This window comes from Vigna unguiculata, chromosome 1 (assembly GCF_037176805.1).
Source record: "Vigna unguiculata cultivar grain cowpea cultivar isolate G323 ecotype 2 chromosome 1, ASM3717680v1, whole genome shotgun sequence".
In the NCBI taxonomy this organism is placed as follows: Eukaryota; Viridiplantae; Streptophyta; class Magnoliopsida; order Fabales; family Fabaceae; genus Vigna; species Vigna unguiculata.
This window is the reverse complement of record NC_140792.1, coordinates 33,219,904-33,291,992: the sequence shown is the minus strand read 5'-3', so window position 1 is coordinate 33,291,992 and position 72,089 is coordinate 33,219,904. Positions and strand designations below refer to the sequence as shown.

The 72,089-nt window shown below is 28.7% G+C and overlaps 5 protein-coding genes and 1 non-coding gene across 10 annotated transcripts in view; 3 read left to right on the top strand and 3 right to left on the bottom strand.

Annotated features, from left to right (window-relative positions):
• Positions 1–1,850, top strand: part of LOC114176286 (P-loop nucleoside triphosphate hydrolases superfamily protein with CH (Calponin Homology) domain-containing protein) — a 7,602-nt gene extending 5,752 nt beyond the window's left edge. Inside the window, exons 17-20 of the mRNA XM_085671693.1 lie at positions 153–316; positions 492–1,063; positions 1,248–1,462; positions 1,547–1,850. Of these exons, the coding sequence (XP_085527819.1) occupies positions 153–316; positions 492–1,063; positions 1,248–1,462; positions 1,547–1,626 (1,031 nt within the window). The 3' untranslated portion in view covers positions 1,627–1,850. The remainder of the gene's footprint in view (positions 1–152; positions 317–491; positions 1,064–1,247; positions 1,463–1,546) is intronic.
• Positions 1,851–4,411: 2,561 nt separating this feature from the next.
• On the bottom strand, positions 4,412–6,965 carry LOC114162360 (Glycosyltransferase family 61 protein). Its single transcript, XM_028046225.2, has 3 exons — positions 6,382–6,965; positions 6,202–6,279; positions 4,412–5,876 (listed from the first exon to the last, which is right to left on the bottom strand). Exons 1-3 carry the CDS (start codon positions 6,605–6,607, stop codon positions 4,591–4,593), a joined length of 1,590 nt encoding a protein of 529 aa, XP_027902026.2. The 5' UTR covers positions 6,608–6,965; the 3' UTR covers positions 4,412–4,590.
• A 20,664-nt stretch (positions 6,966–27,629) lies between these two features.
• Positions 27,630–30,611, bottom strand: LOC114173817 (DET1 complexing ubiquitin ligase). 5 transcript variants are annotated; one of them, XM_028058454.2, is made up of 6 exons: positions 30,451–30,608; positions 29,992–30,117; positions 29,825–29,921; positions 28,490–28,550; positions 28,076–28,137; positions 27,630–27,942 (listed from the first exon to the last, which is right to left on the bottom strand). In XM_028058454.2, the coding sequence occupies exons 3-6, from the start codon at positions 29,906–29,908 to the stop codon at positions 27,868–27,870; spliced, it is 282 nt and encodes a 93-aa protein (XP_027914255.1). In that variant the 5' UTR covers positions 29,909–29,921; positions 29,992–30,117; positions 30,451–30,608; the 3' UTR covers positions 27,630–27,867. The 5 variants fall into 5 exon arrangements, with proteins under 5 accessions (XP_027914255.1, XP_027914264.1, XP_027914273.1 ...); XM_028058463.2 differs by having other exon boundaries at positions 30,034–30,117; XM_028058472.2 differs by lacking the exon at positions 29,992–30,117 and having other exon boundaries at positions 30,451–30,611.
• Positions 30,612–37,703: 7,092 nt separating this feature from the next.
• On the bottom strand, positions 37,704–37,777 carry TRNAV-CAC (transfer RNA valine (anticodon CAC)). The gene has a single exon. It is a non-coding gene; the product is annotated as a tRNA-Val (tRNA).
• Positions 37,778–43,262: 5,485 nt separating this feature from the next.
• On the top strand, positions 43,263–46,679 carry LOC114176803 (transcription initiation factor IIB-2). Its single transcript, XM_028061969.2, has 7 exons — positions 43,263–43,761; positions 43,856–43,880; positions 44,978–45,107; positions 45,198–45,328; positions 45,449–45,537; positions 46,121–46,197; positions 46,421–46,679. The coding sequence occupies exons 1-7, from the start codon at positions 43,409–43,411 to the stop codon at positions 46,552–46,554; spliced, it is 939 nt and encodes a 312-aa protein (XP_027917770.1). The 5' UTR covers positions 43,263–43,408; the 3' UTR covers positions 46,555–46,679.
• A 17,198-nt stretch (positions 46,680–63,877) lies between these two features.
• On the top strand, positions 63,878–65,800 carry LOC114162516 (zeatin O-glucosyltransferase-like). The gene has a single exon (XM_028046437.2). The coding sequence runs from the start codon at positions 64,016–64,018 to the stop codon at positions 65,468–65,470; it is 1,455 nt and encodes a 484-aa protein (XP_027902238.2). The 5' UTR covers positions 63,878–64,015; the 3' UTR covers positions 65,471–65,800.
• Positions 65,801–72,089: the final 6,289 nt, after the last annotated feature.

Genomic DNA, 72,089 nt, shown 5'->3' with positions numbered 1-72,089 from the left:
TTCCAATTCCAGCTTTTTCACTTTTGTAGAAGTCCACCATTGTAGGGTGAGATGATGTCACAGAAAAGCTTTGGGGACTCTACTTTTATTTTTCTAACCACATGACTAAATGTTCGTTAGTAATGCGTTTTCTCTTGCAAATTTTGCATTAGGTGGACATGCAAAAACATTGATGTTTGCTCACGTGAGTCCGGAAGCAGATTCCTTTGGCGAAACAGTGAGTACTTTAAAGTTTGCTCAGAGGGTTTCCACTGTGGAACTTGGGGCAGCCCGTTTGAACAAAGAAAGCAGTGAGGTTATGCAACTTAAAGAACAGGTTAGAATGTAAATTTGTTGCACAAACATTTTGTAACTTTTCTCAAGCCTGAGAATTAGACCCTCACTCAGTATCATTAAAATATGCTAAGAGTTGAAGTGTTGAGAATCACTCTGTTCTAAAATCAAATAAAGTCAAAGTGATTGAGTTTCCCTCTATTTCACATGAATACTAGGTTGAGAACCTTAAGATTGCATTGGCAACCAAGGATGCTCAGAGAATGTTCCAAAGAAATAGAGAGCCGCACACTCCATCAGAGAAAACTCCATTGCCCTCTCGGAGACTTAGCATTGAGAACTGCAGCGCCATACAGACCCATAAATCTGTGAGTAGAGAGGATAGAAGTGGAGCTAAATCACCACTTTTGTTACCTCGTTCCAGAAGATTAAGTTTGGAAGGTCCAAAAACTATCAAGAAAGATGGTCTACAGTATGAGCCAGTATCAATGCAGAAATATCGCCCAATGCAAGATGTAGAGGCCGTGTCAAAACTAAATGGCCAGTTCAGCAGTGGCAATTCCAAAACCCCTCGAAGTCCTACAAGCATTTCCTATCAAACGAGATTGATAAAATTAAATGATGGCATGCAAGTTCATCCTATTAAACTGCCTCAAACACCTGAACCATCCGTTCGGGATGGAAATGATGCACATGCCTCTAAGGTGATGGGTAGCACAAATGGCAAAGGATCCCAAATAAGAAGATCCTTGAGAACAATTGGGAAACTGATCAATGGCCCTGATAAGAGGTGTGTTCTATGTTCTAACTGTTAACTTATATGAGAATTTTCTTATAAGAAGTCAAGTGTATAAGTTGATCTTAACTTATGGAGAAGTTTAATTTTTTTAGTTTCTTTTCTTTTCTGGAAGTGTTTATGAAGATTATCCATATGTCATCCTAGAGTTTTAAGCTTCCTCTGTGAAAATATGCAGGAGCCAACATGTTGAAGTGAAGTCACCCATGAAGGGTACTAGCCATAGAAATCATGTAAAATCACCCATCAGGGGCACTGGCTATACGAATAATGTAAAATCACCAATTTCAGCTGTTGACAAAACGAATAGGAGAAAATCTCTAACTGGGATTCAAGCACCACTGCCAAGCAACTCACGTAGATCTTCACTTGGAGGAAAGCCAGTAGCAGCATGTAAGTTAAACCTATAGAACTGCTATTTTACATTGATGCTGTTATTCAAAATACTAAGGCAATAATTTTGTGTCATATCTGAAGATGATGACAAGGAGACAAATGCTAGAACTCCTCCTCCAAATCCTCATTCAGACACCAAGACTTCAAAACGGTGGCTGTAATCAGTGACTGTGGTGCTTCGACTTGAAGCTTACCAACATTTCTTTCTGACTTAGTTTAGAACAAGCTCCACTTTGATGGGGAGAGTTTTGGTTTCATGATCAAGTTAACAACAGTGTAAAAAATGTCACTGAGTATTTATCTCTCTGTCTCTTTCCAAAGGGTCTTTCTTTGTAATTACAAAAAATCAAGAAACTCAAAAAATGAAATTAAAAATTTTCAAGCTCGTGCATGTCTGAAGTTCTTCTTTACTCTAGCAACAAGTGGTGACCTGTGTATCACATCAAGGTCGCAGAACACTGTTTATGAACGTAAATGGTAATAATTTTGAGACAACATAGTATGGTGGGAAAGTTTTGTACGTAATTTGGAGCCCAATTCCAGTTGCCCACATGGGTGGAGTCTTGGAATAGAGGACTATCGTGTGATAACGTGACAAGTTGAGTCATTTTCTCTCGTTAAGATAGAAATCTAAAAAAATGGGCCATGAACTACCAAAATTTTTCCAATGGTTATTATTATTTGTTGTAGGAAAAGATAGGAAGAGAGATAGACAAACATAGGAGTAAATTATATTAAGCACTTTATGAAATTGCAATATATCCAAATATGCTTTGTTCTGAAATATTAGACTTTTGTGATGTGAATCACAATTGGATTCTCCCACCACAATTCCATAGGAAAAGGTATTAGGAGTTCGATTTACATCAATTCATTCATAATTTCATAATTAATTCTTATAATAATTTAATAATTTGTTTAGAAAAAATGTATATTGAATATTTTATATTATAATAGGAATATAAATAGATAGAAAAGTGTATATTGAATATTTATATCAATTAATTCTTAATAATCATTTAATAAAATTGAATATTTCTATTATAATAGGAATGAATATATCTTCCATTATTACTATAACTCAACAAGTTGAGTGGATAAGTAAAAGTGGAAAAACAAACAATTTAATTTAAATGACCATCTAGTAAATTTGTGTTTATTTGGTATGACTGATTTTTTTGTTAAGACTTTTTTTATGGGATATACATTGGGGATATTTATTTCCAATTAGTCATCAACAATTCCTTATAAGAGAGGATATCATTTCCGACCAAAAACTTGTAAGACTTTAAACTCATATCTAATTAAAGTCCTAATAATTTTCTCCTCAAGATTAAGTTTTACAATGTATTTTTAGTACAATAAAACATATTTGTCTCTCACTTATCCCAATTCATTTTCTTTTATAGGTTAGTCTAGTTTAATGGATAGTGAAAGGACTATTTTTTTCAAATTGAAAAAAGTAAATATTTAAATAATAATAATAACAATAATAATAATAATAATAATAATAATAATTATTATTATTATTATTATTATTATTTTAAATTAAAAAGAAAATATAAACTTTTGAAGTTTAAAATATAACTAAAATTTGTTTTCATTTTAGATATATAATGATTTAATATATAAATTATAATACATGGATATATTTTACCACTTTTATATTTAAAGATATGATTATTAATGTATTTGATTCATAAACTAGTAAGTTTATGAAATTGTGAACTTCACTCATGGATAAAAAAGAAAAGTAGTAATTTAGTCCACAATTTTCTTTTAATTTGATCCGGCATTTTTTTTACAAGACTTTTAGAGATCAAACCCATTTTCATATCTCTATTAATAATGAATATTGGAAAACAAGATAAAATGAGTAAAACAAGTTGAGTATAATATTTTAATTTCTCTTGGAAATAGATTTAAAAAAAAAACATTTGGTAAAAAGCACTACAATTGTGATTAAAACCCTCATCATACATTGTCTTGATAAATGTTGAAAAAATAATTAACATTACAAAATATTCAACATAAGTCAATCCATAATACTAAAGTCTGTTCCAAAGCACCTGACTAAACGACATAGTTAAACTTACAAATCCATATAATAGTTATTTCAATACAAATTATAGTACAAAATGTGTATTTTTTATGACAATATATTAAGAAAACAAGGATAAGATATTGTCATGTAGTGTTGCAACAAACAATGCATGTTGTGAGCTTCCCCATCATAGTTTATTACCGTTAGTGGTCCCCACTGAATCTGCTTAACATGTCACATGTCAGCAATGGAGTTTCCGTGCTGAGATTCAATAATGGCTGCAACAACAGAAGAATCATCACATGTTCAAATGCAACTACGCAATCCTCGAGTATAACGTTGCCACTGTTCTAAGAACAACATAGTTGCTTGTTACTGGTACAACATATTCCTGTGATGCATTTCTGTAACACTTCAAGCATTGCCACCTTCAACTTTGTATCATTATACACATTACTACACATTCTCTTCATCAATGAACATGTCGTATAATTAATCTTAGAAATTAAGAAGAACAAAAAAAGAAAACACCATCTTTTGGCACAATTTTAGGTTTCGTCCATACGTGGCAGGGTTGGATGTTAACTCGAAATCAAATAGGTGGCAGCTTTGCACTGCTGTTATTAGCTTTCTTGGATTCCCATTTGTCCTTTTTTTTGTTATCTCCAAAAGATTTTAACTTTGTAACATGACATGTTTGAATTTTATAAATCACAAGAAAAAGATAAATTTTAAGACTTGATTATAATTGATAAAGGAATATTTGGAACCCAGAGTATTAGAAACCAAAAGATTCCCACAGTAGAAATTTTGGCATGATCAAACATTAACATTTGAAACCATCAATGGATGGTTGAATTTGAAGTGACCAATGTTTAGATAAAGTCTTTTCATACAAAAAGTGAGGGAATCACAAATTATAGCTTTTACTTACACATATCGGTATACATTTCTATATGCTTGCTGTACACAGCAGGTCGCACTATGAAATTCGCAGTATGATCAATACTTTTTAGAAAAAAGAAAAAAAAGAACTGCTTTACACATTAAAGAATGAATTTGTTGATGAAACCATTGAATTTCACATTGGTTGGTGCTGAAGATTGGGTTTTGATTTGGAGAGTGTATACTCATAAGCTCGATGCAACCTTTTTCTGAATCTTCCGAGGTCTAATATGACATTTTGGCTGTCAAGGTAGATCTTTTTTGTGTATTCCCACCCCTTCTTGTTAATGCTTGTAGGGTCTCTTAGAATAGGGTCATTTTTATCGTATTTCTCATACAAAGTGCTCTCTCTAGGATGAATTTCATAACCAATGTATTTCAAGCCAAGTTTCTTTGCAGGTTCTCCGTAATAAGTTTCTGCTGCCCATGTGGTTCCAAGAGGAACAACTTGTATAAACACAGAGCCAGGTCTCAAAAACATGAAATGAGTCATTGCTGCTCCATGAACACCAATCATCACATCACTTGCATTAAGAGTCCTATAAATCTTGGCCATTTCTGTTGTGCTGTCTGGTTTTAAAACTTTCACCATAAACCCGATTTCCTTCGCCATCTTCACCAACAAATTCTCATTGGTTATGGCTCTTGACCCACTTCTAGAGAGAATAACCAGCTTTGGTTTCTTCATTGGATTTTCTTGCACTTGTTGATCAATATACTCATAGGTTTCTGATGATTGAGATAAAGAGGCTTGTTGTTCTCTTAATTTCTCTTGTGCTTTTCTTTCCTCCTTCTGAATCAAACCCCTGATCCTAGGCCAATAAGCTTGGTCCAAAAGGTTTCTAAAATCAACAATGCTCTTGTTATCCCTCATCAATGCAGAATCCACAGTTAGCTCATCATGGATTCTGAGACCAACTATGGCTTCTGGGAAGCAATGAGTTCTATTGTCTCCTCTAAAATCAATCGGTGGAAAATCAGATAGCCGAGAAAGAATGTCTCCATACTTCATGATCCACCAACTATGGTATTCAAGAATCACAAACACGACCCTCTTCTTGAAATGCTGTGAAGTAATGAACAAGGGTATGATTCCATCATTGAATTCATGATAAACATTGCCAGTGTAGCCCCCATTAGAGAAGAACACCGCTGGAACATCGTGCTGGACATCACAACCACCAACATCATTTACCTTCTTTGAGATAAGGTTCAATTCATCAATGGTGTTCATAACACTTGTCTCCCATTTTCGAGTGTATGGCTTTATCTTTTCATGTTGGAGTTCCTCTTCAACAGAAACATTATCAGAGCTCCTCGGACTGTAGAGTAATATCGAAGACGAAGCAGAGTGTGTTCTCACATCACCTTTCATCACACAAACATCAGAACGAAAACCACTTCTATCACAGCATATTCTTCCTGGGTTACCAAAAGAGCACAAAAATTATTCGGAGAAAATAACACGAAAACAACAAAACAAGCATAATTTTCCAAAATTTATCATTAAAAAAAAGGCAATCATTAAAACCAATCAACAACACGAACTTTTTCAGTAAAACACACAAATTCCATTTCTCGCTAGGTGAATTTAGTCAGCCATAAACTAAACCAAGTAAAATCCACGGGGCTACCCTTTTTCAATGATTATATTTGGTAATCCACGTAAAAATACAAACAAACACCACAAGCAAACAAAAAGAAGGACTGGTTAGAAGGACAGAGAACAGGAATTAATATCACTCACCAGCAGAAACAGAAGAGCAACTAGAATCCGTCACATCAACCCCATCTGAGTTCCCATCATTTTCAATAGGGGGGGAGTCTGAAAAGAAGAAAAGAAGATCAGCACAAAGAGCAAGCAACAACAACAGAGCCAAAAAAAAAAAAGGAAAACCTTGAGAGATGAAGGTAGGTGGTTGCTTACACAAGTGAGAGAAAGAGAAGGAGATGGGAAGGAAAAGAGGAGCAAAGACGTAGCAGCAAGAGAGGAAGGTGATGAGAAGGAGGAAAGACAAGAGCTTGGGCCTGGTTCTCTTGATGTAGTAGGCAGAGGTTGAGCAATCCAAGGTGATGATGGTGTGCGAGTCTTCATCTCTGGTGGAGTCTGCATTAGGCTTTCTGGGTTGATGGGAACGGTGATAGTGTACCATGGTGTTGTCAAAGCAAAGCTACAATCTTTGTGTGTTTTTGCGGTGTAAAGAAGCTGAGGGAGAGGGAAAAGCTTAAAAAGTTCCAATGGGTGCACAACAACACAAGAGAGGAACAAAACAAAACAGAACAAAACAGTGTTTTAGGCAAATGGTATTTGTTGGTTTGTGGAGAGAGAAGATGAAGATGAAGAAGAAGAAGGTGGTTTGGTTTTGATGGTATGAAGAAGAGTGAGGGAGGGAATGAAAGAAAGGAATAAAAGGAGAGAAAAGAGAGGCGTGAAAAGGAAGATATGTGGGTGGAAAAACGAGTTAGAGAGAAAGAAAGAAAGAAGAAATGTTTGATTTGGTAAGGAAAGTGAGAGGCTGGTTTTGGCTGGCTGTGGTAGGAGCAAAGCTAGCAGGCAACAGTCAACTTCGTCAGCCGCGTCTGAATAAGAACACGCCGCTACCTAGGTAAGCTTCTTCTCGGATATAAATACACTTAAATTTTACATAGTCAATTAAGAAACTTAACCTTAAATCATATTTTTATGGTTTAATCAAGGTGTCAGGTTGGTTCAGTGGATATAGTTCCATACTCTAGATCAAGGTCTCTAACTACAGTTTTTTTTTTAATTTTAATTAATTTATTTTCATATTATACATGAGTTTAATTTTGATTTCAGTTTCCTGAACAAATATTAAAATATCTGAACATAACTTATGCAATTAAAAATATCTTTTAAGATATTTTTTTCTTACAAACTCAAATAATCTAATTATTATAAATCTCAATTAAATTAATTAAGAGTTATGTTAACTGATGTTTTAAAATTACTGTTTGAGGTATAACTAATGAACATTAAAATTTTATAAAAGTTCATGTAATATTAAATGAATTAGGACCTTAATAATTATTAGTATACTTTTCCTTTATTTATTTGGAGGATAAAAATGTTTATACATATTATATGTCTCTAATGGATAATTTATTTGTTATGTAACAAAACAAAAATTAAAAAATAATAAAATAATTATATTTTAATGTTATTAAAAATATATATAATTAAATGTAAAAAAAACTTAAATTAACAGAAAATAAAATATTGTTTGTTTTTTAATAAAAAAAAATAACATAATATTGGTTGTATTAAAAATATAAATAACATTTTACTTTCTATTAATTTATTTATTTATTTATGTTTAAATATATAAATTTTTAGCAACATTAAAATATAATTATTTTATTATTTAATTTTTTTATTAAATAAATTATCAATTATAGATTTATAACACTTATAAGTATTTTTGTCCTCTAAATAAAGTAAAAGTACACTAATAATTATTGAAGAATGCTAACCGATACTCTTAGGACATTGATTAAGAAATCATTAATGTGCATTGGTACTATTATTTTTACATTGAAAACTGAAATAATTAAATACATTAATTAAAATAGTATAAATACATATTACAATTTTTTTAAGAGACAAAAATACCTTTTTAATTTGTAGACAATAACTTTTTGATACAAAACAAGAACTTTGGAATTTTTAAAGTCTCTACTCAAATTGATATTTTATTTTTTTTTTATAATTTTCAACACTATTTTTTTCTAATTTTTCTTTTTATTTAAACTTTCTTATGTTTAATTATATTTATTTTTTAGCAACATAAAAATATATTTATTTTATTATTTAATTATTTTTTAATTTTTATTTATGAGTGTTAAATAATATATTAAACACACATGTACAACACTTATGGACATTTTTGTCTTTTAATTAAAATAAAATTGCATTAATAGTTGTTAGGTCAGATTTTAGTTAATATCACACTTAACTATACTTTTTATAGGATTTTGTATATATTAATCATCCTTAACCGGTGCCATTAGAGCACTTGTTAGCATGGTTCATAATTATTAATGTCATAATTCATTTAATATTTCATAAACTATTACGAAATTCAGTGTTCATTAACTACACCTTAAACAGTACCTTAGAACACTACTTAACATTATTTTTTAAGAACAAAACGTAATTAAAATTTCAATAATTAAACATTAAATGGGGACATAAATATATACTCATCAGGATGCTAATCAATTCTCAAACACAAGTTAAGAAAAATTAATAAACATTGAATTTTATAAAAATTCATTATAAGTGTGACACTAATGAATTTTGACATCAATAATCATGAATGTAGTTTTAGAGGACAAAAATATCTATAAATATTATATGATTATAATTAATAATTTATTTTATGCATACAAAATAAATTAAAAAATAATTAAACAATAAAATAATTTTAAAATTGTTCTACCGTTTCTCTCTCCTTTTAACCTTTTCTCTTTCACTTTATTGTTGTTCAACATTGAAATATAATTAAACTTAAAAGAAACTTAAGTTAGTATAAGAAAAAAATAAACAAAAATTTTAAAAAAAGTAAGCAACTCGATATATAAAAATCAAGTAATAAAATATTAAACATTTAAATTTTTTTATTTTTTTTTTCGTTTGTATTAAAGAAATGATTAATTTATCAACTATAATAAAATTATTAATTTTTTTATGTATGAAATAAAACTACATTGATGATCATTGAAGTCAAAATTCATATATCACAATCAATCAATTACATCTGGATAAAACTAATAACACTTATAAATTTATATTATTTTAATTAGAACAATTAATTATTTCAAATTTCAACATTAGTAGAATTAATAATGATTAATTATATCTTAAACAGTGTCATTAATTAACATTTCCCTCTTCTAACATAATCAAGAGAACTAATTAAGGACAGTCATGAAATTAACATTACAAGATTACTATTTATTATTTATTGTATAAAAAATTTATATTAATGCTATTTATGAACATTTATAACAAATTGCTTCTTTTAATTTATTTTTGTTGTGTTATTTTATTTTAATTATTTTCATACATATTATTCAAAATATCAAAGAATAAAATCGAATAATTATATATATATATATATATATATATATATATATATATATATATATATATATATATATATATTATAAACTCCTCTCAATCCTAATCATCATTTCATTTTAACTGCCACAACTACTAGAAAACAATTAAAATTAAGTTACTATTAAATAGAAACGGTTTCTGAAATAATATCATTTAATGTGATACAAAATCAATAAAAGCCAATAAATTTATTATTAGTTGTAGTTTATAATTATTTAATAATATAAGATTTTATATTTTTTTTTATAAAATTTACGTTATCATAACAACTCGGTTAAACTGACATTTTATAATTTAATAATAATTTCTCACAATTTATTGAGAAAATAATTAAAGTCAAGGTAGTATTAAATAAAACGTGTTTCTGAAATAATATCATTTAATCTGATACAAACAATTAAATAAAAGTATTCAATAAATTTATCATTAGTTATAGTTTTTAATTATTTAATAATATAAGATTTTATGTTTTTCAAGCTAACGTAGCTAACATTTCATAGTTGAATAATAATTTTTCATCTCATGAAATAATTATTGAAAAGAAAGTCAAAATGAAACAAAATAAAATCATATTCAAGAAAATTAAAAACAACTCACTTATAACATAAACAAACTGAAAAAAAAAAGGAGTTGAGTTTAAATCTATTATAAAAAAAATCTAGTCTGGAATAACACAAGAAAGAGGCTTAAATCGTTGAAATTTGTGTCTTTTATCAATCTACAAATTTACTTGCATAATAATTTTTTTTACAAAAAATGTGAAATATAATATTTTATATTGTCAATAAGTTATGATTTGTAGTTAAAATATTTGTTTGATTAAGAAGAAATAAGCTATAAGATAAAGAAGGTATACACAATTTATGAAACATTATGATTTTCAATGAAATTATCATTCACTAAGTTACACATGGTTGTTAATGCACTTAGTTAAAAACAATATATGTACGATGATCAAGGAATTAGAATTGTTTAAAGTTTCTAAAAATGTGAGTTTGGATGTGATGAAGAGATGTGATTACATCGGTAGCAACATATTAGTTATGATTAAATACTTTTATTTTTGGTATATTTAATAAAAAAAATTTGTATAAACTTAATTTGAGACGTGTCAAAGATTTGTTAGGTGTTGATCAAGTTGAAGTGTTTTTTTTTTTTTTTTGTTAAATTTGATGAGATGTTGAAGTTTAGATAAAGAGTATGCGTGAAATAACATTTCTATAAATTTTGTTATATATTTGTTACGGAAAAAATGAGACTTGATGTTGTATGAGTCATCTTAAAACATTAGACGAAGAACATTTATTTTGTATTAGTAAAATTGAGGATTTCCATGTAGAAAACACATTTGTTTATCAAAGAAGTAATAAGATTGTATGAAATAGTTGCTAGAACACATTTTCTCTAAGTCTCTATGGTTATAGAATAATCAAGATTCTATTGGGATGTGTGAGGTTATATAACTAAGGAAGAAATAAGTTAAGGACTAAATTGAATCATACAAACTTTTGTAAAGCAAAATTTTTTAAAAGTTAAAGTATTTTTTGGAACATGAAAGGATTCACTAATGATAAATTCTTAATGGAAACTTATTTTTTAATAAATTTTTGTTGACAAACTTTTAACAATATATACTTGAGAGCGTCTCAATGGATGAATGTAAGAAAAGTTTGATGTGATTTGTATAGAGAAAAAAATCTAGTACATGAGGTTCAAAATATGGAATGATTTTCATGATAAAAATCATTATTTTTTTATAATAGATTTTCTTTTGCCTATTTTATCATAGATTTAGTGTTACCCCTTATATTTTTCTTTCCTTTTTTATTTTTTAGTAAAAATTGAACATAACGAGAGTAATGTCTAAAAAATACATTTAAATTTATTTTAAAACAGTAAAACTGTTTGGAACTAACTTTTTCTATACTATTTTTATATTATACCTCAACCAAGACGCATCGAATAAAGCTGAAACAAAACAATTTTTTTTTTCGTAGGAATTGATTCTTTTTTTAAACAATTAGAAAAAAATCCGCAAAAAGAAAAATACAAAATGAATATTGCAATATTTCTTTTCTTCCTTTGCGTTTGGAAATTGTCTTATGAAGTGCGCGGAACAACCATATTAAACGCGCCTTTGAGCGCGTGAGCATCAAATCAACATCCACCTCATTTTTCCCATATGTCTACTCAAATTCAAGGTTAGTCAAAATTATGATGAATACTCATGTTAATTATTTATTAATCAGCCCCAATCATCATTATTCTTCTCATCTTAAGATATAGATTCTTTTCTTGCATGGCCAATTCAAAAAACATTTGAAAAACAAAGGGTCAAAAGTAATAAAAAAATAGGTACCAAAATTTTAAATTTATATTTTAAAGCTTTTCCACCTTCGGTTACCTATATTATATACTCATATAATTTTTATTATTATACCAAGTTTCTTGACATAACACCTTTTAGAGTTAATTAATATTTATATATTATCAGATTTGAAATTTAAAACCTCTCTCACAATATTTAAATATATATTTTTTTCTCAACATCTCATATATTTTTTAATTAGGTAAAAGTTACAAATTTTAAAACAGATAACACCTCTAATTAATTTTAATAATAATATTTTGATTGACTTCAAATCGAAATTATTTTCAATAATCTTTGACAAAGTTATTGATTACTTTTATTTGTACGTTGTGGTGTTTCTTTTCATTAATCTATTACAATTAATATAAAACACCTAATTAATTTTTTAGTTTTTATTTCATTTAATTATAAATAAAATGTGTAACTAGAAATGAGATAATAATAAAGAAGAAAGAGCGTGGAAGGAATAAGGAGACTGTTTCAAAGCCATCGCATGAATGAAGAATAAACAGTCACTTCTGTCAAAAACAATTGATTACGCCATTAGTGTATGAAGGAACCTGTTAATAATTGACTTATCTATGGGTTTTTTAACAAAATATTTAATTTATTTTCTTTTTATTTTATTCATTTTTTCATTCTTCCCGTTTCTGAAATTGTACAGAGTGTAAATATAGTTTATCGATTTTTTAAAGTAGCGTCGATGAAAGAGATTATGAGCATAACACCTACAAAATTGAATAAAAAATTTTTTTTGGTTAAATTACTCTTTTGATGTCTTTATTTGTCATGAAATTTCATTTTGGTCCTCACGTTTTTTAGTTCTCATTTTCTTAAGAATGACTCAATTTGGTTTCACCGTTTAGGGATGACAACGGAGCGGGGACGGGTTTCGCTATCCCATACCCATCCTCGCATAAAAAATTCATCCTCATCCCCATATCCAAACCCAACGGGTATCAAACTTTTGTCTCATCCCCATCCCCACCGGATAACGGGTATAATCTCGTACCCATACCCGTACCCGTGTTCTAACTATTTCAATATTAATTTTTATAAAAGAAAAAAAAATTACGGTAAAGAAAACATAATATTATCAAATATTCAATATTAGGAGGATGATTGTTTCTTTCATATCAAATACTTTGAAATAAATTATAATTGTCTACATTTTATATTAGAATACCAAATAAAATTTCATGACAATCAAAACATTTATTAAATTTGCAAACTACAACATTGATGAAACTTAGTTGATAAAATTAAAAAATATTTCAAAAAAATATAGGTTAAAATACCTTTTTGGTCCCAATTTTCGTCAAGTTTTTTCAAATAAGTCCTAATTTTGGTTTTGTGTTCAAATAGGTCCCAATTTTCATCAATTATGTTCAATTGTGTCCTTTTTTGCTAACACCGTTTAAATCATTAACGGCCATGAACAGTGACTGCCACGTGTCATTTCGTGGTTTTTTTGAATTTTTTTATTTTTAATTTTTTTTAAATGTACACGTGTCAACCCAAGAGTGTGCCACGTGTCACTTTGTGGTTTTTTTGAATTTTTTATTTTATTTTTTTGAATTTTTTTTGAATTTTTTTGAATTATTTTTTAAATGCCCATGTGTCAATCTAGTAGTGTGCCACGTGTCAAAGTCAATATTCTATATTCAATTTGGTCCCTATATTTGTTATTTTTGTTCAATTAGGTCCTAATTTTTGTTAAGATTAACCAATTTGGTCCCTATAGAAGATGTGACCAAATTTAATTTTTATATCAAAGTTATAATGATGTGAATTTTAATGTATTATATAAAGATATTTAATAAAAAATATGAATTTTAATATAAATATTAAATTTGGTTTTAATTTGGAGAGGGAACAAATTGGTTAATGTTAACAAAAATTGGGACCTAATTGAACAAAAATAACAAATATAGGGACCAAATTGAATTTAGAATATTGACTTTGACACGTGGCACACTACTGGGTTGACACGTGGACATTTAAAAAAAAAATTAAAAAAATTAATTTTTTTTTAAAATTTAAAAAAAATTCAAAAAAATCACGAAGTTACACGTGGCACAGTCCTAGGTTGACACGTGTACATTTAAAAAAAAATTAACAAAATTTTAAAAAAAATTAAAAAAAATTTTAAAAAATAAAAAATAAAAAAAAATCAAAAAAACCACGAAGTGACACGTGGCAGTCACTGTTCATGGTCGTTAATGATTTAAACGGTGTTAGCAAAAAAGGACTCAATTGACAAAATTGACGAAAATTAGGACCTATTTGAACACAAAACCAAAATTAGTACTTATTTGAAAAAACTTGACGAAAATTGGGACCAAAAAGGTATTTTAACCAAAAATATAAAAGGAAACAAATATTCAAATTAAAATATATTTTAAATGTTTGTTTACTTCAATTTTTTTAATTCTAATGAATATCTTTTTTATACACTAATAAAAATTATAATACATCACTTGATCAAAATGACACAAAGAACAAATAATAAACATAATAATAAAATTTTGACATAGATTTTGTATCTTTTGAACTTCAATATATGTTGGATAGTGACAAATAAATATTCATAGCAATTACATTAAATTTTTATATTGTAGTAAATAAAAGTTATTTATACAATTAAAGTGAAAAAATTACAGTATGATTAATAATGAGTTATAAAATAACAAATAATTAGATAGAATATATCGAAATATTTTTTTACATGATGAAAATAAACAATAAATAAAAATATTAAAAAACTAACAAATGTGTGTTTTATAAATAATTTGAGAGACTATCGAAAGAAATCGCACAAAGAAAATCAAATGTATAATTAAGGTATGATAAGATGAAAAATATCTTAGATAACTAAGAAAACTTTTCAAATATCAACATATATACTCAATGGTTGAAAAATAACAAAAAATATTTTAATGAAACAAAAAAGTTCTTCAAATTAAAGAAAAATTAATAATAATAAGTAAATAATTTTTGTTATATTACCTTAAATTGAGAGTATAAACATGTGAAAGAAAAATATATAATAAATAAAAATATTAAAAAACAATAGAAATATACAAATGTGAGGTATAAATTTTTTTTAATTAACATACATCATTTTAACATAATTATATAAAGGTTATGATAAGATAAAAAATATATTGGAGATGCGAATGAGTTTCATGACAAACTAAATAATTAAAAGAAATAAAAAATAGAATATATATATATATATATATATATATATATAGTTACTTAATTAATTGTGAATATTTTAATAATTTAAACGATAATGGAGATATGGCGGGGACGAGTATTATAGCGGGGATATGTACATCCCCATACCCATCCCCATACCCAACTGAAAAAGTCAGGGATTCCTCATACCCATACCCATATCCAGTCAATGCGGGGATTTCCCATCAAAACGGGGACGAGTTCGGGCAATACCCACGGAGACGGGTTTATTTGCCATATCTATCACCGTTAACTTTGACCAGACGATGTTAAAGTCAACGCCGCGTGTCAATTTCTGTTTTTTTTTTTTTTTTAATTTTTTTTAAAAATTTTTTTAAAAATTTTTATTTTATTTTTTTTTCTTTTTGACACATGTCACTTGACACTTGTGTCACGTGTCAAAGTGACTCAATTTGGTCCCTATATTTGTTTTTAGTTTCAATTTAGTTCCAATTTTTGTAAAAATGAAGCAATTTTGTCCTTCCTCAAATTGACACTAAATTTACTTTTTTATAAATTTTATAGTGATATTCTTACTAAAATTAACGTTTTTATTAAATATTTCTATAAATATTTTAAATTAACTTTAAATTCTACACAAAACATTAGACTTTGATTTTGTTTTGAACTTGAAATTTAGTTCCTAAATTTATGTGTGATAAGTTATTTGATTTTTAATCTTTACCAAGTTTGTATAATATGATATACTTGATGCCTTTATATATGATGACAAAATTGTTAATTTTTGAAATTAAGTTTGGGGTTTAACTTTGTTTAATAATAAAACTAAAAAAAATTATTTAAAAATATTTCTATAAATATTTAATAAAAATGTCAATTTTATTAATAATATCATCATAAGTTGTATACAAAGATTAAATTGAGTCGAACTCTAAGGAGGGACAATATTGCTTTATTCTTACAAAAATTGGAACTAAATTGAAACTAGAAACAAATATAGGGACCAAATTGAGTCACTTTGACACGTGGCACAACAGTGAAATGACACGTGTCAAAAATAAAAAAAATTCAAAAAAAATTCAAAAAAAATTTCAAAAAATTCAAAAAAAATAAATAAAAAAAAAACAGAAATTGACACGTGACATTGATTTTAACACCGTCTGGTCAAAGTGAACGGTGAGGACCAAATTGAGTCATTTTTGAGAAAATGAGGACCAAATTGAGACAACAAAAAACGTGAGGACCAAAATGAAATTTCATGACAAATAGAGGGACCAAAATGATAATTTAACCAAAAATCTTCATATAATCAAATAGTCCGATCAAGAGAGATAAAAAATAAATATCCAGTTTTAATTTTTACATAAAATTTAGATATTTTACTAAATTTTCATTATTTTTTTATATATTAGACGTATACAAATTTTATATTTTTTAATTTAATTTTTATAATTGATTTTTTTTACTGTTATATTATCTTATTGTTTAATAATATATCATTTTAATATTTTAATAAGATAATAAATCAGTTGACACGTTTAAGGTGTCGTTTACTCTTAGAATCGACGTTTTATTCTGAAAATGTCCTCATCCATTGAAAGAGAGATATATAAATTATTATTAACTTTGGTCTTATAAAATTTGGACTACTTGGACATTAGCAAAGAAGGAATAATTTTATTTATTATATTATCAGTACTTTAATTTTTTTTATATAATTTAGCTTTATCTTATTTATCTTTTTTCAGTTTGATTAATATTTTTTATTCTTTAAAATCTTTTACTTGACTTTCTTATAAATGCGGTGACTTCATGGAATTTATGTTTATGTTTATTTACTTTTGAATTAATTATAATAATAAAAATTTTGTTATGAAAATTTTCTATTAGAAAACCAATTTTATAAATAAAAATTAGTTACTAGAATGACTAATTTAAATATTAATTTATAAAATAAAAAGTTATTAATTATTAAAATAGTTAATATTATAAATAAAAAATTATAATTAGTCACTAAATTAGTTACTAATTAATTAGAGACTAATTCACAAACTAATTCATTTTGGTAGATAGCTAATTTTTAGTGACCAATTTTTTTTGTTAGCAAATTTTAAAAACCAATTTAGGGATGAATGATAAATTTTTATTCATAATAATGATTATTTTAGTAAACAATAATTTTTAGTTTTGAAAATTGATATCTAAATTGGTCACTATAATTGCTAATAATTATTAGCCACTAAAAATTGTCACTATTTGAAAGTTTTCTGTAATGTAATATCATAAATATAATTTTAAGCTTTATAATAATAAATTAATATTGAAATTTATCATTTTTCATTAAATTTATAAAATCTTAAGGAAAAATTATTATCTGAAGTAAAAATTATATTATATTACTAACTTAAATAAAAAATTACAATTGTACTTGTTTTATATTAAAATGTTTTATTTATATGTTCACCCAAAAACACAAACATGATTACAATCCGATCTCTAAAAATGTATTTAGGAAGTAAAATGAGATATCTATGATTAAGCCATGAGAATTGAGCTAAGAGAGATGTGTTATGTGATATATAGACATTTGATTATTGATATGAATTGTTGGTTTTGAGCTCATGATGTTAATTGTTATGTGTATTATGTTTTGAATTTCACTAGTTTAACTTTTATTTTGTATAATGTCGTGGTTTTCTACTTATAATAATAATAATAATAATAATAATAATAATAATAATAATAATAATAATAATATGTTGTGCATGAGTAAAGGAACATGCAGATGACACTGGTGAGCAATAATTGTAACGTCCATTAAAATCAGTTTCTCTTTTCTGCCCTAATGTGTAAGGGTTGGCCTTAATCTTTTGGTCTAAGGGCTGGCCCATAGGGTGCAAAAGCCCTAAAGCTACTAGTGTTCCCTTGTCAGCCTCACTTTTGCAAATTCGTACCTAAACACTATCCCTTTTGTTTCAGAGCTCTGCTAGGGTTAGCCGTCACCCTCTCCGAGCGAACTTCAACTTCTCCACTCCATGTAAGTTATTTCTGAGCTCGTTGTAGCTTCCACTAACTCTTATGTGGCGTTTCTGTGGGACTCTTTTGATAACCCCTTCTGCTATATTTTCTTGGTTTCCTTCCAGCCGCTGTTCTCCTTCCTTGAGTTGTTGTGCTCTTACCTTCTGTGTCGAGGGCGTGTAGGGCTGTCTTGCTAGCTTATTTTCAGGTAAGGGAAGCTAGAACCCTATTGTTTGGTGCAATGATGGTAGTTTTGATGATGTTCTGTGATTTCCGTGCTTATATGTGGCTGTGAGTGTATGACATGATTTGTGTTCTTGTTTGGGCATGAAATTGTGTTGATGGTAGGGAGGAACAGTGGCGAAGTCTGTTAAACTTGCCTAAGCGAGCCTGTCTCGCCTAGGCAAGATTAACAGGGACTCGCCTGTGTATTTCTCCACGAAGGGTCGCCCAGGCGACCCACTGCACTTTTTGGGCGAGCGAACGTCTCGCCTAAGCGAGAACACGCGCAAGATTCTAATTCTGGAGGTCGAGCTCTCGCCTAGGCGAAGGGAGCTCGCCTGAGCGAGGGTCCTCCTCGCTTGGGCGAGACCTTTTGCCTGAGCGAGATGCTGGGCGAGAAAGGGGTTGGTCTTGATGTTTTCTTGATTTTAAAAGTGGACAACATGCTTGTATGAGTATTACCTTTAAGTTTATGAACTAAATGGCAGGTATGAATAAGGTGGTGTATGAGTTGTGATTTGCGAGTTTTAACATGATGTGAACATGATAATTGTATGAGATGATTCATGGAATTGAAATGATGAGTTTGGCATGAGTTCGACATGAGACATGAAATGATTGGTATCAATGTGGCATGGTAATGGCATGAGACAAGGTTCCATACGCTGGGTTCGAGAATAATGAGTTGGCATGGTTTGGTTGGGAAAACGAAAGAGGTGGATTGCGAGAAATTTTACGTATATGTATATAAATTGTATGTATGCATGCCAAATCTGTTTGATTGATTAAGAAAGTTTGGTCCGTGTCAATACGTAAGTCCTTAGGGATCTCTAGGTGAGATTCCCAGGGTCGTGCTTCAGTGGTCGGGACGTAATCCCATGGCCCCTGTTAGTGGGTGTCCATGGTGGTGCCCCATCTGTATAACTAGGTAAGGATTCAAGGTAAGGTTGCATCCTGACACTCTAAGGAGTCAGTTAGTCTCACCTAGAGCGGACTGACTCCTGTGGTGAGAGTAGTAGGAGGCCCGAAATTCATTAAGGGCTAACCTTGTGGTGAGGGAAAATTGATTCATTATAACACTTGTAGCACATAGCTCGGGGGTGAGCAAAGGTATCCACCACAAGTGCAAGCATCCGCTGAATCCGACCAGGTTATATGTATCCGGATGAGTCGAGTCGAGTCGTAGTGTATTGCTTGGGGAGTCGTGATATGCTTGTGTGATGTATGTATGATGAACTGTGAATATGAATCTGATTTAATTGATGAGATGATTTTTGGCTCTAGCTTACCCTTTGCTCGTTTGATTGTTTTGTGTATGATTCTTCTCTTTTGCGATAATCATCAAAATTATTGATGTGAGCAGAAGCGAGAGGTTCTCGCGGTCAACAGGGGAACGGTGACTCCGCTGCATAGCCCATCTGGGCTGGAGCTGATGTTTTATTTCTTTTGTTGGGCTTCTCTTAGGGCCACGACCCATGTATTTTGTTTGCCTTGTTATCTCTTCGATTCCTTTTAACTTTATATCTGGTTTATCCTGTGTGGCACCGTGGTGTGCCTTATGTTGTAAGGAGTGAGTTTAAACTCCAGGACTGCGCTACGATATTATTCCAGTGTGACGCTTCTTTAGTTACGTTATTAATTAAATGAGGTGTTACAGTAATGATATTGCAAAGATTTGAAATATTAGAATAGATGGTATATATGTATATATTTTTGTATCTTGAAATCCCTCTTAAGAATGTGAAAAATTTTGAAACACGATATTATAAATACAATAAATTTTGAAACACGAGAATTCTAAATACAATATATATTTAATTCCTTTTATTAGAATTATGTTATTGGTATTATGTGATGATATAATTAATTTAATAATATCTGCAGTCAATCAGGATCGTTACAATAAAAAATACAAAATAAAAATTATAAATTGAACGTTAGAAAAACTCTAAAATTTGCTGTCATTATCTTTGTATTATGTTATACGAATAATATATATTTATTTAGCTATACATACGATTTTAGGTCATTTTTTTAGGTAAGAATTAATAGTTTTTTATATCAGTTGTTAAACATTTACTTATGTATTAACATTTTGAACTTAGAAATGTCAAAATAGGTTATAACCAGAGATGTCAATAAAATCCGTACCGCGAGTATTAGTGGATAAAATCCGCAACGGGTAGAAAATGGATATTAAAAATGGATACTCGTTGCCCGCGGATACGGGTATTTTTAATATCCGCATGTTAACGGGACGGGTACGGGTATCATAGTATCTGTATCCGTGGATACCAGTACCCGCTAAACTTACACACCTCTGACATTTTTCTCTTTCCTTTCTTTGAAATTAGACATATACATAAAACCTTATATAGACAATGACATTTATGGTATGCTTGTTGTCAAATGATGGAGACAAAATAAGAATACTTGGCATGTGGTAATTGAGGTTTATTATTTGCTTATTTTGTTTATTTTTCAAGAACCAATCGGAGAAAGTGAGTTTGTTGATCAAAGCACTAATTAAATAATTTTCATTGTGTTGAACATCATTTTATATTTACTTTTACAATTATTTGGACTTGTATCAACTTGAGTTTATTTGAACTTTATTTAAAATTTATGACAATGATGTATTTTATTTTATTTTATTTGAATTTATGATTAAATATTTATTTTTTAAATAATTTTGCAAATACCCGCGGGTACCCGTGGATATGAAAAAAAATAGGCAGATACCCGATAAATATGGCTACGGGTACGGGGCGGATATTTATTCAGCGGGTAGGGTATGGGGGAGCTACTACCCTTACCCTACCCACCCCGTTGACATCCCTAGTCATAACCTATGAGTCAATCCAGTCTACTACAGGTTCGAGTCGGATTGGATTAAAAGAAATTAGAAATTTCAATATGGGTCAAAATTGTACTCGAGCCCACTAAGAACCCGGCTCGCCCAAGTTGAACACGTGCTCACCAACCTACCCATAAATTTTAAATATTAAATTATATTAAAAAAAATGAAAATCTTAAATGCTCTTCTCTCTAATCCTCTCTCTAAACTAGTAGAATTGATCCATTTTTGACAAAATAAATGATATAACTTTATATAGATATTTAGAACAAATACAATTGTGTAAAAGTATATAAAATAAAAATTCAAAAAGTAAACACTATAATCAAAGTTATCAACTTAATACCACTTTTTTTTTTTTTTTTGCTTTTAGTACATTTTCTTTTAGTTGAAAGTAAGTTCTTTGAACTTGTATACCTTAACTTTTAGTTGAACCTATGAACTTGTAATATTCCTTAACTTTATTTATATTTTAATCAAAATTATAATTTAGTGTTTTTTTTTAGAATTGAAGAAAACAAATTATTTTTTTGATTAAGTGAATCAATCCGTTTAACCCACCAACCCGTGGTAGACTAGGTCAGGTTCGAATTTTTTAAGCTTGCTAATAAGTGAGTTGGGTTGGATTGACTCACTAAGTGACCAACTCGTGGTGGGTCGAACCGGGTGGCCCATTTTGACAACTCTATTTACTGCGCAAAAGGATTAGGAAGAGAGGAATATGATATGTTTCAGGTGTTACGTGTTCCTTTCATGATGATGGAGAAGGGGATGACGAGAGAGGATTAATAGCATTCCTACGAAATGTCATCCTAGTATACATGGTAAGATTAAAGGGTGATGCAGGAAAAATTATTAAATTATTCTCGTTACTATTAAAAAAATATAAAATCTCCATATAAATAACTTATTTCCTATGTAAACATTCGGTATGTAAATGTTAAATTTATTTTTATACCAAATATATTGTATTATTCATTTTTTTATAAATAATTTTTTTACAATTTCGATCATTCAATAAAAATTATAAAAGTAATTTTAAATCATTCTTATATTGTTTTATATTACTTTTAATATCAGGGATATGTAACATAACTTTATTTATCTATTAATTTTTTTAATATGTCACATCAATCAATTGAGACACAAACTTCACTCCCTAATTCACTCTAAAATCACCTTTAAATATTTTAAAAGAAACAACATTAACTTTACTCCGAATGCTTTCCATCTCTCCCTCTCTCCTCCAGATCAATCTATAAAAACAAAAAAGAAGAACATAACCTAAAAGTTACTCTTAAATAATCTAAGATAACATAACAGATCTTCAAATATAACATAAAGAAAAGAAAATTAAAACGGTAACAACCAAAAAATAGAGTAATTTTATCTCTAGTGCATACATTATAGATATTAAATAAAACTGGTCAAGCAAGCAAAATACATGACTAAATAAATACATAAAGTGTAATTACAGCCTTTTAGTTAACGTTTCTCTAAAGAAACTAGTTTTTGAATAACTAAATACCAAAAAAAAATGACTATCTATTACTATACAAAAATGTGTTCAACAATATCTAAGTAGGAATTTATTTATCGTGCCAACTATTGTAATCTTTTAAATAGTTTAATAAAAATTACACACAAAAAAGTAGAGACAAGATCATCATAATGGTGAAACTAAGTATGCATGTGTGTTACCCACAATAAACACAGTACTACTTAAAATAAAGCTCTCAAAAAATCATCAAAACCAGAGGCGATGATGGCGGCGTCTCTTCGACATCTTTTGACCTTCAAAACTTTATTCATTCTTTAAGTTCTTCTTTTTCTGTAATCATCTAGATTTTGTTTCTTTGCTATTCTCAACATCATCAACACTTACTTTAGAATATTGAAGTTTTAAAACTAAGTGTTCCAAACACAGTTTCATTTTTTTAAGTCTTGATGTCCTCACCAATGTGTCAATGCGTTGGAATTGGGTCCCTCTTGAAGACGCTTTAAAATTTGTGTTTCTTCCAACTGAGACAACCTTTTTTCACTACCAATTGTGAAATTATGTTTTCTATAAACGAATTTTTAAAATATTAGCCTTCCAACAACATGCAATTGTAGTAACCCTTTAGAGATTCGAGCTAAACTTTAAAGGAAAAGAAAATTTGGATTTCTAAATTTAGTATAACTTTTATTTTTGTTACTATTTTTGGATGGTGAAATTTGAAAATAAATTAGATTGCTCAATCTATAATATATAATCGAAAAATGAATGATGAATTGCGTGGTCTAGATTGATTGTATCATCTGCAATATATTTCTAAATTTTACAATTTGAAAATATTTAAGATCATACATTTATAATAAGTTTATACTTTTGAATTTTAAAGGTTAAAATACTCCCTTCATCCATGTTTTTGTTGGAAAATCTCAAATAGGTCCTAAGATTTTTTTTAGTCTCAATTAGGTCCATATTTTTGAAAATATGTAAAAATTAGGCCCATTTCGTTAGTATGATATTAACGGTGTTAAGGATATGCCACGTGTCAGCTTCACATTTTTTTGATTTTTTTTCTAATTTTTTTTAAAATTTTTTAAAAAAAAATTTAATTTTTTTTAAATTATTCATGCCACGTGTCACGTCAATATTGTGCCACGTGTCACGTCAGTAAGGTGACACGTGTCAAATTATTGTCTGAATCTCAATTTGGTCCATATATTTGTTATTTTTATTACATTTCAGTCCATTTTTTAAAAAAATTTTAAATATATTTATTTTAACCTTTTACAAAATTGTTTTAAAATTTTATATTTAAATTTATAAATTTTTTATTTTTAAACCAACTCTAACATTTGTATATAAATTATTTAAAACAATTTTGTAACAAGTTAAAATAAATATTTTAAAATTTTAAAACAAAATATAAAATAAACTTAATATTATTAAAATTGTTTAATAAAAATATCATTATAAAATTTATATAAAAGTTAAATTTGATCTCAATTTGGAGAAGATGAAATTGAAAATTAAAAAAAAAATGGACTAAAATATAATTAAAATAACAAATATATGGACCAAATTGAGATTCAAACAATGACTTGACACGTGTCACCTTACTGACTTGACACGTGGCACAATATTGATGTGACACGTGGCATGAATAATTTTCAAAAAAAAAATTAAAAATTTTTTAAAAAAATTAAAAAAAAATCAAAAAAATGTGGAGCTGACACGTGACATATCCTTAACACCGTTAATATCATACTAACGGAATGGGCCTAATTGTTACACATTTTAAAAAATATGGACCTAATTGAGACTAAAAAAAATCTTAGGACATATTTGAGATTTTTCAACAAAAACATGGATGAAGGGAGTATTTTAACCAATTTTAAATTACATAGTAGAATGAATTTCTAGATTATATAATTCAATTTTTTTTTGGATGGAAAATTTCAACCTTTTTCACAAATTTAAAGATGCAAGAAGAAAATATGAGATATGAGAGTGCTGGAAAAAAAATCATTAAAAACTGTCAAAAACTACTTCAGAGGACCGCCAAATCAGATTAATATAAGATGAAGAAGCATCGAAACATAGGTAGACCATGTTCAGGAAAAACAAGTAACTTAAAGAATCCTACTACACGAAAATTGTAGATGAGAAACTCATTTAAAATTGTTATAATTTAGAGAGGGGTGTTGTCACGATAAGCTTCATGCAATGTGAGAATAGCTTATAATTCTCATAAACTAATAAACTACATCAAATAAGCCTTTCTTTAATTAGCCAAAAGAAGTATATACAAAATAATCTTATTAACTTTTTATATTATGTACATCATGTTGATGAAAAGAACAGTTATGAGATAATTAAATATCTTAAATACAAATTATTATCTTATAATTGGTTATTATATTTATCGACTATATTATAATCAAAAGATAAAATCAACCTATAATCTTTGACTTATTTTATTACAAAAGATTAGGCTATAAATAAAATTTTCTATTAATCGAATTTTATTTTATAAGAACTATCATCTCTACATCTTTTCTAATTTTTTTTTCTACTTTCCTTCTAAATCTCTGACTCTATTCTTTATGTATTTGAATATTGGAATACACTATAGGATTTCTGGTGTCGAGGTCTACAATCCTACTCAATTATAATCTTGAATAGAGTAAGTTCATCTTTTGTCCTCCTAATGGATCATTTTAGTTGAACTGAACTGGAATTGAGTCTGATTTGGATAGAAGATAAAAACACTCATTAGAGCCAAGGGCATCATATGATATGTATATTTATGTGTCTGGTTTATGCAGACTCGTTGGGCGAGCCAAACTCCCACTAAGCGAATCTTAAAAATTAAATCACAGAGATAATCAAGACCTTTCATTCCTTGGGTGAGTTAGAGCTCACCGAGCGAGCTTGATTTAAAACAAGCTTTTGGGGCTTAAGTCGTTGGACGAGTGAATGAGTCGTTAGACAAGTGAATGAGTAGCTGAACGAGCCCAATTCGCTTGACGACTTTGAATACTATTAGTTCTAGGGCTTGTGTCGTTGGGCGAGTCATTTGTTCCCTAACTAAGTATTCCTTTAGGGGTGTGTCGCTGAGAAAAAAAAAACTTGTTGAACGGGTCTTTAATGATTAAAGTGATATGTGCTAATATGAAATATGGGTTTTAAATTATTAGTATGTTATTTATTGAATATAGTATGTTTTAAAATGTTGAAATACGATGAATATATGGATCGATGATGACTTTTGTGGTAATACTTAATGTTGGATTGCATAAAGGGTGATTTTGTACCATGTTGTTATATTGTTAGTTGTTTAACTTATATGAGATATGTGATACATATGAGAAAATAATAGGAGTACCGTTGCTATGAAATGGGTATTATTTTAAGTGGTTGACAATATATTAAAAACTATGAAATGGTTTGGATAGATATGTGGTGTGCATGGTATAGATATGGCCTTTCCTATGGAGGGATGCCATATTGGTAAGTTTAGTATTATGCATTGAGTAGTAGTCCATATATGAAATTATCCTACTAAATTCACAAACTCATACAAAGTGAGGTTTGCGTGGTGAAAGTTGAAGGAGGTTCCTAGTTGCGGGATTTAGAGTACTTTTGGTGATACTATTAGTGAATTAAACTTGTCATGAGGGATTGAAACCTAATAAATTTGGGTTGGTTGTGATAGTTTAAGTCATGATCTCATGATAGGTGCATAATTTTGAGTACTTAATACATATTCCAAAAATTGAGTCTAGAATAGGTCATGTTAGAATTATAAATGTGATGAATTGTCAAATGCGTGACTCATAACTATGTTTAAATAAGATGATTTTATAATATGAGATTATAAAATACTATTAGCTTATCCTATCTTGTGTTAATTTGTGATTTATCTACATGTGATGATATATATATTATATGCTTATGTGATGGTTTATTACTTGATACCTAATTTATAATAATTCATTTAGTGGTGTATATATGCTAAATTAAAATGTTAAATTTTATCTAATATATTATGATATTTAAAATCATAAACATTTATATAACATGTTCACAACAAAGATTTATTTTAACTCACTTTCAATATTCATATTTACTCTTCATTATTTTCTTTTAATCACTTTGTGATTTGAACATCGAAGCTTAATTCTTATGTCGACTTCCATGCAATGTCATACTCAATCAATCGAGACCTTACCTCACACTTAAAATGGTTTAAGAACGTCTCCCAGAAAAAAAAAAAAAAAAAAACAGCCCAGCCTTAAATTTTCATAGAGAATACACTTTTTTTTTTTCAAATAAATTGCAAGGTCAAACTTACGAGAGGTCCTAATGTAATAAAAATTTAATAAATAAGAATTTAGTCGAATCATTTATCCAAACATGCCCTATGACGATAACATAATCCCTTTCGTTACAAGATAACTGAGTTTCTTTATTCAGAAGTTGAGTAGTTCGATAGCTCCAACCAATACTTATGGCATAAGTGTTATCACTAGATAATATTACATATAGATGACTCATCCAGTCTTTCTTGATATAAAAAGTGCACTTACGATAGCAGATTAACCAGCATTACAAGTTGTGTAATTAAGTATAAATAAATGGAATATAACAGGGTGTGCATCAGTTCACTTCTCTTTTCTTAAGATCAGCTTCAAAGTCATCAAACTAAATTCATAACCATTAATTTGTACTATATAGAGCACACATTCATTTTTATCAATGATGAATGAAAAATTCGGCACAAGCATACTCCTGAGTCCAAAAGACTGAGATGCCTTTTGAAAATCCTCAATTAAAAAGCACGAATCTCTTCCTGAGAACTAATGTGGAGAATCGGTTGTTACCACTATAGCACAATAGGCCATGGCACAAAAATAAACGAATGAAAGCATCATCATTCCTTTCCTGTAAATTTTGATGGGTAATTATATTTACAAAACTCCCCATTGTATAGTTGGAAAAATAGTTCACAATTCCAAACAAGAACCAAACTCTTGAAAAATAAGGGTATATCTACGGGAAAGTAGCTCACAATCACATGTAAAAGATGGCCAATGACATGTGTCAACTGGAAACTCTAGGTTGCTTGCATCCATGCTCTGGTAAAAGATTATCAGATGCTGCTCTTTTTGGTTTCAACTGAAAAAGACGAAAGATCATTGACATCTATTAGATCCATATGGGCTGATGATGGAGGTTAGGAATGTGTACAAGCATGTGCAGACCTAACTGTACCAAAACATATTGGATTTAACTTTTAAGAGTCACTAACCTTCTCCTCAGCATGCTGATAGATATGTCTCAGGAGGATATTTTTGGCCTCAGTGCTTATCACTGTCAGAACAAATTTCAGAAACAGGTTAGCAAATCCTCAGTTACCAAACATGAGTAGTAATTCTACCCAAATAAAAGAGACAGAAAATGAGGGATGTACATCTGTCAAAAAAAGAAAAAAATAAAAACTTGCAACCAATGTTTTTCATGTTTCTTGCCTTTCTATATAAGCAAAACTTTTTGTATGTGGCAAACAGAGAAAACAAGATTAAAGTAATGGGTTTAAAGCATATAGTTTGGATCCTCCTCCAAAATCATGATTAAAGGAAAATACATTTTTCAAACAGCTTATTGATCAGGCAAAAAGAGAGCAAAGCATTGCACCAGAAGTAGAAAAAGTTGTAGTGACTACCTTGATCAGGTGGTGGAAGGGTCCTGCTGTGAGTAGGATGGTAAGTGGCCGGTGCTATTTTCTGCATGAAAATAGAAGTTTCCTCTTCAGAGAGCAAATGAAAATATATGATTAGGTGATCCATAGTACACTTCAGAAAAGAATAGAGTAACGAGGTGCAAAACAGGCATGTTTAGTTTTCAGCTGAGAGATCCCCAACGTTCATTCAGAAAGTAAAACTGAGAAAATATCTTGCTTGATTTTCAGTTGGTACCATTGCAAACTGAGTTTTGCCTCTAGTTTGAAATGTAAGATAGAGAGTCGTTTTACAAACTAAGTTCGTTCAGTCTGTAACATAAGGTTCATTCAAACTTAAGTTGCAAACTTCAGTCGAAGTATGCACAAAGAAGCTGTTGGCCCTAAAACTGTTTGGTTAGAAAAAGGAAATGAATAGTGGAATGGAATCATAGTTTTATGCTTCAGCATAGGTATCAAATGAATCTAATGGTCTCCTTCATTTTTAATAGATAAATTTCATGAGTAATACTTATTTGTTTGTAATTTTGTGGATTAGCGATTCTAATAATCTATGAAATGGATAAGTACAACTACATTCAGCAAAAGGTATTGTGAAACAACTAAACTTGTCTCAGGCTAATGGAAACTAATATATGGCTGAAAGCTGAAAAGATATTTCTTATAATATAAAGGACAAATTACGTATAGAACTAGCCTTTCCAACTATTTTGAAAAAAGTAAAGCAGTGCTACAATATTGAACAAGAAAACCAAATTTAACAGTATTATGTTTAGAGTGAAAAAGAACAAGAAAAAAAAGGAAACAGAAAATCATTCCATGCTTGAAAAGTTTAAAACTTCGAAATTGATAAGAGCTTCAACCTGAGGTGAACGACAAATTGCACAATGCCATCCTATTATGAATTAGTAATAACAATCAGAATATCAAGAAATACTCTGTCACTTGTGATAAAAAGGAACAAATGAAAAAATGTGATGATTGCAAACACATGCTCTTCTACACTACAACTTCTCTACCATATACCAACTTAAAATGAAAATATAGGAGTCAAATAAGCAAGTATGTCAACTAGAAGAAATTCTTATCTTGATGGCTAACAACCAAAGTTTTTCCTCAAGAGACAAGTAGGTTGAGAATAAAAAACAATGCAATTCTCTCTTCCCTGAACATCCAACCAAATAAATGTCTATAGATGAGACAGTAGCACACCAAAAACTCAGAATCACAATCAGATTTCTCAGCAAGTGATAAAGCATACATTTGCATGATTGAATGGTCATTACAAGGATTATCAATTTCTTACACTACACAACTTACAGAAGAACTTGAAGGATCGGAAGGTCGAAGCTGACTGAAGTTGTGAGGGTCATAGGATGGCCAATTACCCAGTACAGACTCCATAGAGTGATGGATGCTGCTACAAATTTCAGAGAGATTAAGGCGTGAAAAAAGAGGAAATAGATGAGGAAGCCAATGACACACACAACACAAATTCCGACTCAAGAAACAGCTGTTGTGGACTGAACTTCACATCACATTTGTGCACTCATTGCATAGGACACCACACCACCTGCTCTAACTCTAAACCCAATTATTCATTGCCTGGTAAACTGCAATTTACGAAAAGGGGGTAAGTGAATTCCAATTAAAGAAAAAGGAGAAAAATCCCTAAAATCATCATCCCAGTGCATAAAGAATAAAATTCACCAAAACTCTGAACTATCAGATTATCAATCAATACAGATTTTTAGGCTCACTAATGAACTCGTCAAAATGAAAACACACACATACAAGAACATTGAAAGCCAAAAATTGAAGATCCAGTATTGTTTGAATGAAGCAGATATTGGAAAACAGTAACATGATAAGAAGTGAAAGCGTTAGAAATAATCTGAGTCCAAGGACAGTAGAAATAATTGGTGAGTGTCTCAACATTACATTACCCTGTGAAATTCTGAGTAGGGATTTCAGATCTATGGGGAATGTGGTAAAGTTATGTTATGGTAGAGAAGTGAAAGAAAAGGGCAAGGTTGGAAAAATGAAAAGCTGAAAATTGCAGCCACCATTAACGACTGATCATTAATTGAAGTAACTCATGAGTTCCTTCCTCCTATAAACCACTCATACCTAATTTTATTCACAGATTTTTTAAATAACTTCACACAATAAATTATGGTATGATTTTGTATTTAAATTTGATTATGATAGATAATAATATTTATTAATATAAAATTAATTCATTTTTTATAAAAAGATTAATTAAATGCTATTGATGAAAAAATTAATTAATTTAACAGTTGGTGTTACATGATAATATTTTAATTTAAAAATAATATTGTTACAAAAAAATATGCATAACACTGAAAATTGAATAGTATTAAAATATATATTTTATTCCATAATAACCGTTCATTTTCTGTATGAATGCTACAATAGTTTTTCTCCAGGACATATTTTTACCGTTCTTTAATGTTTGATATTATTCATCCTTAGTGATTTCACTTTGTTGAGATTCGTGAATGGCACATATGGCATAATACTACGTAAGGGGGTGGACTTCAATTTTTTTTTTTTTTAAATTGAGTTGAATTGTATTCGATTTACTTAATTTATTAATATCTTTTTATATTTTTTATAATTATTTAGTATTATATAAATTTACTTTTATATATTTTCAATATTAGAATGTTGCTTAATAATATTTGAATAGTTTGAAGGTTTGATTTATTTGTATGTCCAAGTTATATAAATTGATACTTTAATCTATAATTATTATTTTTATAACAATATTTCGAAAATGAACACTTTGAGTCAATTCATTTTCTGTTGTAGCCCAATACATTATAAAATAAATTACAAAAAGGAAAACATTCAGAAGTGAATCAAACCATTAACTCACCAACATGTGAAAGATCAAATTGAAATATAAAATTTCTGACTCACAAATAAGTAAATCGGGTTGAACTGATCATTTTTAACTCAACTCGAAATTAACTAACTCAAATAAATGGGATCAACTTACTTTTGAAAGAAAAAGGTTAAATTATACTTTTAGTCCCTATTTTCGTAGCAAAATTTGAATTTGGTCCCTCAATTATTTTTTATCTCAATCTGGTCCCTATTTTGAGAAATTTGACCCAATCAAGTCCTTTCCGTTAGTGGTGGAGTAACGGTGTTAAATGGGGTGCCACGTGTCAACTTCTGGATTTTTTGAATTTGTTATCTTTTTATTTTTATTTTTATTTTTTTATTTATTTTTTGAATTTTTTTGAATTTTTTTTATTTTTTTTCAATTTTTTAAAAAATTAAAATTTTGCCACGTGTCAAGTTGACATCGTGCCACGTGGCAGTGAGAGTGCCACGTGGCAGTGAGAGTGCCACGTGTCACTATTTGAGAGGTGTCATTTTCTCATTCTCAATTTGGTCCCTGTATTTTATTTTTTGTCTCAATTTAGTCCCAATTTTTGTAAAAATTATGCAATTTCGTCCCCCTCCAAATTAAAACAAAAATTATAAAATGTTATACAAATATTTTTATTAAATTTGATTTTTTTATTCAAATTGATATTTTTATTATATATTTTCAATAAAACCAAGTTTATTTAAATTTGTTTCACATTAAATTTTACTTAAAATTGTTTTCAAATTTTAAATTTATTTGTTTTTTATTGTTACATAAACTAGTTAATTTTTCTTAAATTATATGATTGTTATTTTTATACTAACTAAAACATTTGTATAGAAATTATTGAATTTTACACATTTTAAAAATATGCAATTATTTAAAATATAAATTCAAATAAAAAACAATATTAAAGTATAATGTAATAAAATATCAATATAATTTATGAATTTTTTTATTAGCATTATTTTCTATTAACAACTTTAAAACAATTTTAAATAAAGTTTAATGCAAAATATAAATTAAAATAAACTTAATCTTGTTAAAAATATTTACTCGAAATATCAATTTTGATAGAAATATTTGTGCATATTTATATAGAAATTAAATTTGGTTTCAACTTGGAGAAGGACAAAATTGCATAATTTTTACAAAAATTGGGACTAAATTGAGACAAAAATTAAAATACAAGGACCAAATTGAGAATGAGAAAATGACACCTCCCAAATAGTGACACGTGGCACTGTCACTGCCACGTGACACGATGTCAGCTTAACACGTGGCAAAATTTTAATTTTTTAAAAAATTCAAAAAAAATAAAAAAAAATTCAAAAAAAATTCAAAAAAAAATTTAAAAAATTCAAAAAATCCAGAAGCTGACACATGGCACCCCATTTAACACTGTTACTCCACCACTAACGGAAATGGCTTAATTGGGTCAAATTTCCCAAAATAGGGATTAGATTGAGATAAAAAATAATTGAGGGACCAAATTTAAATTTTGCTACGAAAATGAGGACTAAAAGTATAATTTAACCAAAGAAAAAAAAAAGGGTGGGCATTGAAATTAGTTATTGGTATAATAGAGAGATACCGGGTTAATGACAAAGATATTTGAAAATTTTCACTTGTAAGAGATGATAGGATCCGTAATAAACTGATAACACCGATAATTAAATGGATTGAGATTTGTAAGAAGACAAAAAAAAAAAACTTATGACGTAGAGAAGATTTTAGATTTCTTTTATATTCCTAGATGAATCATATTTTGAATTTCCTTATTTAACTACGCTTAAGGTTAGCTAATTCTTTTCTAAATTTCTGACAAACAAGAACTCAATTTTTCTCAATTAATCAAATATGTAAAGTCTTATCTCCTAGAAGCATGCTCGGTAGAAGAAACAAAGTGTTTATATAAAAGGAAAACAATGAAACTAACTCATAAAAAAATTTAATTAGATAAAAACAAATTTTGATTCTCTGTTAAGTTGCAGTTGTTCTTTTACTTAATTTTTTTAATCTTCAAAATATCAATAGATATTAATTTTGATATTGTAAAATATATTAAAAACATTTTAATTAAAGAACAAAAATACATTTTAAAAATAGACAATACAATAAACTCAAACGAAAATCTAAACTTATTAAAAACAAACCAAACGCAGTAAATTCCTAAATTCCTAATCGTCAAGCTTGAATAAGAAAATGATATAAGATCATCTTGTAATCTTAGGTTATAATAATAAAATAGTTAAATTTTCCATTTTATAGTCCTAAAACATAACTTAGAAATTATTATTCATTATTTACATATTTTAAAATGTTCTCATATAATATTTATAAAAACAGGTTTTACTTTTATTACTTAGTGCTCTAGTCCAGATAAAAATATATTTATTTCGTTTGGAATATAAAATAATCTCATTCCTAATAACATGACAATGATTTTACTGGTTACATCCTTTTTAGAAATATTCTTAGAATATTACACTTCACTCTTGCTTATATTTAGGTTTAAGTGATGTGTTTGAAAATTCTGGCTCAAATTCTTCAATAGAAAAAAATATATATATATATATATATAACAATTAATTATAAACAAAAAATCCCCAAAATACTTTGATGCATTGGCCTTTGCCCAACAAAAATATAATGGACCGGTTTTCAAACATTGATTGTCATCAGGGCTTCGGTCATTTCTTCCTACATCCTTTTTTCTTCCTGCACCCCCATAAATTGTTATATTCCCATTTTATCATTTATTAAAAACTATAAAATACTAATTTCACATCCCAATCTTCCTTTCTTGGATTTTCTTAGACCTTCGTATGTGGGTTAAGTAGTATTTGGGGTTTTAATTGTAAGCATGCATTTCAGATCAAGAATCTGGATACACTTTTGAATTTAGTGAGATATTATGGATTGGACATTTTGAAACAGTATATTTTATCATAATATACAATTTGAAATGTTTTACTAGATTTGGAAGTATATTTTGGATTGCTCAATCCCAAAAAATTATCTTTCAATGTTAATTTGATGTATCTTTTGTTCTTTCGCTCCTTTTCTCTGTTTGTGTGATACTGCATGCATGCAAATGGAGACGAAAGTCGAAGACCAGGTCGATCATCATACTCATGGCGCGACTGTCATGTATCATCGAGTGTCTCCTTGGTGACAAAACCACAACCATAATTTTCATCGCTTGTAACAAACAAGGGCCAATTTTTACGATAAATTACGAATATGGACAAAATTCTAATATATTAACAATTTTAGGTAACTCGTGTAGGGGTGACGATTTTACTTGTGTGTTCTTTTATTTGGAAATTATTATTAATATATACTTTTAGGATACAAATCTTAAATCAATAATCATTTATAATTTGTGATGTTAAAATAACTTTATATATCTTAATTACCGATATATGTACATTCAAATGATAAAATATAATAATTGCAAATAACTTCTTTTTAAGATACACACTAAATGTTGTACTCTTATAAAAAAAATGTAAATGGAATAACAAGTTCCACCGAAGTCGTTCCCTTTTTTATGACTTTTGAACTAAAGTCGTCCAATTCCCCCTAGATGACTTCCAATTCTAAAACCATCAAATTGAAAGTTGTCTATCCCTATAACGACTTCTATATTGAAGTTGTTCCCTCCCAAAATGACTTCTAACGTAAGAAAAAGTATTTTAGAAACTCGTTTTGATGGGTGAACGACTTCTTCATTTAAATTCGTCACACCCTTGCACGACTTACCTATACCTTGTAATTTTCTTGAATTATTCAAATTTACATAATTTGTTGGGAAGATTGAACCCTCGCGGTAAAAAAAACAAGGTACAATCATGTTTGCATTTGTAAAAAGATGTTTGGTTTTTGTGTCCTTTGTTAACCATTGCGTTGTGTGGTGATGTCTTCGACTTCGACTTCACCTCTAGCGACTAGCACCATTTGCATTTGGCACATATGCGAGTTTGGGTCTACCATGATCCTCCCTGCTCGCGATAATAATGTCCTCGTCTATGACAAGAACAAGTACAAAGAATGTTCCATCGCCACCACATTTGTGGACAAGAGCCTAACCTTGTGTTTGGATGGAGCATTTCAACGATGCTCAGAAATTGAAATGCTTTGTATTTGAATTCAAATATTGAAATGCTTTGTATTTGAATTGCTTGCAATTAGATCTCCTTCATTTTCTAAATAAATTGCTTGGATAAAGAAATTAAAATACCTTACATTTCAATTTCTTGTTTGGAAAAAACAATTGAATTTCTTGTGAGATAAAATTTAATTTTTAGAATATTTATTGGCTTAATTACGTTTTGAGTTCATGATAAATTTGGAAACGACCCAGATTGGTCGCGCTGACCCGACAACCCAATCGAATTGGTTTGACCCGACAACCTAAACGAGCTGGGTCGGCCAAAAAACCCAGACAGGATGGGTTGGCTTGATGATGCAGACAAGTCTGACGGCCCACACTTGTCGGTCATGCCCGTCAAGTTCGTCAACTTGGCCTAGCACGACCCGGCCCAACTTGGCCCATCTAGGTCATTGGCCCGGCTAGGCCCCACTAGGTCGTCAAGCCCACTCGACCCATCTTGGCCGTTGGGCCTGCTTGGACGATGTGGGTTGTCAGGCTTGACCGACTTGTTTGAGTTGTCAAGCTCGCTTGACCTGCATGTGTCATCAGGTCACCCGGTCCGTCTGGGTGATCGGGCCCGCTCGACCTATCTGGGTTGTTGGGCCTGCTCGACCCGTTTGTGTCGTCAGGTTGGTCCGATTCGTCTGGATCGTATGGACAGTCTAGGTTGTCATGATTGTTGGGTTTGTCGGGTCCGTTTGGGATTGAGTCCAGAGTGTGAGATTGAGTGAGAAGAATTTCAAATTCCATATTTTTTAAGGGTATTTGAATTTCTTCTAATTTAGCTAATTGAAATACTTCAAAAAAAAAATGCATGCATTTTAAATACTTTTTAATTTCTCTATCCAAACAAAGCATTTCATTACAAAGAATTTTCAAATTCTCCAAATAAATGAATCACCCTCTTGAATTGCCTTATCCAAACACATCATTTTGCTTCTATCTGTGGTCTACAAATAAAGACATCTCTTTCTATTCAAATAGGTTGTATGAGCCCAGGTTCGAACTGGGAGTGTGTGAGAGTAGCGTGATAACCAACTACACCACCTAGACCTTGATGCTTTATTTTTTTCAATTGCATAATTTGAACACCTAGTTAAAGAGTGAAACTGATATACAACATAAAATAAAATAATATTATTGAAACAAGCACAAATAAATATAGATACTTTTGGTGATGTCCTATAATGAAATATATGGATTTGCCATTGGTAATTCTCGTAACATGGGTTTTAATTAGATTTAATTACATATTTTATTTTATAAATTTTATCTTTCAAATTTATTGAATGGAAAATAAAGGAATATAAATATGTAAATTAATATCTAAATTGATCACTATACTGATGAATAACTTTTGGTCACAAAAATTAGTTATTAATGAGAGACTTTTTGGTAATGATAGAATAATATTTATATATACAAGATGTTGTGGAAGATAGCAAATACAATAGATCTAAAACACAATGATTAAGTGTAAGAGAATAATGGGACAGAAAAAATGTATTATTTCAAATCTATAAATAGTACACTTTAAGCAATCAAAGCAAACTTTTAAATGTTAAACAAAAAAAAATCAAAAAATTAACAAAAAGTAGTAATTTAAACACACTTAAAATTGGGACAATTAACATTATATTTTTCTTACACGTTTCAATTTGGATTAATTTGATACACACCCTATATCGTAACATGTGGAACCATTTGGTTTTTACATGTGATAAGCATCAAACATTTAAGCATCTTCTACAAAAGTCAAGAGACAAAAGAGATGCAGATGGTTTGCTTCTGTCCATGGACTACAAATAAAGACATCTCTTTCTAGAAAAAACAAATAAAAAAAAAGAACAAAAACACACTTAAAAAATCAAATGTCTATTGCTTTTGTGTACAGTTGGTTCTCTCGCACAAGTTGTGGTTGCTTTCACCTTCAAATTGGACAATCAACTCAACATTTCGAGTTCTTCCTCTCACACATTTATTTGTGTTCCAATCTCTAAAGTTCATTAATTCATCATTGTTTTTTCTCTATGTCCATTGTTTTGCATAAAAAAACTCATTCCATAGGAGAACTAAACCTTGAGACGAAAAATTGGAATATCATTGCAAAATGTAAAAATTAAAATTAACAAGATTGTCTGAGCCCAGGTTCGAACGGGGGACCTCTAGTGTGTGGGACTAGCGTGATAACCAACTACACCACCCAGACATTGATGCTTTATTCTTTTCAATTGCATAATTTGAACACCTAGTTAAAGAGTGAAATCGATATACAACATAAAATAAAATAATATTATTGAGCAAGCACAGATAGATATAGATACTTTTGGTGATGTCCTATAATGAAATATATGGATTTGCCATTGGTAATTCTCGTAACATGGGTTTCAATTAGATTTAATTACATATTTTATTATTTTATTATTTTATAAATTTTATCTTTCAAATTTATTGAATGAAAAATAAAGGAATATAAATTTGTAAATTGGTATATAAATATGTCATTGTAGTGACCAATAACTTTTGGTCACAAAAATTGATTGTTAATGAAACATTTTTTGGTAGTGATAAAATAATATTTATATATACAAGATGTTCGGAAAGATAGCAAATACAATAGATCTAAAACACAATTATTTCAAATCGATGAATAATACATTTTATGCAATCAAAGAAAACTTTTAAATGTTAAACAAAATAAAACAAAAAAAATCCAAAAATTAACAAAAAGTAGTAATTTAAACACACTTAAGATTGGGATAATTAACATTCTATTTTTCTTACACGTTTCAATTTGGATCAATTTGATACACACCACATATTGTAACATGTGGCATCATTTGGTTTTTACATTTGATAAGCATGAAACATTTACCTTGTGTTTGGATGGAGCATTTCAACAATGCTCAGAAATTGAAATGCTTTGTATTTGAATTGCTTGCAATTAAATCTCCTTCATTTTCTAAATAACTTGTTTGGTTAAACAAATTAAAATACCTTACATTTCAATTTCTTGTTTGGAAAAAACAATTGAATTTTGTGTGAGATAAAATTTAATTTTTACAATATTTATTTTAGGCTTAATTACATTTTGAGTTCATGATAAATTTGGAAACGGGCTTGACAACCCAGATGGATCGGGCTGACCTGACTACCCAGTCGAATTGGGCTGACCCGACTACCCAGTCGAATTGGTGTGACCCAACAACCCACACGGGTTGGCCCGGCCAGAAAACCCAGACAGGATGGGTTGGCCCGATGATGTAGACAAGTCTGACGGCCACACCTGCTGGTCGTGCACGTCAAGTTCGTTAACCTGGCCTGTCACAACTCGGCCTAACTCGACCCATCTGGGTCATTGGCCCGTCTTGGCCCCACTAGGTCGTCAAGTCCACTTGACCCATCTTGGTCGTCGAGCCCGCTCGCATAACGTGGGTTGTCAGGCTTGGCCGACTTGTTTGAGTTGTCAAGCTCGCTCGACCTGTATGTGTTATCAAGTCACCCGGTCCGTCTGGGTCATCGGGCCTGCTCGACCCGTCTGGGTTGTTGGGCCTGCTCGACCCGTTTGTGTCGTCAGGTCGGTCCGATCCGTCTGGATCGTATGGCCAGCCCAGCTTGTCATGGTTGTCGGGTTTGCCGGGTCCATTTTTGATTGAGTCTAGAGTGTGAGGTTGAGTGAGAAGAATTTCAAATTCCACCTTTTTTAGGGTATTTGAATTTCTTCTAATTTAGCTAATTGAAATACTTCAAAAAAATGCATGCATTTAAAATGCTTTTAATTTCTCTATCCAAATAAAGCATTTCATTACATAGAATTTCAAATTCTTCAAATAAATGAATCACCCTCTTGAATTGTCTAATCCAAACACACCATAAAGGTCTGGATGTCAAGAACTATAGGGTTCCAATAAGTGTGCTCAATGGGCACGGCTATGTCGTGAGGAAAGTTTAGTTCTCACCACATGTGTAAAATTAAAAGGTGAAGTTTAATAATATTATTGGATCTTTGGTTATGAAAAACATGTTGAAGTTATTAGACTCAAGCGATAGAGGACTATCCCTAGATTCCATTCAAGAAGAACTTGAAGATGAACCTATACAATTCAGAAGACCTAGGACAAGGGCAAGGAGCAAGAGATTGGAAGAACAAATCTATTCAATGTATTTCTTATATCTATCATATATAATTTCTACAATTTTTCAAAAATTCATAATATTCCATAATGTAATTATATAACTCCTACTATTTCATATTGTAATATGACTCTTAAAATTTCAAAAGCCTGCATCCCTATTAAGTCTGCATCAAACTTTCAAAATCGAACTTAAGTGAATGTTTACTATATATTGTAGACCAACGAATCCGAAAATCACACTTGAGTTCTGAATTATGTAATCTAGAATGTATTTCCAGATCTAGAAATATATTCTGGAATTGACAATCTGGAATGCACATCTATTTGAAAATGCTGTCATTGTACTGCTATGGGGGGATTCAAAATATTCTCTGTTCACCTCTACACCATCATTGAAAAGCACCTGGATTTGTATGCTTGGAATGGAAGTGAAGATAAAGATAATGGGTGATTCATTGTGTTGATAGTTATGCGAAGATGAAACTGGTGTTGTGTGATGAAGATGATCGAGATGGTAGAAGTGTAAAGGACTAGAGGAAGGTGCAGGCTTTTTTGTAAAAAGGGGTCACTTTGACCAAAAATTTGTAAAAAAGGGTCGTTTGAATTTTTTTTTGCAAAATAGGGTCAAGTCGTCGTGGTGGAGGACGACATTAAAGGTGAAGTCGTCCTCCACCGTACCAGTTTCTTTTTTTTTTTTCCAAAAAGTGAAACCGTGCTCTCAGAAGCCGATTTCTATATATTTTAAAAGTGAAGTCGTCCTTGGGCCTGACGACTTCACTTTTTGTTTTTTTTTTTTTTTACATTTTCAGCTTTATATATATATTTTTAATTATATATTATTTAGTTTTTGTTAAATATTTATTTAAGTAAAAATATGAAAAATAGTTTTAAAAAAATTCTAAAATACTTAATCGTTAAACCTTAATACAAAATTAAGAAGATAAAATGATACAAATTAAAAAAATATTAAAAAATCCTTCGATAATTATATTTGAATATTTAATTTGTTAATTTTTATTTTATTTGTGGTTTAGTCAGTCTACTAACTATCAAGTATCATTTAATAAAATACTAAATTTATAAAATCAAACGAAGAAGTAGAGAACATTTTGACCAAATCAAAAGAAACTGGCAAAAAAATCGCCATTGAGGATGTCACTTTATTTCTCTATTGTAAACAAATATTTAAAAAAAAACTAAATAATATATAATTAAATATATATATATATATATATATATATATATATATATATATATATATATATAAAGCTGAATCTGTAAAAAAAAAAAAAAAAAAAAAAAAAAACCAAAAAGTGAAGTCGTCAGGTCCAAGGACGACTTCACTTTCAAAATATATAGAAACCGGCTTGTGAGAGCACGGTTTTACTTTTTGAAAAAAAAAAAATGAAACCGACACGGTGGAAGACGACTTCACCTTTAATGTCGTCCTCCACCACGATGACTTGACCCTATTTTGCAAAAAAAATTTCAGCGGACCCATTTTTACAAATTCTTAGTCAAAATGACCCTTTTTTACAAAAAAGCCGGAAGGTGCACTGCCTAAAGAAGGAGGAAAGAAGTTTAGATTTTTTAATATATTTTATTCGAAAGTAAAATGGGGATAATATATTTTATGGAAATAAAGAAAAAAATGGGTGCAAGAAGAAATAGTCCGACTTTTTTTTGTCGCATCTCATTTTTTCTTCTTCTTATATCTCTATAAAACTTGCATTCTCTAAATTATTGTCATTAAAATTTGAATAAAAATTTTTGCATTTTCTTTTTTTCTAATATTTTCCAGATTAGAAATTTTGGAAAGTATTTTCAGATTTAAAAAGTGTCGTAGGGAACACCAAACCAAAAATTATAAAAATACATTCTTAATTAGATTTTTTCAAAAAGTATTTTTAAATCTAAAAAATTTCTTTCGAAACTCTTAACCTAAAAAATATTTTGTTATTCCAAAAAGGATGTTTCGGAACGTCTGAAAATACCTTCCAAAATACATAATTTAGAAAATATTCTATATAAACTATTGTATTAAAAGAAGAAAAGTAAGTATCAAAAGTCTTAAAAATTAAACGAAATAATAAGATTAAAAATAATAATAATAAGATGCGGTTCAAAATTTTATTACATATTAACATTATGAAACTATAAATTCATGATTACAAATATTGTAAGAAGAATATTTAAAACATCATATTAAGGGTTTTGTTAACCAGTGTTCTTAAAACACTGGTTAAAGATAGTTAATATATATCGAATCCTACAAAAGTTTATAGTTAAATTGACAAAAATAACTTAATGATCATTAATGTAATTTAATCTATTTAAAGTATAAAAATATCTTTGAGTGTTATATAACTGTGTTTAATATTGTATTTAATGTTCATCAATAAAAGTTAAACTATAATTAAACACTAAAATAATTATATTTTAATGTTGCAAAATATTAAAATATAATCACAAAAAAAATTTAAATTAATAGAAAAATCAATAAAAAAATGTTAAAATATCTAAAAAGTAAAAAAGTTAAATAATTAAAGTGTTTATTTATATCAAAGAATTATTATTAAAAATTTCAAAAAATATCCGATAAACTTTATAAAATATTTTGAATAAAAATGATTAAATATGTTTGTGGTTTTTTAACTTTCAGAAAATTTTAAAATTAGTTATTTTGAAATTTTATAATAATTTAGTCATTCATTTTTTAAAATATGTGGATTTAGTCCTTTTAATCAATTTTTGTTAAGTTTATTTAACATTTCAAACACGTTTCATAATAGTACTTGACTTTACATTAAAGCAAAAATGTGTCAAACAATATAAATAAGTCAAATACAATCCTGAAATGCGCTTAAAACGTCAAATAAACCTAACAAAATTTGATTAAAATGACTAAATCTACGTATTTCAAAAGATGAATGACTAAATTGGTCTAAAATTTCAAAATGGACTAATTTCAAAATTCACTTAAAGTTAAGAGACAAAAAATATATTTAATCCAATAAAATTTATTAAAGCATATAATAAGTAATTTTTTAAATATATTAATATATTTTTGCAAACACCGAAATAAAACATACTTAAAGTAAATAAAGTGAAAATATTATAAAATCATTATATTTAAAGAAAAGTAGATATAAAATCTTAAAAGTAAAATACGATAATAACCCTCCTAGAAAATAAATTAAAACTTCGTATTTGACTTTCATTAATAAAGTTATTAAATATTAGTAGTATGAAAAGAAAAACTCATGTTAATAGATATTTTAAGAAAGATATTTAATTCACCTTATTAAATACTACATTGGTTTGAGCAACTGCCTTAAAAGATGGTTGCAGAAATATACAGGAAATAATAAAATGACGCTTGTAATAAATGTTTTGACGACGTCATTAATTAATTAATTAATAACTAATTATACTATTTAATAAAGCTTACGCAAGCTATAGGTACTAATTGATTACACTATTTAACTTAATCCAATATGTGGAAAAGAGAGAGAAAGATCCAACTCAGCACGAAAACCACATGACTTTCCTAAACCGCTCTTCTTCAACAACATAACGACATAAATGCTCAATTTATTAAAAATTTTTTCTCTTTCTTTAAATTTCTGCAAACTCTCTCTTCTGCTGATGCACTTCTTCTTCTTCTCAAACCTCAAAACCCAAAACCCTAGCGAGACATAGCCATGTCTGACGTATTCTGCACCGACTGCAAGAAGCACACGGAGGTTGTCTTCGACCACTCGGCGGGGGACACCGTCTGCTCCGAGTGCGGTCTCGTCTTGGAGTCTCACTCCATCGACGAAACCTCCGAGTGGCGAACCTTCGCCAACGAGTCCGGCGACAACGACCCCGTGCGTGTTGGCGGTCCCACCAACCCGCTTCTCACTGACGGCGGCCTCTCCACCGTCATCGCCAGGCCGAACGGCGCCTCCGGCGAGTTTCTCTCCTCCTCGCTCGGCCGCTGGCAGAACCGCGGCTCCAACCCCGACCGCGGACTCATCGTCGCCTTCAAAAGCATAGCCACCATGTCCGATAGGTCACGCACTACGCATTATTTATTTATTTGTTTAAATTAGTTGAGAATGGTTTTTTTGTCGTATTTGCTGACGTGGCTGGCGGTGGAATTTCAGGTTGGGACTTGTTGCAACTATCAAGGTATTACTCGTTTTTGTTTTTGATAACTTTTTTAAGTAGCTATAAACCGTCACCTTTTTTAAACCTTGATCAAGAATGTGTTTGAATGAAGATTTTAACAATGTCTGAATTTAGAATGTAAAGTAATTCGGTTGAAAGGAGTCAGCCCAAAATTTTGCTGGATTGTGAAGCAACTTGTTTGGATTTCTTGTTGTGGTGGTGCCATGGCGGGCAATCAGAAATCATCCACCAAGCCATTCTGCAATGGCGGGCCGTGGGGCCGCCATTGAACAAGGTTCTTGGTAGTGCCATTCATATCCATTGGAGTAATGGAGCACTTCACTAATTTTTGGAATTCGCTGGTGCGATGCACTGGCATTTCCATTTAACGGAACGGGACTCAAGGTCACAACCGTCTTAAAATTTTTGGAAACTTTTTAAGCATGAAAATTGGACCCTCTATCCGTTAAAAATAACAGCACAATTTTAATATTTGAAAGTATTACTATAATATAATTTTATTTTCACAAAATAAAGCAAAAGTTGTGAACTTCTACAATTTGGAAGCCCTTTGCATCTCTCTGGCCAGAATCTCTTGAAAGGTCCCACCTGCATTGGAGACAAGTTCTGTTACAATAAGAAAATGGACGGTTACTCCTAATTTAGTGGACTTTAAATTCCTGACTTCAACAAAAGGTTAAATGCTGGACAATTGTTTAATTTTTGGAATTAGATGTGAACAGAGCATTTTAGGGAATATCAATTGAAATACCCTAAAAAATTAGGTTACTCTCATCGAAACACATATAGAAGTTTCTTCTGAAAATGTATACGAATGTTGTAAAATTTGTCCCGTGAGTCCACGGTGCTACGAGATGGTGAGACGAGCATGTAATTATGAGTGGTGATTTCATTTTTACTGGTAGTAAGAGGGTCGAACAATGTTTATTAATGGCAACAAATAGGTTGAACTTGTCAGAACAATGTTTATATTCTTTGCATTATATCACCTGCTCCTTGAAGCAGTTATTCTAGTTGATCTTTTGAGTTGAACATTGAATTTTATGGAAAATTAGTTTTAGTTCTCCTCTTATGTTCTGTTTGCAATTGATTTGAAGGATCGGGCTAATGAGATATATAAGCGAGTTGAAGACCAGAAGTCCAGTAGAGGAAGAAATCAGGATGCATTATTGGCTGCTTGCCTCTACATTGCCTGTCGACAAGAGGACAAGCCTCGCACTGTAAAGGGTGCAACCTTATGTTTCTTTTGACGTTTGATGCTTCCTGATTTATCTTTTCAATGAAGTTATCTTACATGAACCTATGGATTTGAAATAGAAATTTGCTCTGTTGCCAACGGAGCTTCCAAGAAGGACATTGGCCGAGCGAAAGAATACGTAGTGAAACAACTGGGTTTGGAGAAGGGCCAATCTGTAGAGATGGGAACAATACACGCTGGAGACTTTATGGTGAGGTTTTAATTGATGAAGGGTGCTTATGTTGCGCGGCTAGCTAATTTAATCATTGGGTTAGCTGACTAATTAGTTTTATGTTTGTTCCACTAACATTATCTTCTGCCCAATCATTAGAGACGTTTTTGTTCAAATCTCGGTATGAATAATCAAGCTGTTAAAGCCGCTCAGGAAGCTGTTCAGAAATCAGAAGAATTTGATATAAGGTATATTTTATTTTGTCTTGTATTTTCTTTAGAGAATGAAATAGTTCAGTGTTAAGCTTGGCTGTCTGTCATGTTATTTACCTTTTCATACTATTACATTATTGTTGATTATGAATTCAATAAATACCTTGGTGTCGCTACTAGGAGGAATTTCAGGTGGCAAAAGTATAAAGTTGGCAATACTGTGATAAAAATGAACCAACCACACTAGCATATTAGCGCTTTATAATTGTAAGTGTTCAAGGGTTACGAGACAGGACGGGGGATATGGTTAAGGGTAGTATGCAATAGCTTTTAATTTGAACGCTTTGTCCTTTAACTAGCCAAAGGATGAGTTGTGGGTCATGAACTAATGTTAGACATATATAGGCATGCTTTATTGTATTGCACGCTTGCGTGACTCGTAAAATTTGAATTTAAAGGACAAATCATTTGCGCTGTCCTCTCACCTCTACTCGAATCCATTTTAGTGCTTATAGATTTCTTCAGCCTGTTTGATTGCACCACAAATGCATTTCCTTTTTTCATAATTTTCTGATTTATTTTCTTGTGATAGATACTAATAGCATCTTTAATCTTCCAGGAGAAGCCCCATATCAATTGCTGCAGCAGTTATATACATCATAACTCAGCTTTCTGATGATAAAAAACCTCTCAAAGGTCAGTGCCACTTCTCCTAGGCTGAAGCATAAAACCAATGAATAAGAACATATCGACTGGTTAAATTGTCTACTCTATTTCTTATGTGATAAATTTGGAATTAAATTTGATTTCAAATAAATTTCTAAAAGAATATTCAATTGTATGAAGGTCTTAGTGATCATAAGAATTAGCTGCTGCGGTATTATGACATATTTGTATCTGACCTACTGTGTTAGTGCAGATATATCAGTTGCTACAGGAGTTGCAGAAGGAACCATTAGGAACTCGTACAAGGATCTTCATCCTTATGTTTTCAAAATAATACCAAACTGGTATGCGAAGGAAGAGGATTTGAAGAACTTATGCAGCCCTTAAAGAAAAAAAAAGAAAAAAAATTAACGACCACATTTCACAACTCAGATGCCTTTGGAACGTTATGTCCTTTGTACTGAACTGTTTTATAGTTTTAACTCAATGAAAATGCCACTTTTTTGTTGCTATTTTTATTTCTCCTTGGCATTTTCCTTATGATGTGTTTAGATGATGTAATTTAAAAGTGTAATTCATTTATTTGAATAATTACAATTTTTCTACAAACGAGTCTCAAAAAGATTTATATATTATGTGTCTAAATACAAAGTGTCCAACATGATTAAAAGCTCAATAAAGTCTAAACACAAAATTACAAAATCTGAAGCTAATCTAGACCAATGTGACAGTTATGGGTATGTTTCTATCAATTATTTTGAAATTCCTGGGACATTTATAGTCATGTCTCTATCACTATGTATGGAAAATAAAGGGTTATGGAAGAAGATTTTAAATTGAAAGTATGGATCATGAAGGAACTTAAACGAGAATAGTATGGATTAATGTGAACTGTGGTGGTGGTGGTGGTTTGATAATATACTTTAGAAAGTGGGAGTAGCATATAAGACCAAATTTTTGGGAGGACAAATGGGTAAAACAAACAAGACTTAGTCATAGGTTTCCTCAGTTGTTTGTCATCTTAATTTGTAAGGATAAAATTACAAGACAACCGGGTTAATGGAGAGACAAAAGATGAGTTTGGAATCTATCACGGAGGAGAGACAAATTAGCATGGGAATCAGACCAAGAAGAGGAATTGATGTGCACTATAACAAACCAAAATTTTAACTGTGATGAGGAGGATACTTGGGTGTGGAAAGAAGCCGAGGATGAAGTGTTCACAGTGAGGTTTGCATATAATGTTACGTAAACCGTTCCTACAAGGGAGTACACTAAGTTGTTTGATGCCTTTTGGAGTTTGAAAACTCTCACAATTACACAACACTTGGGGTATAGAGTAATACTGAATAAGGTACCAACAAAGGATAATTTAGAACATAAAGGTGTTAGGATAGGTAGTAATTCATATAGTTATGTAACCAAGTTGTGGAGAGCGTTGCACACTTATTTTGTGCATCATATTCATCTCCAGAAAAACTTCTGACCGTTTTACCTTTTCAAATTAAATAGAAAATAGAACATAATTTGGAAGGTAGTATGGATAAAATAAATTGGACGGTTTGGAATCATAGAAATGGTGTAGTGTTTATAGGCAAAGAAAGGTAGATGTGTAAGATATTTTTAGCCTGACACAATTAAATGCATGGTTGTGGATCAAATAAAAGATGTCAACAATAACATTCTCATATACTGATTGATACCAGTGTCCTATTGAATGTTTAAAAACCTTGTGAAGCAAAAATTGAGGGACATGACAAAGGTTAGCTACAAATTTGGAATAAGGAGCTATAAGATCAAAAGGTTGTGTGTTGAACATAAGAGGAACCTGTTTAAAGTTTGGTTTTATTTGGCAGGTAGTATTGATTACGTGGTTATATATAAAGGAAGGCACGCAAGGATGCTTGTTGGTTTTTTCTTTTGCAGAACAATGAAGACATGAAGGGATGCTAGGCTATGCCTATGTTGCAGCTGTATCAAGGTGGGAACTAATATAAAATAAGGACAAGGAAGCACAAAGGTAGGACGTGGATGAGCTATAGCAAAACAGTGATAAAACTATAAACAACTTAGGCAAATATGGGAAATATAGCAAGTTGATTGTAGTGCATCAACTAGAATAGTTTTGGAGTTACTCAAATATGTGGGCATTGATTGGATATTTGTTTGTGTTGGGTAGTCCTTATGGATGGTTAGCTTCTTAGTCAACTATGACTAGGTAGGAATGTTTAGATCTCTATTAAAACTCTTTAGATATAAATTTATGAGATACTGATTATAAATAATGTGGAAATGGGTTGGAGTACCCAAAATATTTAATTATATATAAACTTTTTGCTAATAAAAAGAAACACTAAGTTATCTAGACGTGAAGATTCAATCGAAGAACACAATGCAACCAAGATACATAAATTATAGAAACATAAAATGGACAAGAACATAAATGAACTTGAAATAAAGAATAAGAATATGAAAGTAAATGGATCGTAAGATGGAATGACAAGAAAGAGAAGGGGAAGCTTGATCATGCCACTTTGCTACTTTGGATACTAATTCACCTAAAATAAGTGGTGGTGTTTCCATTTGAACCTTGATTCAAGATAAGATTTGTGAATTCAATATGAAACTTTTTCAACTTCTTCTAGAAATGGTTGAAGATAACATTTTTATTCAAAATATTCAATATCTTATAAGTGATGGAAAAAATATTTTAAATAGAAAAATAAGGCGATCTCCTAATAATTACAAGTGATCGTAAGATAATTATCGTTGAAATCAATGAAGTTATGTAAAATAATTGAATGGTTGTTTAAAATTATTTTATGTTATTAGCATATAAATATAAGTTCTAAAAATATATACACCAAAAACAAAATATGGAGACATAAATAAATTGAAAAATATTTTCAAAGAGAGAGTTCACTCTTATATTTTATTTTATGTATCATTATTATGTTACTAGACACATATTTTAGTCGTTGAAAGTACGAGTAGTCACTTCAAACACAAAAAGTTACATAAAGTTATAAAGACATGTTTTACATCACGTGTATAGTTTGTTCCATAGTACTTACTACTATCCTATTGGATCGGAAAAATAATATCCGAATAATATTCACAAATAATATTAGGTAAAAATAATATATTTAAATTAAATATAATTATAATATAAAATTGTTAAAGTTTATTCTTTTATCAATTTTTAGGCCGTGTAAGTGAATTATTCTTGTTATACCATTTTTTTTATTTTTTACGCGATTAAATGATATGTGACATTTGCACTCTCTTTAATTACCAATAACACTGATTTTTAATTTTATTTTTTAAGAAAAAATTTCAAAAATAATAAATCAAGTTAGCAAGCTGAGATTATCTCGACCATTGATGATAATATGTATCTTAAAAAGAAATTACCAAATGGATGATGGAATTCATTGATTCTATTTCCAAATTTATAATTTAGAATTCACTTTTAATTATTTAAAATTATTCATTTTTTAATAAGACTTATCATCAGATAATAAGCTTTCCAAAATATGTAAAAAGTGTAACTAAAACTACTTTTTTTTGGCATCAATATTTCTTATTTATATGTATTATAATTTGTTTAATGTTAATTAAAAGTTACAATAATACAATAGTAATATATTTAGTCCGTAAAAAATATTAGGTCGGACTGATTTGTCACTAAAAAACAGATAAAAAAATATCATTCGTTCTACCATAGGACAGATTGGACGGGCTGGCAAGCTGAATCGTCACTTTTTAAATTTTTTAAATTTATTTGTATATACATTTAGAAATAAATATTTAAAAACATAGTTAATCATATAAATATTTTTTAAGCTTTGAATTGATTAATTAATATTTTTAATTGAATAAATTAAAATAATTATTACATTTACATTTTCATAAAAATATAATATGAAAAATTTAATCTTTATAATTATTTTTATTTTAATTTTTAATTAAAACATAAAATAAAACATTCCAGCAAACCAAAAGTGACCTGACTCACCAATTTGATGGGTTTAAGTAATCCAACAAAAATGGATTAACAGGTTAAAAATTATAACCCGATTTCATATTGATGGACTGATGGACTGATCTGTCGGTCCATCTTGACACCCATAACATTTAGAATATTGAAATTCACTACACATATAATACATCGATCCATTTTAACACCCATAATATTTAAAATATTTGAAATTGACTACACTATATGTACGACCAATTGACAATGGGTATCAATTGAAGATGCTTTTTGTACGAAAAAAATGCATGCATGGTTGATATTTAGATGTGTAGCCTCTAATTGAATAGCTTAAAAGCAAAGAGGACACAAATGACAATGATGTTCTAATTCTCGACATGGGGTTGAAAGGATTCTTCAATCACTTGCTATGGACTGTGTGAACCATTAATATTTATTTTCTTGAATTCACCTATCAATTATTATCCATCACCCACATATATTGTTCCAAATCTAGCTAACACTTACCTTTCAGTACCTATAATATTAATCTAGAATAATCTCAAAATATATATATAAAAAATAGAAGTGTGTAAAAAAACTATAAATTGATAATTTTAAAGTTTTTTTTTTATGAAACATGATATATTAATGTTTGATTTACTCGTGATTTATCGGTATTAAATCAACTAGATAATTTTTTTATATTAAAATTTAACCATAATTATAATAATATTTATAATAATAATAATAATTATTATTATTACTAGCGTACATTCACACCTATATGTATTTTTTAAATATGCATAATATTATATTAATAGACGATGATAATATAATATTATTAAGTTAATATATAAAATAAAATTATATTTATTAAAAATAAAGTAAAATATATAAGAAAATATGAGAAAATAATTATTAAAAGATGAGAAAATAATTATTGATAAATAGAGAAAAAAAATTATAAAAATAACTGACAATTTTTAAATATTTAATAAATAATTATATTTTAAAGGACAAAATTGGTATTTTGAAATATGGGTACAAAAGATGGAATTCTCTTTATATATTGTTATAGATTATTATTATTATTATTATTACTATTATTATTATTATTATGGTGATGTTGAAGCATTTGATCCAAATTCTCATGTGCTAGAATGGAATCCCCACTCAATTAGGAGTTTGTCAATTCAATCATATGCGGATAGATAAGAGTTTTCTTGCTTCTCAAAATATTATAAATCTAAGTAAAGAAAGTATTCTATAATCATAAAGGTATAAATGCTAAAGTTGTATTCAGTTACAATTTAAAAAAAAAAATCAAAAGAACAATTTATAAATAATATAAATGAGTGTTGTATTGATAAGTTTTGAATTTTTAAAGAATAATAAAAAATTGGATAACATTTAATTCTTTCTTTTATAACATATAAAAATATTATTGATTCTTTAAAATGAATTTTTATAATAGCATTTTTTAATCAGTAAAATATTATGATAAGAGTATTTGAATCCACACAATATAGTATCTCCTAAAGCCTCTTTCTTTTCCTATTGGTTTAAGCTTTCCATTCTCCTGTCACACATTATCCATTATTATCCTTTCATCAAACATTCATGTGCATGTGTAGAATAGAATAACACGGAGATAAAATTGAAAAAATAAATAATTTTTTTTATATTAGTTATAAGAATTGAAAATTTTAAGCGGTTTTTTCCCCTTATTTTTTACTTTTATTTGCTAGAATTTTAGCTAAATTTAAATATTTTTTTATTGATTTTAAAAAAATAATACAGTATTAGAAAAGGTTTGAAAAGAAATATAAAAAGTTAAAAGAAAAAAGTAAATGTGCAACTAAGGTACATGTGGGGAATAGCCACTTGGAGACATCTGCAACACTGCAAATGAAAAGCAACACTTTCACTTCACATAAAAAGGACACACGTGACTTATAATAAACAGTGCCAATATGATTCCTTCATCGGACAGCAAAATTCTGCAAACATATATAAGATAAGTAAAACATAGAATAAATAGTTAAATTTATGGTAACAGAGATAAACATCTAACTAAAAATATAGATAAATAAAATAGTTTTGTTATACTAATATAAATAAAAAACCTATTATATATATATATATATATATATATATTATGGAGATATTTTATGAGATTAAGAGTTTTTAAATTTGACGAAAAATTAAAATTGTTTATATATCAAATTTTCATATAGTTTGATTTCCAAACTTTGAAAATAAAAATATAGTCATGTATGAAATATTTTTGACATGTCAACGTGTTTAAGTTGTTTACATCATTTTGATAAGTTTCAAATCAAATGTTAGTTTAAAATATCATTTTACAGGTTTAAAAAACTTAACGTTGTGGATATATCCATCCATATTTAAAGTTTAAAGTTTGAAGCTCAATATATATCAAAATTTAGAATAAAGAAAAATTTAAATTTTATAATATACTTTAATAACTAAAAACTTATTTAACTTTTTTATTGTACTCTAATATAAAAGGCGGTAGTTCTTGGTCACTTAATGTATAGTAAAACTTTTAAGTATATTTTATTAAATAAAAATCCTCCAAAAATTGAAAAAATTGTTTTGCAAAAATATTCTTAATTATTTGTATGTAGGTATAATATGTTATATTGACGTAATTTTATTATATAAAATTATTATTCTTTGTTTTGTTATTATTATGAATTAATATTGATCAATAAATTATATTATTTGTTAGTATAAATTATATTGTACATGATTATTAATTTTATGAATAATATATAATTTTAAATTTTTGATCAAAAATACAAACGCAAAACCAAATGTGAGATCTACATTTTAAAATAACTTACTAGAGAGAGAATAATATCATCTCAGTATTTTCAAAAAATAATTCTTCATTGATTTCAAATACACAATTCTTTTAAACACATACCTGAATATATTGTATTTTTTTTTTATCTTCTATTAATTCCATCGTAATAAAGATGGATTAAAACCTGAAAAGAAGACCATATATGAGGATGAAACCTAAAGTGGACCACCAAGTTGTACTTGTGTTCTTTGATTGAATAATGGATAAAACGAATCATCAACTTTCTCATTTCAACTCCTTTACACATGTCCATGCACAATCATAATATCTGGACCATATCAAAAGTATGTCCAACATTTCGTGCAATTAAGTTCTTCTTATCTTATCTTATTCTCCTTTTCTAAATACTTCAACATACAAAATGAATTGATGAAACCTGAGAAAACGAAAGATAGTGGTTAGGGTTGCTTTTAGTTTTCAATATAGAAGGAATATATATATATATATATATATATATAAACAAAAGAAACAATTCATGAATAATAAGGATGTAGATTTCACTATATAGCTCACGGAGACCTGATGAAATTGGACAGTATAGAGAGTAAATTTGAAGGACTGGAAAAAGAAGGAAATGAAGAAAAAGTAAAAAAAATGTGAAAGTGTTTGGATAGAGAAAGTGAATAAATTGAGTGGAAAGTGAAACGAAAGTTTGTAATGGTTATAATTGACGTGATTGAAAAAAATATAAAATTACTTAAAATTATATTTTATAATAAAATATATTAAAAAAGTTATCAACATTTAAATAAATAAATTTTATTATTTTAATTATTTACTTAATTTAATTTAAAGTGTATATATATATATGCTTTAAATTAAATTAAGTAAATAATTAAAATAATAAAATTAATTAATTTATATATATTCATAAAATATTATTTTAATTATTCATTTCATTATAATATAAATCTCTAAAAATTATCGGTCTATCCATATTTTGCTTTGAACAATTGGAATACAAAAGTTTCTCTCAGTCATCTCTAATGAATTATATATATGAGTTCATTGAAAATTATCTTTTGGTTTAATTAATCGTAAGGTACCCAGTTTGGTACTAGAGTGTCAAATTGGTACCCGCTTTTAAAAAAGTGTCAATTGCATCCCAACTTTTGAAAATTGCTTCAATTAGGTCCCTTTCAGACAGAGTTGACTAACGCCGTTAGTCAACGTGCCACGTGTCAATCTGTGGTTTTTTTGATTTTTTTTAAAAACAATTTTAATTTTTTTTTAATTTTTAAATTTTTTTTAAAAAAAATTAAAAATGCCACGTGTCAAGTCCCTGTATGCGACACGTGGCATTGTCAGTGCCACGTGGCATTGTAATGCCACGTGTCAGTGTCACTATCAGATGCCATTGTGATGATTTCGATTTAGTCCCCATTTATGTTTTTTTGTTTCAATTTAGTACCTACTTATGTGTATTTGATTCAATTTTGACCTAATAATTTTTAATAATTAAAATATTTTTTAATAAAATTAAAAGTAATTAAGTATAAAAGTTTAAAAAAAATTAAGTATTTGATATTTATATTAAAATTTAGTGGTAAAAGTCATTTTAGTACTTATAAATAGCATAACATTCATACAAATAATAAATTTGGTCTGAAATTGAGAGAAACATTATAAATATTAGTACTTAATTTTGTAAAAATATTTATACTTAATTATTTTTAAACTTATAAAAAATGGATTACAAAAATATTTTAATTATTAAAAAAAAAAATTGGGACAAAATTGAATCAGATACACATACTTAGGTACTAAATTGAAATAAAAAGACATATGTGGGGACCAAATCGAAATCAACACAATGACATCTAATAGTGACACTGACACGTGGCATTACAATGCCACGTGGCACTGACAATGCCACGTGTCACACACAGGGACTTGACACGTGGCATTTTTAAAAATTTAAAAAAAATTAATTTTTTTTAAAAAAAAAAATCAAAAAAACCACAGATTGACACGTGGCACGTTGACTAACGGCGTTAGTCAACTCTGTCTGAAAGGGACCTAATTGAAACAATTTTCAAAAGTTGGGATGCAATTGACACTTTTTTAAAAGCGGGTACCAATTTGACACTCTAATACCAAACTAGGTACCTTACGATTAATTAAACCTTATCTTTTTCAATATCATGAATCATATCATCCATGCGATCCTTGTAATGTAGTTTGGACTCTTGACATTGAGATACGATTGAAAGGTGTGCGCCTTCACCATGCAAGTTGTCGCAACGAAAATTACGACGAGACGACGAACCAAAAAATTATATGCTAAAAAAATATAGAGTTGAGAGTCACCATTGTAGTTTATTATGAAAAACAATGAAAAATCATAAAATAATACATGATATGAAAATTCAAATATTGAGACCGGGAGTCAGATACGTTACGTGTAGTAAAAGTGTTAACCCCTACAACCCCTGTTCGAAGGTGATACCTCTAATTTAAATAAATGTGAAAATGAAAAATGTGGTTTTTCAAAATATTTAATTTTCTCCAAAATAATAAAAAGTATACAAAGATTTTTTTTTAACTTTTGAGTTCTACAAGAGTTAATTTTCATTTCTAAGTATTTTCATTCACAATGAAAAATCAGGGTTTACGTAATTTTTAAGAAAATGATCACGTAGTTCTTAGATAAAATCATTTGAAAAAATGAATTATTTTATTTTTTGTTTGCTGAACCGATAAGGACTGACCTCATCCCTAAGTATCTCCATGCACAATAAAAATTATTAAATAATCCTTTGAGAAAATGTTGATTTTTATTTTTTGAAAATTTTATATTATTTTGATATTTTTGAATTATTTAAAAATAGGTGGCATGACTGCATAGACACACAAAAACTGAGAAAAAATATTTTTTATAAATTTTAGAGAAAAATATTTACTTTTTTTTACATCGAAAGAATCGGCGCTAAGAAATAATAAATGTATAAAATTATATTTTCATATGACCATAAAACTATTAAAATGAAATAATAAATAAAAGGAAAATTTTGGCAATAACATGATTTCCAAACTCAATATTCACGCCAACATTACCATTAATCTCATAACATATATAACGAAATTTAAGTAAAAGAATAATATATATAAAAAATAGTGACCAATGTTGCCCCGTAAATGAAAGAAAATCAAAAGTTGAACAAAACTAGTACCAATGATGGGTTGTTGATTCCTTCACCAAATCAAACAATTACCCATGTACAATTATTACCACCCATAAAACAACAACAATTATGTATCATTATTGCCAATGATAAAAAGGAAGACAACAACAAAACAAAAACAAAACAAAGAGTATTTTTGCATATAAAAAATGAAAACCAAATACCCCTATTCCAAAATAGCAACATGAATGAATAAGAAATAAATTGTTCTCTAAATTTTCAAAACTACTGTGCGGGTACAGTAATGAAAAATGCCATAAATAAGAATTGGGTAAATAGTATTGCCTTAGCGAAAACTTTTGTTTCTACTTCTCTTTACGTCTCACTCTTTCATTCCTTAGGCTCCAACTATTTTTCTCTTTTTTTTTTTTTCTTTATTTGTTCTTTTGTGGCTCTTTCTCTAAGTTTTTTATTTAGGTAAAAAACGAGGTGTCTCCTCCTGGTTACAAATTAGGTTTTCATAAGAAAAATGAAAATAAAGAAGTTGGTACAAATACTTAGAATGAATTACTTAGATTTTTTACTAGCTCTTTTATTTTTTATTTTATTTTATTTTTACATTTTTTATATTTATATTATATTATATTTTTTGTTTTTTCTTATTTTTACATGATTTGTCAATGGTTACAAATTTTACATTCATGCATGAAGCAAGAATAAAAAGTAGTAAATTTTGGGGTTTATGTAAAATGTATTACAACTAGAGACGAAGATAATTTCTACAAGGTCAATCAACACATGGACTAGATTACAATACTTCGATTTTTCTAAGAAAGTGATGGTGTTTTATCATGGTTGGTTTGAAACATGACATAAAGGTACACTAATGGATTCAAAATAAGTTTAAGATAAATATGTTATGTCTCATACTTATACTTAGCATCAAGAAGTGACAAACAAGACTTGATGTGTTGCAATCAAAAGGAAGCTTAGAGGTAATATAAAATTTTCCATTTGGAAGATTATGTTCCATATTGAGTAAATGAAATGTCAAATGTTAATAAAGTCATTGAAGTTAAAGATATTTTGGGATTCCAATATTCACATTTTAATATCAAAGAAGTGGATGAAGATGGGTAATTTGAAGATAATGATATGGAAAAATGAAATAAGGAAAAGAAGTAATTTGAAGATAATGAATTAGGAAAAAGAATACAATAAAGAGGATGAATTTGAAGAGAATGATTTGCATGAAGACAATGGAGAATGACAATTTCATGATGAAATTCAAATATCTAATTCTAAAAAGGATTGAGCCAAATTGGATAAATGTTGTTGAAATGTAAATTTTAGGAAATTGTTTTAGTTAAATTATTATTATTTATTATTATTATTATTATTATAATTATTATAATTATTATTATTATTATTATTATTATTATGATTGACAACATTTATACATTATGTTGCTTTGAAGTTGTTATAATAGATGCAAGTTGCAAGTGACAATAACATGAAAGTTTTCAAGTTTGGGATGTAAGGCGAAGAAGATGAATGACTCTTATCATCAATAAGCCTGCGCAAGTCAACAATGGCAAGTGAAATTCTAGAAGAAGTATTGGTAGTGTGTTTATCATTGATTTTGAAGTATGAAGAAGAAGAAAGAATGGTGTCAAAGTATATGTGGAATAAGGTGTTAATGTCATTGATGCATTGCTTCAAGATAAGTGTGAAAATTTCTAACATGGAATTTAATAATGTTAAAGTGTCATGGAGTTACTCTTTATGTGTGAAACATTTTGTAAAGGAAGGATTTGTGAGTTTTGTTAAGTAATATTAAGAAGGGGAAATGGAAAAACTAATAAAAAAAATGAAAAGTTCATGTGAGTTTTGTTACCATAACTTAATAAGTCTTTTGGATATATAAAAAACTTAAGTAATTGCATGTCATGAGATGGTGAGTTTGTAACGTTTTTTAAGAAAAAAATACATGTTGAGCAACAATAATTTTTTTGAGTATGTAAGACTTTATGGATGTAAGACTTGAGGTGACAATTCACATTAAATTTATTGTGTGCTTTTATTGTAAGTGTTCTTCTCTAGAGTATATTATTTCCTTAACCCTAAACCATTGTCACATTTTAGGTTTGTTTATGAATATGCTAATTGCGAGTGAGTGTAATACAAGTATGAAAGATAAACCTCTAACTCAACATATATATAAATAAATTAGTTTGGGTTGGATCACTTTAACCCCATCAAAAATAAAATTCAATTCAATCTAACTAAGTTTGATTAAATTAAACTAAGTCATCAAATAATCTAACCTAATGAACACATTAGATATAATGAGCACTTAATTATGTATGTAATGATAATAAATTAAATTAGCAATAACTTGTTATTTTATATCACATGTTTAACTAAATTTTAAGTCTATGATAAATTTAAGTACTTTCAGCTAAGTCCCTATAAATTTTTATAGTCTAATTGAATACTAAAAATATTTTATACTTTTTAATTGAGTCTCGAACTTAGTTTTCACCACATGTTATTTTATAATTTTATAATCATTATGTCAAATTTTCATCACCGATTTCATTCCTTTTTTTTCAACTTATCATCAAGAACACCTTAACCTTGCCTTCAATCTCTTCATTGGAAAAATCTCCAACCACCTATATACCTCCTTACCTTTTCTAGACCTCTCCAAGAACGTTTTCTTTGAAGACATTTTGACAAACATCTCATCCACATCTTAGCTCCATCTCATTGACCTTTTCTACAATATATTTAGCGGAGCTATGTGAGAGTGTTGTAGAATCTGTAGTATATATGGTTGGACTCCAAGCGCATTCATAGAATATTACCTTCAACTATTATGAATTATTCCTCTCTAGTGCACCTTATGCAAAGGATAACATTCTCACTTAACTTCTTCGTCTCAACTTGAAAATCATGGCGGAAACTTGACGTTCTTTACTTTTGCGGAATTAACTTTTTGTTTTGTTCCCACTTGTTTCTTCAATACACACATTTGAACAATAAAACTTGAGTTTAATTCTTTCGAGGAGTTTTTCACGTCACAAAACGGGGAAAGCAACAAAAACTCATTCAAAAAATGTATATTTTTTTTAATACTTAATAAACTGCAAAAATTTAAGTAATTAAAAATATAGAAATTTATCAAAAACTTAAAAATTAAATCATTAAAATAAATTTGACATAAGTCCAAGATAAAAACTAAATAAAAATAGATAAAAAATAGGTTGTAACTTTTACTTTGCAGTCTATAAAAATAATATTTATTGTAAAATTTTAAGTCATTATTCCTTTTAAATGAATAATTTTACAATATACTTTTTTTTCTATAAACTTCACAATTAAAATTACAATTTTTTTCATTTTTTTTCGACCTGGACTTACTCAATTTTTGTCTAATTACAGCTAGGTTAACGGGGAAAGGAAATAATAAACTATACATTTGTAAAACTTGTGAGCCACGACTGCATTTTTTTCCCTTTAGCTCCTTCAAATAATCAAATTTCTCCTAAAAGAAATTGTGAGTATTATTATATTTAACCATGTGATTTTGACTTCTTCATAAATATTATGCTTATGTGGCTCACATGGCATATATGTGACACAATACACATCTTTCAACTCGATTAGTACTATACAAATTAAGAAATTGCACATTTAAGATCAGCCAATGAAATTCCTTCACCATGTTTTGAATAGTTGACGAGTTGCTTTCTAAAAAGTTTTAATTTTTTTCAATAATTTTATTACTAGATGAACGAATTCCAATGTTATGTATGGGACATTGTTCTGTTTCTTAAATATCTTTATAAGAGGTGGAAATCAATACGTTAAATATAATTTAAATTTTTTTATTTTAAGTAAAAATTAGAATTAATTATTTTTTTTTAAATTTTAGATTAATTTATTTTTTTATTTTTAGAAATATATGGATTTAAAATATTTAACTAAATTTTCTATATGTATTTTAGTTTTAATAACAAATTTACATGTGCAAGTTTTTCTGTACCATTATAATACACGCCTTAATGATCTATGAGTTGGCTATTACTGGTGGATAAAACTTTAGTTTACTTACTCGACTCATACACTCAGTCATTTAAGAACTTTGAGGACAATTTCTTTCCAGTTGGACATAAGCATTTTTATTATGATAATAATAAGTCCAAGTTTCTATTCTACTGGATATGTGATCCTGTTTGACGTCAGGAGTGGTAGAGTGACATTGTTATTGTCAATCACCGTCTTTGAAATATTATTCGCTTTGGAACCTAGAAAACTATAATAGTTTTTTCCTTAAAAGATGTCTTAGAGAATTTAAGGAGGAATGAATATTTAAACGGTCCATTATTCTGGACTCCTAAGCAATGTGGGTATACCAGTACAAGCTCTCCCAGTCAAGGGTTAAAGGAGTTTTCATTCCTACAGACAAAATCAATGATCCGATCTCAAATTCGTCAAGTGACATCCTTAAGGTCAATCACCGCATTTGAGGTATTGTCCGCTTTAGAATCTATAATTCCATCATAGTTTTATCTTTAAAAGACACCTTGAAGTATATCATAATAAAGTATATTTTTCTAACTTTATGTTATTAGATTTAAATTTTAGTTTAACAGTTAATATATAAATTATAATGTGTACTTTTTTTTTCAAAAACTAATATTATTATAGTTTTTAAATATAATAATTATTATATGAAATGAAGTAAATTAACCTAAGTCTATTTCAGTCATAATCAAACAAATCAAATAAAAAGATACTTAATTAATTTAAATCACAATATTTTCATCTAACCTACGTTTTATAGATTTTTCAGGAGCAAATAATTGGATGGAGGATATTTTATATTTTGGCAGTTGCGGGCAAACTTTTATAAATGAAACAAACTACACGCGAGGGTTTTCTCTCGTTTTCCAAACCCTTCAATTTCGATGAGTTACTTGTGAGTTACGAAAAAGGTATTAATTAACATATTCTGATTCTCACAATCTTTTTTTCAATATATTAATATATACTTTGATTGAGAGTCTATTTATATTAAATAGGAATGAAAAATGAACATGTGGTACTTCAAATTTGTTTTTATTTTGATGGAAATTTTTTTGTTATTAGATATGAGTATAAGTATAGGAAATTCTGATTTTTTATATTCAATATGAAAAGAAAAATAAATATGTATATGGTTGTCCTATTTCTACCTCAAATTATTAAAATAACTTTAATATTTTATGTAATCTATAAAAATTGGTATTGGTATTAACTTTTCTTTGGTCAGAAATTATTTTAAGAACGATTAATTATATCATTATTTAAATTTTTTTAAATTGTTATTTGATATTTATATTATTATAATTTATTAATTGTAATTTGACATGAAAAAAAGAAGTATATTTTATAATCATAAATACTTGATAATATCATTTTTTTTATTATGATTTTTATATTTTGTAAAAGAAATTATTTTAATAAATATTTGAAATGATGGGACAAATATTTTATTTGAGTTGGATATGGAAATGAAGATGAAAATAAATTTGTATTTCAAAAATAAAGAAGAAATAGTCAAACTCAAATATGAGAATGAAAATAAATTTTTATTTCAAAGATAAAAATAAAATAATCAAACTCGTAATGTTAAATTGTATTTGTTATAATTTATTTCAACATCACATTGAAAGGGAACATAATAAACAATTTATTAATTTATTAATGTAATTTTTGGACTAAGAATGGACACGCACAATTAATAATACGTAGCTTGTGGAGGCTATCATAGAAAAAAAAATGCCAACAATTACAAATGAAAAATTATATCTTAATTAGCACTTTATTTTTTCCAAACATAAATACTTCATTTTTATTTTTTTCTTAAATCGAACAGCTATTACTACTACTTTTATTTAATTATTTATATCTGTCAATTTATTATCTCTTCCAAAATTAGTATAAAACTTGAAATCTTATTTGTTCATCAAATAAACAGTACAAATATATGCGTCTGATTCTAAAGCCATAAACTTTGTCCCAAAAGGTACATGAGAAAGCACATGGGACTTAGTCACAACCAACAAAGGTGAAAATATGAAAAGGCATCTTTAAATGTGATTAAACTCAAGGTGTATGGAATATAGATCACCCAACTCAAAAAATCAAATAAAAATTTACTTTTAAACTCTCTAAAATAAATTACATATTTTACAAGGACTACAATAAAAATGATCATATCTTATAAAGATTAAAGTAGAGATTTTAAATTTTACAATATGAAAAGAAAAAAAAAAGAAAAAATTAAGCACCAAAATCAAAAACCTATTTTAGGAGAATTAGTTATATATATATATATATATATATATATATATATATATATATATATATATAAAGAACACATTAAAGTCTATTTAATGAATAAATATTAATGAATATTTTGTATGAATAAAGATGAAAAAGAAAGAAATGTAATTAATGTGAAAATGTTAGATGTGGGGTTGGTTTTCGAAGTATCCAACTATCATTAAAAAAAAAAAAAAGTATCCAACTACCAATTGGGACATAAATTAATATAATGAGTCAGATACAGCTTACACCACTGTTGGGCATTATTATTCCAATGGACCATATATAACCAAGTAAATAAAATAAAAAAATAACAACGTTGTTCTTTTAGTACTATTTATTGTTTTTTATGTTTCACTCACCCCTATTGTCAAATATGTGTTTTAATATAGATTTGTTAAATTCTCTGTGTTTATTTCTGTATAATCAATGTTAAATAGTTTTATATATAGGCTTTTTTGTTTAATTCACATCAAGAAACAATTATTTTGTTTATTGACCTACTTATAAAGTAGCAAAGGTAGTTATACGTACCGGTATCATGTTGGTCTCACCATCAAAGATGATGTATATCTATTGGTATTCATATCTATTTATTAGTTAATGCGACTAAGAAATTTTTCTTGTATTGTGGTCATAATATTGTGGTTTTATTTTTAAGACACATTTAAATTGATATATAAGTTATTGTTGATTTTGACTTCTTACAAGAAATAATTCATTCTAATTTCCTGAACTAATTTCTCTTTTTTTTATTTTTTATTTTGAAGTGTAATACTATCATGAAGAGTAACCGAATTTAGAAAGGGTATTTAAAAACAAGATTATAACTTCCAATTTTTTGTTTAATATAATTAGATATATAAACGTAAAATCATTGAATAAATTAAAACTAGTTTTAAAAGAAAATTAAATCACCTTCCGATTAAAGCTTCATATTATATTATATATATATATATATTATATTTATAATTATTATGTTAAGATAATTCATTCGCATAAAACCAAGTTATAACTTACATTTATTTATATATTATAAAATTATCTTATACTATAAAATTATTTTATTTTTAATTAATATGGAACTTATTTCAACAACTTATCAAACACGTTTGATACCGAAATTTATTTCATATATTTATGTTTCAATGTAAATTAAATAAAACATTTAATATGTGAAAATTTTTTAACGTAACTAAATTAAAACCCATTTATTTTTATAATTTAGAAAATAAAATATAACGAAGCCAACAGAAATTTCAAGTTAATTACATATTAGTTGGTTGTTTGTAATATAAAATGTGGGACTCGTGTTTAGGCTTGGAATCTAACACATATAGGTTATAAGAATTTGTATGGGAAAAAGTGGTGGCCAACATTGGTTTTTGGTTTCTATAAATAGCGAAGAGAAGCTAGGTGCTAAGAAGCATTGAAAACAATTTTTGTTTTGTTACCTACTTTACCACCTCTTCAATGGCTTCTTCTAGCTTTGAAAGTTCTCCCATGGCTTCCAACTACAAAAGCAACAAAAAAAGGCACAACAATGGCATGTTCCATCCACCGACCCCAGTGGTGGTGGTGGTGGTCCCTTTCCCTGCACAGGGCCACCTGAACCAGCTCCTCCACCTCTCTCGCCTCATCCTCGATCACAACATCCCTCTCCACTTCGTCGGCTCTCCCACACACAACCGCCAAGCCATGGTTCGAGCTCAGGGTTGGGATCCAAACTCCTTTTCCCACATTCACATTCACGACTTCAATGTTCCTCCCTTTCTCTCCCCTCCACCCAACCCCAATGCCCAAACCAAATTCCCCTCCCACCTTCTCCCCTCCTTCGAGGCCTCCGCAAGCCTCCGTGGACCGGTTTTCACTCTCTTGCAGTCACTCTCCCTTGTGGCCAAAAGGGTCGTCGTCATCTACGACTCTCTCATGGCTTCCGTGGTGCAAGACGCCATCCATGTCTCCAACTGCGAGACCTACACTTTCCACAGCGTCTCCGCCTTCACCATGTTCCTCTACTTTTGGGACGTAATGGGGAGGCCTCCGGTGAACAAAATGTCCCACCTGGTCCCCGAAGTTCCCTCCCTCGAAGGCTGCTTCACCACCCAGTTCCTCGATTTCATCACCTCCCAGTATGTGTTTCACAAGTTCAGCAAAGGGATCATATACAACACCACGAGGGCTCTGGAGGGACCTTACATGGAGCTGATAGAGAGGATGATCGGCAGCAAGAGCCACTGGGCTCTGGGGCCGTTCAACCCCTTGTCCATTGAGAAGAGTGAAAAAAGGAAGCACTTTTGCATTGAGTGGCTGGACCGACAAGAGGCAAGGTCAGTGATGTATGTGTCGTTTGGGACAACAACAAGCTTCTCGGAGGAACAAATCAAGGAGGTTGCAAGTGGGTTGGAGAAGAGCAAGCAAAAGTTCATCTGGGTGTTGAGGGATGCTGATAAAGGCGATGTCTTCAAGCATGGCGGTGGTGATGAACTTGTTCTCCCAAAGGGGTTTGAAGAGAGAGTGAAAGGCATTGGGTTGGTGGTGAGAGAGTGGGCGCCGCAATTGGAGATCCTTAGCCACGGTTCAACCGGGGGGTTCATGAGTCACTGTGGATGGAACTCTTGCATGGAGAGCATCTCCATGGGGGTGCCAATAGCAGCATGGCCTATGCACTCTGACCAACCTAGGAATAGAGTTTTGGTGACAGAAGTGCTGAAGGTTGGGGTGGTGGTGAAGGAATGGGACCACAGAGATGAGTTGGTGACAGCATCCGATGTTGAAAATGCCGTGAGAAAATTGATGGCAACAAAGGAGGGTAATGAGATGAGAGAAAGGGCCATGGACCTCAAAAATGTCATTCTCAAATCCAGGGATGAAGGTGGAGTTTCTCGCATGGAATTCGATGATTTCATTGCTCACGTCACTCGATAGCTGTAGTTTTCATCCAAATCCAAATCCTTACATCTTCACACTCTCTCATAGTTACCTAAAATATCATAATAAATATATAAGTATATAGTGGGAGTAGTTGGAAGCATTTAGAATAATAATACAATAATAATAATATTTTCACATAAACCAGATTTTCCCATAAACATCATTTTCCTTTAAAATATATATTGAGTGATGCAAAGATAGGATTCTCAGCTTTCTATTTCCTAACTACTACTGTTTTCTCGTGTCAAGATTTGTATAGACACCGAGATCAATTACATATCTAAAAAATATCAATATCAGCAATGTTTGCTTTTAGTTTTACTATGAGAGTGTGTGTCTGGAAGAGCTTGATTATGGAATTATCAATGTGAGAGTTTGAAAAAAGGTTATGATTTTTAGGTTATAATAATATCTGTCTGGTGTATTGTGTTTGAGATTTTGTTAAGTGTTTGAGGCTTGAAATATGAACAAAAAGATGACTTTTCAGTAGAGAAGAAACCACGTGAAATACATGAATTGTATTACAAGCATCGCTCACGTAAAACAAAACTACTGATAGAATAGTTCAAATGAAAACACATGAAAATAAATCATTATGACAGGTTTTGGTGGGAGTGTGAACAATTGACCATATAATAAAAAGTGATAATTATGAATTTGTCTAATTTTGAATCATATGCATTAGCATCACCAGTTTACAAGAATTGAAGGGAATATAATCTATCGAGAAATCTATCTTAAGCCTCTTATATATCATCTATCTACATTATTTTATATTAGGCAACTATGGCTCTTTTCTTTCATGAAGAGGTGAGAATTTTTTTTTCACTAAAACCGTAGTTTTTTTTATCAAATTTATCGATTTAAGTTAATTTATATATATATATGTATATATATATATATATATATATATATATATATATATATATATATAAATAGTTATTGAACTGACCAACTTACACTCGATTGATGACTTGTTTTTCTTTTACAGTTATTTAAGTAATAGTTTTAGTTTGAAATTGTCACTTGAGTTCTTAAAGAAAAAAGTGAAGCCTTTCACTTAAGCGACTTTTTCGACTTACAAAAAAAAATTCTAATGTATTTTTTTAAAAAGTTAATTTTGTCCTGTGTATACTAATTCTTATATAAATTAATGTTATTGATGTAATTAATTAACAGCACAAATTTATATATATTTTTCAATTGTGAAGTTATTGTTAAAGATATTCGTTAGATATTTAATTATTTTAAGATGTATTTATTTGTTTTTTAGATGATTAATTTTGTTTTTTTTAATCTGGTGTTAATTATTTTATCATGATGAATTTTTTTCGTGTAATTTAAAAAGCTGACCAGAATGTAAAATAAGTTACGGTAAATTTTTAAAATTGCGTTTTTTTAAATAACTTAAAGTGTAGATAATATTTTAAAATAAATCAAATTGAAAATAGTGAATAAAATAATTATTAATATATAAATTCCAATTATTTATGTAATTTCTTAATTTAAAAGTAGTCAACTGTATACATTTATTGTATTGTCATGTATATTGCAAATGAAATATGGAATTGAAGAAATCATGGTACAAATGTAAATTAATTTTAGGGTTAAATATGATTAGTCAAAATTGAAAATGATTTATCGAGGAAACTTTAAACTATTTTCATTCTTATATTTTTAAAAGAATAATAATATTTTGACCTACTTTTTTTATCCACTTTTAATCCACCACTTTAATATGTAAATATATAATTGAAGAGTGATCGAAAGATTGAAATAGTGGGTTAAAAATAAATAAAAAAAAGTGGAATAAAATATCATTATTCTTGTTAAGATTGATGATTATAATCAAAAATTAAAAACTAAAACCACCAGTTTTGAAAACATGAGGATCAAAATAGTAGCTTTTCCGAAAAATCATTTTCAATTTCGACTAATTAATAGAGGACAAAAAACACTTAATTTTGCATTGAAATAATGTAAAATATTATAATATACGAAGTTCATTCCATGTTTTATATAAATGTGGCTTATAGTTGCCATTTTTTTTTTTCTGTTTTCACATATTAGTATTGTGAACTTGAGTTATAGTTGACCTTCTTGGTTGTTGTCTTGAAATATTAGATCTAGGATTCAAGTTTCGTACCAATAAATTTAATTTTTATAGGTACGTCATTTAATTTTTATCATATAGCTCATTGTTTATCGACCAAGTTGTTGATTTATTTAGTCTTTTAATATTAAATTTAATTTGGAATTTTGTCGATTGTATCACTATGATTGTTTTTTTTTTTTCAAATGTTTTTATAAGGCCATTATAATAAAACTTTTCTCTCTTCAAAATTGAGTTTATCCACTCTTTAAGATTCATTGTCATGTGTTAGTACCTCTTGCTTCTATTAAATTTGGATCAAAAATTTCATCATAGAAAGACATAATAGGAAAATGAGTATGATAAATAAGAAAAGATTTACTTTTTAAAATTATAATACTTCAAGAAAATAGTTAATTATCAAATGGGTAAAATTCATTAGTCAAAGAAAAAAAATTCATCTATAATTTAAGTTTACTGACAGATTACCAACTGTAAAAAATTTGTTGATAAATGAGTCTTCTATTTCCTTTTTTTCCTTCTTCCTACTCTCCTACACGCCTTCTCCTCGTTGGCACACGCCTCCAACTCCTCTTTCTCTTTCTCCTCCACCACCATTGTTGTTGTCACACACCTCCAACTCCTTTACCTTTTTCTCCTCCTCCTCCTCTTTTCTCCTCCTCTTTCTCCTTCTCTTCCTCATCATCCTCTTCTTTCTCTTTCCTTTCTCTTCCTCTTCCTCCTCCACCTATGGTTACCCTTGTTGTCATGGCCACCATCGTTGCTCCGCCACTTCAAATTTGACAAGAATTGGTTGAAACCCAAAATGGGAAATATGGTGTTATCTTACTGATGAAATTTACAGATGCACAAATTCATCTGTAATAAAAATTATAAATTCTCAATGAAATTTTTTAATGGATACACTACAAACAAAAACATATGTGGTAATATAAATTATAATTTTAATTTACTAATGAATGTTACTAACGAATGTTATTGATATATTTTGTCAATAGATTCATTATCGACAATTATTTGCTCCGGTAATTGAAATTTTAAAATCAACGATAAAATTTGATAGTAAATTTCATTTTACTGACGAATTTATCTCCATTGATAAATTATTTTCAATAACTATGAAGATTTTAGTAATGTGTGAAAATTTTTAAACACATTTTTTTCTCTTGTTTTTACCACCATAACTATTCCATTTATCATTTTTAATCTTTTTCTTATTTATGGTTACATCCATCCATGAGAGACTAAAACAAATATTTTTGTTGATAGTTTTTTAAATTATATGTAAATTGTTATGTATTTATGACATAGTCTATTTTAATTGTCATTGTGAAAAGTGTTACCTTGATAAATGAACAAGAATAAAAATGGTTGAGTTATGGCATGCTAGGATAGTTGGAAAAGTGAATTAGATAAATTTATACTTGAATTACAATGTACTAGGAAAAAAATATAATTTATTAACTTATTTTGTTTAACTAAATATCTATTTAGAAGCTTAATTTAATTCAAACATATAAGAATTTTCATTTGTAATGTATGAATATTTATTTTATCCATACAAATAAGATATTATTGTTTGGGGTATAAAAAATAGGAAAAAATTGTTTAAGAGATTGAGAGTCGTTATGAGACCAAAAGTCAACAAGGTAAATTATTAATTGATAATCAATAGTCAAACTTTAGGTCGGTCTATCGATTAAAAGTTAAACATTATAAAGATTGAGGATCGAGAGTTCATAGTGTATAGAAGCATAAGAATGGTGTCGGTGAAGGACAACATTGCTTTTGAAAGTCAATTGAACATCGCTCAACATCTCCTAAGTCTCACTAGTCATAAACCAGAGATAATTCTATTATACAAAGGTATTTGATCAAGTTCTTCTTTATGAGATAGGTGTCATAGGATGTGCATGCATTTCTTGGAAAGCCACTACAATTGTTTTACGTCAAAGAAGCATGAAGGTCGAAGACATCGATCAACAAGAATAATAAGAAACAAATCAAAGTGAATAAAGCAGTAATCAATATGTAGGTTGGTGGATGGGAATTGCCCAAACTGTATGTACCTTAAAACCGTCAAGGACAGTTTCAGGAGATTCATTTAAGGTTAAGTTGGAATTTGAATTCAAATATAGTAATTATTTGGGGAAGAGTTAGAAAGTATAAATAGGTTTATTTTGTATTTTACAAGGATAACGAATTATGGAACAAGAAAAATGGCTAGTCTAGTGTTGATTATTGTAATTTGGATCACTACTTTCATTGATTTCTATTACAATTTTTTTCTATTTTCCTTGATAATTTACTTTCATGCACAAATTACTTTGATTGACTATTGTTTTATTACATTTCCATGGACTATTGTATTCCTGTTTCAATTCGACCATATTTATTTGTCACTCCATCCATTCGTTATTATAAGCTTCATTCATTTTTTTCTAAAAATCCAAAAAATAAACAAAAATACTTATTGTTATAGTGTTCGTGATCGTTGTGGGAGTTCACATTAGTAAATAATCAAATTTCTTAAGTGTGTGGGTGAATCTAGTGCACCAATTGACAATTTGCTTCTCAAAGTGCATCAATACCGAGATATGAATAACACCTAAATTATAATTGAAAAACTAATTATTTGTTAATTTCATTAAGAAGGATTCACATTGAAAAGATTTAACTATAAAAATCAAATTAAAAAGGATCAACCTAAATCTCCAATAAACAATTATAAAAAAACTATTTTTAGGTTATGAAATATTCTCTATTTATTCGTTTTTCTCTCATTTCTTTCCTTTCTCTTTTTAAATTGAAATTGGATTTATTTGTCTAATGTTTATAGCAAAATATTGTTATTTTAATATACTGTCTTGGCTATTTTTACTGTAGCACGTTATGTTGGAAATATTCTTTCAAAATTTTAAACATGAAAAATTACAATAAATTAATTTTTTTCTGTTAAGTATAAATAAGATGATCTATTATATCTAAAGGTAAAAGTGAATGTATAATTTGTTTTTTCCAAAAACCTGAATTTAGTTTGCGCGTGTGCTTTTGTTAGGAGGAATTTGGAATAGACAGTTGGATCAGTAATTATGAGATAAAGGCTAATTTGAATTGATAATCAGATGATGAATGAAGTCCAAAATTGACCATATTATTTCCCAGCTTCTTGAGACACTGTGTTTGGAATATATGAATATATGCAAAGTTTCATATTATATTCTATTTCTTTTTCTAATTCAAGTCCACTATGGGATTTGGGGTTCTTTCGTATTTTTATTAAATATGTTTTTCTTCCTTAAATTTAAGGAAATTTTAGAATTAGTTTTTTTTTTAATTTTATATTAATTTAGTTATTTATTTTTAAAAATACGTGAATTTAATTTTTTTTATTAAATTTTGTTAAGTTTATTTAACATTTTAAATACATTTTATGATAATATATGAGTTAACATTGAAGCGAAAATATATCAAACAGTATAAACAATTCAAATACTATTATAAAATGTATTTAAAACATCAGTTAAACTTAATAAAATTTAGTTAAAAGAACTAAAAATGAAAGACTAAATTGATAAAAAATTTTAAAAATAAATTAATTTTAAATTTTACTAAAATTTAATAGATCAAAACATATTTAATTTTTTTTTCTTTGGAAATTTTATGAAAGTATTGAAATTATAGGTACTTATGTTATGTTGGGCTCACATGGAGATGCAGGGTCATTTAATTGGAAAAGTGAGATCAATCCAAAGTGGTCTGGGGTCCCACTTCAAATTGAATGACGTTTTAGAAAAGGTGTGGGGTGGCGTGACTCTTCCTCGAAAATCACCATTACAACCACTTTTAATTTATTATTTATATATTATAGAAAAATATATTAGAAAGAAATTATTTCAGTGTTTATTCTTAATTTTGTTACAAGTGTCCTATTTGTTTGTTATTTTATCATTTTCTGACTGTCACTTTTTTAAATAAAACCTAAATTATATTATTTTAATTTTATTGATTGTTTTTATCTTTGTATTTGTCTCATTTTTTTTTTCTTCCTTACTTACTCCTTTATGTGCTTCAAACACTATGTTTAACCACTATAATATTCTCTTCATACAATTTATAGTTATAAATTATCTTTCAAAGTATTATATTGTTTTAATAATTATTAAATAAATTAATTATGTTTCTTATCCTTAAATTATTTTTAACTATGTGTTGTAAATTATATTTTATAAACTAATTTATTACTATTTAATATTTTAATTATAAGTATTTTTATTACCGTTTTATATTTTAATATTTTTATTATTTGATGTTTTATTTTATTTTATGTTGTTTATTTAAATATTAAAAACACAGTAATTACTATAATATTTTTAATATTTATTATATCAGGTTTAATCTAGTATTTACTATATCTATGAAAGAGAACATACTACAAAAATTATCTCCATGCTCATTCTTATTTTTGTGAGAAATGTACTTCTTTCTTGTCATTTTTTT

Coding starts and splice junctions, on each gene's coding strand:
- LOC114162360 (XM_028046225.2), bottom strand. CDS start 6,607: ATGGTACACTATCACCGTTCCCATCAACCCAGAAAGCCTAATGCAGAC. Junction 6,280..6,381: donor CTTCTCTTTCTCTCACTTGT/GTAAGCAACCAC, acceptor TCTTCTTTTCAG/ACTCCCCCCCTATTGAAAAT. Junction 5,877..6,201: donor TTGCTCTTCTGTTTCTGCTG/GTGAGTGATATT, acceptor TTGGTAACCCAG/GAAGAATATGCTGTGATAGA.
- LOC114173817 (XM_028058472.2), bottom strand. CDS start 29,908: ATGGAGTCTGTACTGGGTAATTGGCCATCCTATGACCCTCACAACTTC. Junction 28,138..28,489: donor CCTTCCACCACCTGATCAAG/GTAGTCACTACA, acceptor TTGTTCTGACAG/TGATAAGCACTGAGGCCAAA. Junction 27,943..28,075: donor ATCAGCATGCTGAGGAGAAG/GTTAGTGACTCT, acceptor CGTCTTTTTCAG/TTGAAACCAAAAAGAGCAGC.
- LOC114176803 (XM_028061969.2), top strand. CDS start 43,409: ATGTCTGACGTATTCTGCACCGACTGCAAGAAGCACACGGAGGTTGTC. Junction 45,108..45,197: donor CAAGCCTCGCACTGTAAAGG/GTGCAACCTTAT, acceptor GATTTGAAATAG/AAATTTGCTCTGTTGCCAAC. Junction 45,538..46,120: donor TCAGAAGAATTTGATATAAG/GTATATTTTATT, acceptor TTAATCTTCCAG/GAGAAGCCCCATATCAATTG.
- LOC114162516 (XM_028046437.2), top strand. CDS start 64,016: ATGGCTTCTTCTAGCTTTGAAAGTTCTCCCATGGCTTCCAACTACAAA.